Raw genomic sequence first — 72,089 nt, 5'->3', positions numbered from 1 at the left:
TATACGCCCCGAAAGCAAGCTTCTCGGCTTCCAACTCCTTACCCAGCACGGCAACCTTCTCCGTCTCGATCTTCAAGGCCAACTCTAGACGTTGAACCTTCAGGGCCAGTTCATCTACATTTCATCCATGGCGGTCCAGTTTGGCCTGAAATTTGTCGTTGGCCGTCTGAGCGTCGGTTAGCGCGGCTAAGGTTTCTTGCAGGGACTTCTCCTGCTCAGCCAGTTGCCAACGCAGCCCGTCGGCCTCACCTTTCGGCTCCATAACAATGCTTTGTGCCAAGGCCACTACGCAAACTTGGAACTCGCAGAAGAAGCTCCATTTCTGAGCTGAACTCATGCGGCCCAGGATCCCTTGACCTGATTCGGAGGTCAAGTCTTGGCTCAGGAAATCCTGAGCGTTGACGTTACTCGCCAAGAAGCTCGGCCCAACCAAACCTTGGGGAACAGTCGGGTTGCCCGAACGTTGTTGCTTGGCCTGACGGCTCGCCTCCTCGGCCCTGATTTCTTAGGGCCTTCTTTTTTCGCCGTGAGGCCTAGTCGTACCTTTACCTCCCTTCTTCACTTTACGAGCCGATCCTGTCCCACCACCTTGGGGAACAACTTGATTTCCACCCATGCGCCCTTCGGCCGGGGTCCTCGTCGCCGTGGCAGCAGCCACCCGGCTTCTGATCAAATGGCGGATGTCCAAATCGTCATCCCCGAAGCTCGCCATGATCCCTGCACATCATTAGTCAAAATCAATGATAACGTAAGAATTTAAACAAGTAAGAAAGCTACTATACCAATTAACTCTTCGGCTACGTCGGCCGATTCGAACAATCGCACCAAAGGTCGACATGGTAAAGGCCGAGGCAATTTCTCCAAAAAATTTAAACTGGCTTTCTCCTCTGGGGACATTCGAGACTTGGACACCGTGTCGTACTTCCGTGGCTTCCGAGTCCAATACAGCGGAAACAATGATCTCCCTTCGGCATCGAAGAAGTACTTATTCCCCGTTGATGGCCGAATCATCACCTTGATAAATCCTACTTTAAAATTCTTGTAGGAGGTTGTGAACGGTTGTAACAAGCAATCGTCGTGCCGAACCAAGGACAACCATTTAGCCTTTTTTGTCGGCCTAGACGAGTAATAATATAGAAATAAATGCGGGGTAGGCTTGATGTTGAGTGCCAAGCAAAGCTGTCGGAAACCTTGCATGGCCGCCCACGTATTTGGATGAAGTTGGCTCGACGCCACGTTCAAGAGCCGCAGTATACCCACGAAGTAATCATCGAAGGGAAGCGTCACCTTCAAATCCCGGAACATGTAATCGTACACATAAAAGTACTGGTACTTGCACGTTCCTTGATCCAAGTATACGAAATCAGGGTTCGGTCCTCCGTCGCCTCGGCACAGTTGGAAGAAAATGGGGGAGGGTTCCTCTTCCTCGGGAAAGGTCAGGAACTTCACAGCCGAAACGAAACGAACAATAGAATTCTTATCGGTATACCATGAATACACGCTGCCAACCTCCTCGTGCACCCATGAATACCCAGGGGTCCCTATGGGGGCAAAATGCTTGGAAGCCCTGCCACCCCTGTTTGGATGACCATCAGAGACTATTGCAGACGAAGAGTCACTCCCACTCTGCGACGGTTCAGACCTGGAAACGGACTCTACATTATCTGCCCCATTGGAAGCCGAGGCCGATACGTCGTGTCGGTCCAGTGCTTCTCGCGACCCGGTGCCGGCAGAATCACCTGTGTCCCCAGAGGAGCCGATCTAAACAACATCTACATCCGCCATGTAACGTACCTAGAAGTGGAGCTTGATTGGTCTCGATGAAAGAACGTGTTAATCAATTACTAGAGTTGGCAATAGATTAAAACAAAACCTCTTGCTTGAAACAAGGCTGAAGAATCAAGATTTTCATGGGAATAATCGATTACCACAATCAGTAATCGATTACCACAAAGTGAAATACAAATCTAGGATTTGAAAAGATTGGGATAATCAATTACCAAGTCCCGTAATCAACTACCCTGACTTTTTGTGTTCTAAATTCAATTTTCAGATGAACTAGTAATCAGTTACCATATCAGGTAACAGATTACTTACATTATAACTCTTTATAACTGAATTACGTCTTGCACTTTTAATATCTATCTTTTATGAAATTAAAAGAGAACCTTTTTTTTTTTTTTTTCCGAAAAACAACATTTTAGAGAAAACGAATACTTTCAAAAACAAGAATAAAAGGTTGATCAAAGAAATATTTTTTGAAATACTAAGAAGTGCAAAGATTGAACATGTGTTATTGAAAGAAGAAATTCAAGAAGTTAATACAAGTGTAAAAGATCGATGTCTATGCAAATCAGGTGATATCTTTTTTATCTTTTAATCTGTAATTTCATTTTGTACGGTGTATCTCTTGAGATAGGGTGTCTCAATAAGAGATCTTGAAATCTTGAGTGGAATTTCAAGTAATTTTCGCGGGATATAGAAATTTATATGTTTTTCAGTCTTCTAGTGTCAAGATTGATGTGTATTAGCAATCTTGTAATATTGTGTGTGCATAGTATTTGTAAACAATATTATAGTGAATGATCTTTGATTTAATGGGGTGCTAAATCAAAGAAAACTGGATGCAGGCCAAGTGGATGGTTGAACCAGTATAAATTTATGCGTTCTTTATCTTTTTACCCTATATCTCTTTAATAATCTTGTTATGAATCTAATTAAAGAATTCAAAGATTTATGAAATATGTTATTTCAATTACCACTCATACTCTGAATATTATTCTTGTAATTGAAATTGATTAAGAAATTAGTAATATAAAATCAACATTGATTACAAGTGACTGATTAGTTGCGTTAACATTGAAATTCTGATATATTGGAATTGTTCCTTGTAATCTACTACAATTTGTTAAATCAAATTGATTAAAAGTTGAGTGTTGAATATCTTGGTAGGCTATAATCAAGAAATTTCAAAAATAGAGTCATCTTAGGATAGAATCTATTCAACTCCCCTTTTAGATTCTAGTAAATAGGGACCAACGTAAAAATGATAAGTAGTCTCTTTAATTAGATAAGAAGTGACAATTTGGTGAAACACATTTAATGCATCAACAGACACTTCTCACCTCAAGGAACTTGTAACAAAGACAACCTAAGCAAGATTATGAGGAACCCTCAAGTTTTTGCAATGATCATCTTTATCTAAACTACTATATAATTTCACGATCAGAAAGAAAGAGAACCTTTTTTTTTGGAAAAATAGTTTGTAATAATCATATTTAAATTCTTTCTATAAAACTTTTTGTACTTAAACTATTGTATCACATCTTTATAAGAAAACGAAATAACTTTATAAATATTAGTAACTCCAAGTTATTAAGCTTGAGTCCAGAGAGACTTATCTATAAAAGAATATTTGTTGTTTGAGCTTGGAAAGACTTGACTATAAAAGAATACTTGGTATTGAAGCCTAGAGAGGTTTTATGTGAAAAGAATACTTGGGTAGATTGCTTGTATAGGTAATTCAAATAACACTTAGGTTTGAACTAAAAGTGACTTATTAAAAGAATATTTGTATCTTGTTAAAAGAACACTTCTATCTTGTTTAAGATAGTAGAACTCAATCTAGTTGGATTAGGAATTAAACGTAGTCTCAATGGTTGAGATGAACTAATATAAAAATATTGTGTTCTTTGTATGCCTTCTCTTCAACACTATTTATTGTTAGCATTACTACTTCACTACGTGCAAAAATGTGAGTTTTTTATTGGCACTATCAACCTCCTCTTATAGTATTTATCTTTTCTCCACAAAGTATGAGTTTAGAGAAACTTTTTATTTCTTTTGATTTATTAAGGAATAAAGCATAAAAATATGATTTTGTTATCAAACATTATAAATAATATATATTAAATGCCCTTGTCTTACAAACAAAGTAATTCATTTGAGAGATTACATGTCGGCATAACCAATTGTTTGTTCTAATTCATCTTATAATATGATTTGAAGAACTTTTCTTTGAAAAACTTCTAAGTTTATTAACATTAAAACTCATACCCTGGAGAACTTAAGATCATCTTTTGATTTAACATTAATTTGTTTACAAAATCACATTATACCACTCATTTTTGTTTTCTAACCAATAAACTCTTAATGCTATAGTCATTTTGTTATTTTATATATATTACTCTCTTATATTTTGTATTACTAAGACATCATTCTTATTATCAATGAAATCTTAATTTTCTTCTTTTTTACTATATTTATTCTCTTCTCAATTTTAACACGCTTATCTTAAATGATGAATGACAATATTACATAAATTCTTAATATATAAAGATTTTCTTTAGTTTGAAACTCTCAACGACTATTTTCTTAAATATTTTTGTAAAATACCCATAGATAAGTACAACAAGGATGACCAAACAAAAAAAAGTACTAGGTGAATTACTTTCAAAAGCTCTACCTGTTTAAACATCCTACCTTATAAACATACTAAGTGCCTAAGTTGTATATCCATCTTTATAAGAAGATAAATAGTCAATGAGCATTATCCTTTAAGATAATTTGTAGTGAAATCTATTGGAATGTCACATTTATCGATGCTCAATTTTCAATGGGTTAGGCTTTTTAAGTCTAAGAGCACCTCCAGCGGAGGGTGCTTGTGCTGTGTCTTAAAAATAAGCAACGGAGCTTATTAAAAACTCCCATTGGAGTGATCTTACATGACACTTGAGTTGCTTAAAATTTTTTCTGTGTTGCTTGTACAAGGGACATTGCTTAGCATTGAGGAGAGAAATCTGATTGGCTAAAATAAATCTATGTGGATCAGATTTAAGAAACTAAAAAAAATTGAAAAAAACGTGTTCACCTCATCTTCGTCTCCTCCGTGCGACACCCTCCGCACGACGGACCACCGCAACCACACCGCGATCGCCAGAACCACCGCAACCACCGCGTGCCACCGCGAGCTCCAGAACCACCGCGCGCGCGGCTCCATATACCCAGACCCGCCCCCCGCGTGAACCCCCTCCCCGTGCACAGCTCTCGACCGAACCCCCTCCCCTTGCGCGCAGCTCCGACCAGACCCCTCCCCCTGCGCGCAGCTCCGACCAGACACCCTCCCCCTGCGCGCGCGGCTGCCGACCGGAACCCCCTCCCCCTGCGCGCGTGATGAGTCATTATTTTCCCCTATTTTCTTACCTTTCTGTACTTATTTTAATCTCTGATTTGCGCTTAATTGTTGATTATCTGCACTATTTTCTATTTGGGCTTTAATTGGACTAGTAATTCTTATTTTAACTAATTTGAATTTTCTGAATCTAATTATTCCAAATTTTTATTTTCAGGGAAGTTTAATAATTATCTGGGCTTGGAATTAATTTATGGACTTCAAGTGGAGCTGCCACGTCATCTGCCACATCATCTGCCATGTCACCACTGCACCATTTTTCCACCTCAGCATTTAATTTCAATCTGTATTTTATTTTATTATATTATTGGGTCATACTTGTATGATGGAGGCCCAATTTCGTTTTAGGTCAACTGCACCTAGGGTAGGGCTGATTGGGCAGCACTAACATGAGAGGCTGATGTGACTACGTGAACAGTAGCCTCCCTTGGATTTTTAGGTTTTTACGTTTTCTCTCTTTGAGTCTTTCCTTTACATTTTGGCTTCCCTGCTGGTTTTTTGTTCTGGACCATTTTTATTCACGTTTTTCTTGCTCTGAACGTTTTTCTTTTCTTCTTCTCCTCTTATATTCATTTTGTATCTGAACTGAACCATTGCATTGAAGAAATACAGATTGTCCATTTTCGTTTTGTTCTCCTTCCTTGCATTTTCGTTTCCATTTTCGTTTCTGTTTCCATTTTTGTTTCTGTTTGTATTTTCGTTTCTGTTTCCGTTTTAATGGAAGGCTAAAACCCCAGGGGTTGGCTACTTGAGCAGATTGCAATCTCTGATTGAGGTTTTATTTATATTTGTATATGTGTTCTGCTTGGTTCTTCTTCATTGAACCTCTGAAACGTTTTTGACACCTGTTCATGCTTAATGAATCAGGTTGCTCACAAGTTGCTTAATCTTGTGGGGAGGTTTAATGTTATATACGTTTTCTTAATTCGTGTAGGGAAATCTTGAGTTAATCTTCGCTTAGTTGGTTAACTCGGATGGAACAAGGATTAAGTTATGAACAGAGAAATCTTTGAGAACCAGGGATAAAAGAGTTACAATCCGAACAAGGAGCCAATCTATCTTACTTGCTGTGTTATTTCATTTTATTTAGTTATAAACTGAAAACCAGGGATAAAAGAGTTACAATCCGAACAAGGAGCCAATCTATCTTACTTGCTGTGTTATTTCATTTTATTTAGTTATAAACTGAAAATCTAAACCAAACCCCCCACTTCGTGTGTTTAAGCCTTTAACAGTAAAAGACGGTCCTTGGGAGACGACCTAGGAGTCACTTCCTAGTACTACATTTAATTGTATTTATTTGACCGGATACGGCTTCGATCAAATTTGGCGCCGTTGCCGGGGACCATCGGTTCTTGTTAAAGGTTGTGTGTTATTTGTTTTTGTTGTGTGTTTAGTGTGTTAGAGTCTTTGTTATGTTATGTGTGTTTTTGGTGTAGTGTGTTTTAGTGTAGTGTGTTTTAGTGTATCAGTATATCAGTGTTAGTGTATCAGTGTTTGTTTCAATTTTGTATGAACAGTAAACCAATGGAACAGTAACTCAAATTTGGTTTTTGATGCATGTGTTTGCTGTCATGTGTTTGTCATAGCTGATCTTTATTGCATTTGATAGGCCATTGTGACCAATTATATTGAATCCATTTGGTGTGCTGAATCATTGTTGTGTGTGTTGAGTTTCAATTCTGGTGCATTTCGTGGTGCATGTGGTGCAAAATCTGGTGTATTTTGGCTCAAAATCTGGTGCGTTTTCTGGTGCATTTTGCTCTGTTTTTGGTGCATTTTCTGGTCCATTTTTGGTGTGTGTTCTGTTTCGGTTTGGGCCTGCTCTGTTTTGTCTGTCTACTAGTCCTCTGTTTAGGTGCCAAAAACGTGGGAAAATGGTGTGGAAGAGCAAAATATGGTGCAAAAATGTGGCGCATGAATAGTGCTGAATAGTGCCAGAATTTTCCAATTAATTGTGATTTTTGGTTTTGATAGCTAAACTTTTTATTTTTGCCTATTTTTTTTGTGGTAACTTCTTTCAACCTATATTTTGTGTAAAAAATAGCTAGGGCACCCAGTTTGGTCAAAATTTGGAGATACCAAAATTTTTTAAAATTGTTTTCAGCAAAACTTCAAAGGGCCATAACTTTGGCTCTGGTTATCGGAATTAGGCAAACTTTTTTTTCATTTTGTGTAGAAAAAAACGATCTATCCAACCCACACTGCTACGTCGTGTGGCCCCAACCAGATCTTCAAAAAAACGTCATTTACTATTTTTTTTTTTATTTTTGAAGTTTTATTTCACTATTTTTCCAAACTTTTCTATTTTTTTTAAAATACTTATGTTTTGAATTTTGTTCTCAACTTTTTTGTGGTAGTGTCTTATGTTTTTAGGATGATGTTGGTGCATTAGTTTTAATGGTTTCCAAATTTGCATGAAAATTCTAATGAATTTTGTGGTTGTTTTTACTGTTCACGGTTACTATTCATGCATGTGTTTCATGTAGTGCATGACTAGGAGCAACCCTGATTTTTTGCATCCATTTGATCCTGAGATTGATAGGACATTCCATAGATTAATTAGAGAGCATATCATTCCATCTTTAGATAGTTTTAGTCATAGTGATAGTGTTAGTGATAGTCTTAGTGTAAGTGTTGCATCTGAACTTGATTCAAGTCAACCACAAAACATGGGTGAACATAATGGACCTCATGAGAGGACTCTTAGGGAGATGGTTGCACCTGATTTCACATATGAGAGTCTATGCATTCAATATCCTGAGGAAGATGTTCCTTTTGTGCTTAAAACTGGACTGATCCATTTGTTGCCTAAGTTTCATGGTCGTGCAGGTGAGGATCCACACAAGCATCTCAAGGAGTTCCACATAGTCTGTTCCACCATGAGGCCACATAATGTCCCTGAAGATCACATCTACCTCAAGGCATTCCCTTTTTCATTGGAGGATCTTGCCAAGGACTGGTTGTATTATCTGGCTCCTGGTTCAATAACAGGCTGGGATGATTTGAAGAGAGTGTTCCTCGAAAAATTCTTCCCTGCATCTAGGACCACTGCAATCCGGAAGGACATATCTGGAATTAGGCAACTCACGGGAGAGAGCTTATACGAGTACTGGGAGAGATTCAAGAGGCTGTGTGCTAGCTGCTCTCACCATCAAATTTCTGAGCAGTTATTATTGCAATATTTCTATGAGGGATTGAACATGATGGATAGAAGCATGATTGATGCAGCTAGTGGAGGAGCTTTAGGAGATATGACACCTGCTTCTGCTAGAGGGCTGATTGAAAAAATGGCGTCCAACTCACAACAATTCAATATGAGGAGTGATGCCATAGTTGTGAGGGGTGTGCATGATGTGGTAGCCCAGATTCCACTGAACATAAGATGCTGGAGAGTAAAATTGATGCTCTCACCACCTTGGTTTCACAACTGGCTGCAAATCAAAAATCAGCTCCACCACCAGCAAAAGTATGTGGCATCTGCACTTCAATTAATCATCCAACGGATGCTTGTCCCTCCTTGCAAGACTCTTCTACAAGTCCTGATGCCCCACAAGCCTATGCTGCAAATATCTACAATAACAGACCAGCGCAACAACAACAACAACAGAGTTATGACCTCTCCAGCAATAGGTACAATCCAGGTTGGAGAAATCATCCTAATCTCAGATGGTCTAACCAGTAGCAACAACAACAGCCATCCCCTCCCTTCCAAAATAATGTTGGTTCTAGCAGATATGTACCTCCTTCTATCCAACAGCAACAGCAGAGACAACACGAAGCTCCTGCACCACCAGCTCCTCAACCTTCTACTTCTGAACCTTCATTGGAGGAGTTAGTGAGGCAGATGACTCTTCAAAACATGCAGTTCCAACAAGAGACCAGAGCTTCCATTCAAAGTTTGACAAATCAAATGGGTCAGATGGAAACTCAGCTAAATCAGGCACAGTCCCAAAATTCAGACAAGCTACCTTCACAAACTGTGCAAAATTCGAAGAATGTGAGTGCCATCACCTTGAGGTCTGGCAAACAAATTGACGTCCCAGCACCCCCAGCTATACCTACACCTTCACCTGAGCCTACACTTGAGAAAGAAGGCCCTTCAGGTAGTAGCACAAATTTTCATGCAGGTGGACCTTCTTCCAGTGCACACAGTGATGATCTACATCAGCCTCCTATCCCTCTTCCATTTCCACCAAAATCAATTTCAAGCAAAAAGATGGAAGAGGTGGATAAGGAGATCTTGGAGACTTTTAGGAAGGTGGAGGTGAACATACCTCTGCTGGATGCCATCAAGCAAATTCCCAGATATGCTAAGTTCCTGAAAGACTTGTGCACCCACAAGAGGAAGCTGAAGGGCAATGAGCGAATCAGCATGGGCAAAAATGTCTCAGCACTCATAGGTAAATTTGTTCCACATATTCCTGAAAAGTGTAAGGACCCAGGTACATTTTGTGTACCTTGCATTATTGGTAACAATAAATTTGAAAATGCCATGCTTGATTTAGGAGCTTCAATTAATGTCATGCCTCTGTCTATTTTTAATTCTTTGTCTCTTGGCACTTTGCAACCTAAGGGTGTGGTCATTCAGTTGGCCAATAGGAGTGTTTCCCACCCCACAGGTTTTATAGAGGATGTCTTGGTTCGGGTTGGTGAACTAATTTTTCCTGCCGATTTTTATGTGCTTGATATGGAGGACGGATTCTCCCATGGTTCTGTCCCAATCATTCTAGGCAGACCATTTTTGAAAACAGCCCGGACCAAGATTGATGTTTATGCTGGCACCTTGTCTACGAAATTTGGTGATATTGCTGTTCATTTTAATATCTTGGATGCCATGAAATTTCCTTCTGAAGCTCATTTTGTTTTTCGTGCTGAATTGATTGATGATCCAGTTGATGAGCACATTCATGGTTTAGATTCTTCTCATGCTAAGAAGCATTCATTTTCATCTTATTTGTATAGCTATCTTCCATGCATTGAGTCTGAGTCTGAATCTGAATGTGAAACTGATTATGAGGCATCTGAATTTGAATTTGACACTTTGGGTGCTGTACCTCTTGCTCTTGATTTTATACAGTCAGAATGCTCTAACCATGTTTTAGGAAGTACAAAAGAATTTGACTTGCAGGTTGAGGTACAGGCTGCGGAACCCCTTCTCTCTTCTTTGGTTCCTTCTGATGTTCAGCCAGCACCCACACCAGAGTTGAAGCCTCTTCCAGAGAACCTCAAGTATGCTTACTTGGAGGATGATGAGAAGCTGCCAGTGATCATTTCCACCTCCCTTGATGCTGTTCAAGAGGAGAAATTGTTGCACGTTCTGAAAAAGCATAAGAAAGCCATTGGTTGGACCCTGGCGGACATTCCTGGTATCAGTCCATCCACTTGCATGCATAGGATACTCTTAGAGGATGGAGCTAAACCAGTCAGACAGCCCCAGAGACGACTCAACCCTGTCATTTTGGATGTAGTGAAGAAGCAGGTGACCAAGCTTCTTCAAGCTGGGATCATCTATCCCATTTCAGATAGTCAGTGGGTGAGTCCGGTCCAGGTGGTCCCCAAGAAGACAGGCCTCACTGTTGTGAAAAATGAGAGGGATGAGCTCATCCCCACTAGAGTGCAAAACAGTTGGAGGGTCTGTATTGACTACCGGAGGCTCAACCAAGCAATAAGGAAGGATCATTTTCCTCTGCCCTTCATTGATCAGACGCTTGAGCATCTGGCAGGTAAATCTCATTATTGCTTTCTTGATGGGTTCTCTAGTTATTTTCATATTCATATTGCTCCTGAGTATCAGGAAAAGACCACATTCACCTGCCCTTTTGGTACTTTTGCCTATAGGAGGATGCCTTTTGGCCTATGCAATGCCCCTGGCACATTCCAACGGTGCATGCTTAGTATCTTTTCTGACTTTCTTGAAAATTGCATAGAGGTGTTTATGGATGATTTTACTGTTTATGGATCCTCTTTTGATGCATGTTTGGATAGTTTGGATAGAGTTCTGAATAGATGCATTGAGACTAACCTTGTTCTTAATTTTGAGAAATGTCATTTCATGGTTGAACAGGGTATAGTTTTAGGGCATATTATTTCTAGTAAGGGCATAGAAGTAGATCCTGCAAAAGTCTATGTTATTTCACAGTTGCCTTACCCCTCTTGCGTGCGAGAGGTTCGATCTTTTCTTGGCCATGCAGGTTTCTACAGGCGCTTCATTAAGGACTTCAGCAAGAAAGCCCTTCCACTATCCAGCTTGCTTCAGAAGGATATTGAATTTGATTTTGATGACAGGTGCAAGGAGGCGTTTGATTGCCTCGAGACAGCCTTGACCACCACTCCTATCATTCAGGCACCAGACTGGACAGTTCCCTTTGAGCTGATGTGTGATGCTTCAAATTATGCACTAGGGGCTGTCTTAGCACAAAGGGTTGACAGATCACCTAGGGTCATATACTACGCTTCCAGGACACTGGATGTTGCTCAAGCAAATTACACGACCACGGAAAAGGAACTTTTAGCTATTGTTTTTGCACTTGATAAATTTCGATCAAATTTGGCGCCCTCCCCCTGTGCGCAACTCCGACCAGACCCCTCCCCCTGCGCGCGCAGCTCCGACCAGACCCCTCCCCCTGCGCGCGCAGCTCCGACCAGACCCCCTCCCCTTGTGCGCGCGGCTGCCGACCGGAACCCCCTCCCCCTACGCACGCGGCTCAGCAAATAGAGAGAAAGAGAGACGGAATTTGAGAGTTTGAGAGAAAGAGAGACTGAGGAGAAAAAGAATGAGACGTGTGAGAGATGTGCGAAAAGAAAAATGAAAAAGAGTCGTTGCAATTTTTTTATTATTGTAATTTTATTATTGTAATTTTTAATATTATTTTATTATTGTAATTTTTTAATTATAATTTTTATTATTGTAATTTTTGGTATTTTTTTTATTATTGTAATTTTTTAATTATGTAATTTGTTTTGTTAATTATTTATATTTATATATTATTTATAATAATTAATTTTATAAAAATTTACCATAAAATGTAGTGTGAGGTGTCAAAAAGTGTAGTATGAGTTGTAAAAAAGTAGGGGTGCTTAAAGCACCTCCAACGGAGGGTGCTTGTGCTGTTTCTTAAAATTAAGCAACGGAGCTTAGAAGCATTTGCCATTGGAGTGATCCTACGTGGCAAGAAAGTTGAAAATTTTTAGAACCGTTCCTTCCTGAAGCTACGGTGCTTAGGATTGTGAAATGCCAAATGGAGGGTTCTCAATGGTTCATCTGTCCAAGCTGGCCGCTTCAACATCTCCATGCCCAAAGCCACGAACCGTCGCACAGAAGACCTCCTCGTGAGCTAGCAACACCGCGGAGAATCACTCGCACCAGCACTAGCCACTGCGGAGCTCCTCTCATCGTTGTCCCCGTGGCCACCTCGCCGGACCAGCACCGTCGCACTAGCACTGTCGTCCCTGTGGCCACCGTCGTCGCACCAATGTTGTCGTCCCCGCACCAGTTCTGTCGCACCAGGACTAGCCCTCCTCTCGTCGTTGTCCCCGCACCAGTGTCGTCGTCCCTGTGGCCACCGTCGCCGCACCAGCGTCGTCACCCACCAGCCACGAGAGAGAATGAGAGACAAGAGAGAATCACAGAAAGAAGAGAGAGACGTTGAAAGAGAAAGAGGGAACGAGATTTATGTTTATTTTTTATTTTTATATTTTATTTTCTAATTTTATTTTTTACATTTTATTTTCTATTTTTATTTTTTATATTTTATAATAAAAAAATACATTTCGTAAATTATTCATAATAATTAATTTTTAAAAAATTTATAATAAAGTGTAGTGTGAGGTGTTAAAAAGTGTAGTATGAGTTGTAAAAAAGTAGGGGTGCTTATAAGAAATTTCCATTGGAGCAAAAATTATAAAAAATATAGTATGAGTTGCTTAAGAATGACGTGGCATAGTAGGACCCATTTAAAGTGGTTGAGAGTTGCTTATAAGCAACTCCCATTGTAGATGCTCTTATAAGCAATTTCTATTGGAGTAAAAATTGTAAAAATATAATATGAGTTGCTTATGAGTGATGTGACACAGTAAGACCCATTTAAAGTGATTGGGAGTTGCTTATAAACAACTCCCATTGTAGATGCTTTAATTCCGACAGAAACCAACTCATGTCCAACCTACCATTCCTACTCGATAAAATAAAATTTGGATATTGTAGTTTGTAGAACATACAAGCTACGTTGCAATCTTGTAATCAATGATGTAGAACCTAGGACTAAAACTTACAAAACCCATAACATATCGAATTATTTAATCAAATTTATGGGACCAACTTGTGAACTTGACTGACAAAGTTTGTTGGGTTTGAATTAGTAATAACCTAATTTATCAAATTTAAATTAAATCAATTTCTCTTTATTAAACATAAATCTCTATTTTAAATAAGAATATTTTTTTTTTGAAATTTTTTTCAATAATTAAAAAGATTTTGCAAGGGTTTTCTAATTTCTTTTTTATTCAAATTTTTTATTTTTTATAATTATTATGAATTAAATATTAATATTTTAAAATAATTTATTAATAAATAAAAATAAATTTCATTACAATATAAATTATTTATTATAAATTTAAAATATAATTTATATGTTAAAAATATTTATGCATATTAATTCTAAGTATAATTTATATATTCAAATATATATATATATATATATAATCTATATTAATATATAAAGGGGATACCCTTTTTTAGTAATTACCTTGATCTCCACAATTTTTGGACCATTATACCCTTCTGAAGTTAGAAAAAATATTTTTTTTTATCAAATTTAAGAACTTAAAACTAATAGATTAATGATAACACTAATTAAATTAATATTCTTTTATTATTTAATTTTTATTTTTATTTTATTTTATATAAATTATTTTATCTTTTATTTATTTTTTAATAACTACTTTTTTTATGAGTAATTTCTTTTTTTTTTTAATACAATGCAAGCACGGAGTGCCTTTTTTCTGCTAGTTATGTATAATAAGCATCCACATACATTGCACAAGCTAAGATACTAATTAAAGCATAATTTTGGATTAAATTTTTGAGTCTATAATAATATCATTGTAACGACCTGCCATGGTCGACACATTACGGAACAACACAACTAAACAACAAGAAATGTATACTAAATAATATAACATGAATATAATATATATATATATATATATATATATATATATCATTTCAACCCGGCATTGTATGTAGATATCTACCCGGTCTGAAGTGATCAACAGTTCCAGTCAAGATACCGACACTGTAGTGAATAGTTCAAGTCAAGTAACTTGTACTGTTGAAACAGTAAATTTTTAGTCTTTAAAAGGAGGCCTCGTCCATGTTGTGAGGTACCTTTTCATTTTAGCACTTCTTAGAGAGAGAGTTCAGATAGAGAAGCTTTGAGATATTTCTTTGTAAGCTTTTCTGTTTATAAAATCTTTCTTTCTTCATTTTGGGTTTTCTCTTTTGCTAGTTGCCTCTGAAGCTTATCATTTTGACAAATTTCTAAGACTGTTTTTTGTACAAAAGAAATTAATTGGCCATAACTCAGATGGTCATAGGGAATAATGTTATCAGGTGTTAAAGACCTAATCTTATCCCTAACCTTGTCTCCTAAAGATCTTGGAAGACCAGCTAACAATTTCTCTTTCCAGAATGGTTGTTGACTATCTTCTCTGGTAAAAACCCTAGTGAGGAATGTATCCTTATACCACTTGAAATCTCCTAAGGTTTTACACTTGAGATTGGACAATAGTTCAGCAGATCTATCTTTCCATAAAGATGGATCTCCTATAAAATGTTGGGCTATGGTAAAAATTAAGGTATTGACAGCATCTGGAATGGTCTCACCATTATTGAAGATTGGTTCACCATTGTCATCTATTTTAACAGTTGAAAATATCCCTAATTTTTGTGCTTCAGTGAGATAATGATCCCACCAACCTTTAAGTTGCCCTGTAAATCCTGATACTATAATGTTTGCTATAACTTCCTCAGAACTCTCATGGGCTGTTTGATAGGCAGTACAAACCATGGTCATATGTTGTAACATATGCATGATATTGTATTCAGATTTACCATCAATATTCCATTCATAAACATTGTTGGCATTAAAACTACTATTATTGAGGTCCTTATCTTCTATGGCCAAATCTAAGGCTATGGAGGGATAAGGTTTTGTTAGACCTTTCCATTGGTTTCTGGAGGTGGTCATAATAGGATTAATCTGAATGGATTTAGGGTTACTAGAATTAGAATCATGATCTGATCCTTGGTTTAAAACACTTATAGTTCTTGTTGGCATCCTTATTTTAGGTCTAGAAGAGGCTTCTTCAGTACCTTGGGGAGACTCAGGAATGGTTGTTGCTTTAAGTAAATTATTAATTTTACTTAATAATTCACTAGCATCAGAATCCATATTGGCTTTTGCCTTAGCTTTGTGCAAATTTTGTTTAGCCTTTTGACTAAGCTTAAAAGGCTGAAATAGAGGTTTTTCTAAATGTTTTGAACTTGGGGCTTGGTTAGCCAGTGATTGGCTTGATTCAGATTTATGGGCAGCTAATTTGTCACCTAAAACCTGAAGATACTTGTTTGTGTAGTTAACTTGCTCCATAAGACTCTTAATGTCTTTAGGAGTCAAATTTTCATCCACATCCTTGGTTTTGAATGGTGCAGCAAGCACAGGGTTATTTTTGTCATCCCTAATTTGAGGGAGTTGATATTGGGTTTTGGGAGGAAGTTCAGATTGGACCTTCTCTCCGTCTTTGAGATGCCAAACAACATTTGTGGAATACTGTCCTATAAGGTCATCTCTAAAAGGATAATCTATATTTTTCTTAATGGTATAAGCATGAAACCAATCAAGAAATGGTATATTAAGTTTGACATGGTTCAAGAAATTATAATAAATCTCCTGAATCTGTATTCTTTTTGGACCTTGGTAATTTTTCAAAAACCAAGATCTTTGGGGTTTAGGGTTTAGGGTTTAGGGTTTAGGGTTTATACCAAAGCAGGGTTCTTTAGAAAAGCAAACTCATGTTCTACATGAAATTTCAACGATCCAACCGTTGATTTAAAGTTCTTAATGCATAGATCAAATCTACAAGTTTTTAGAAAATTTGAAAATCATTTAATACTTCATTTCATTAATTCAAATTGACGGATAATCATAAAATCATTTTATACATTGATTTGAATTAATGAAACAAAGTATCAAATGATTTTTAAATTTTCTAAAAATTTGCAGATTTGATCTATGCATTATAATAACTTTAAATTGAATGATTGGATCGTTAAAATTTAATGTAATTGAATAGAGTAAGTCTAGGTAGACTTACTCCTAGAGTAAAAGGATCCCTCCTCTCTCTCTCTATACACACACACACACACACACACACATCACTGTGCACCAGAGATGGCCTAACATGCCACAATATATACAATGATCTACAAAATAAACTCTACCACTAGGGGTAGTCAACAAAATATAACTCTCCAGCTCCTGCCGCCAAGTGACCTCCACCAACTAACACCGATTTATCCCTGCCCTACTCCCATACATCGTATGATCATTGCAATCCAAACCACATGGAAACATGCAAGGGTAAGCTAGTGAAAATAAATAGCACATATATAGGAAAACAACTTACAACATTGGCAACTTAACATCAATATCATTATTAACTAGATCAACATGCAACACACAACACATAAACAACACACATCTCAACACCACTTTCACAACACATCAACACATACAACTCATACCATCACAATATCAACTTATCAACACATATGTGTTGTCACGCATTTCAACTCGAAAATCTCCTACAACATAGGATGAGCAATCTAAGTGGTTAGGTCCTACTGAACCAACAACACAGAACCTTTTTGGGCTCGCTAGGTAAACAACAAATTTGGATAAAAATTCACAATACGATAACGGTTTCTCAGACTTTGCCACTTAAACAAGGAAGTATAGTACTATGTCAGATAGGATAGCTGGGTTTAGGCCTACCACAACATTAGCTAACTCAACTAAGCCACTTATGGGATTAGCTTACTGAATATCCTCCAAATACTACAACCCTCTGATACTCGGTTAGAAACTAAGTTTTCGACTTCGTACTTTACTCGAATTGGCCACTTGTAATCGATATAGCTCGACCTGACCCCTATACCATGATTGCTTTATACACGTGTGCCTCAACCTTGCTCACATACGGGACCAACTAAGTCCTAGAGGAGAACAACACACCATCCGCTCCAAGGGACAACTTCCCAAGGAGGATTTTTCAACAAATTAGGCTCTTAGAGCACTACAACTATCTCAATCCGCACAATGGGATGAACAACTTCAAAAACATCTCACGTAGTCTTAGTGATCAACAACTCATCATCACAACACAACAACATTTATCATCTCATCATCTCATTCAACTCACAACTCAAACATCATAGTCATCTCAACAACTTAGATACCATTTCTAGACACCTACACAACTAGGGTTCAACATACAACTCTCAACTCACAACTATGTTTTTTTCATCATACTTCAACAATCATCATTATTCAACATTTTATCATTTATATTAACACAACATTTTCATCTCATATTACAACTCATACTACATATTTAAAACTTATCTATCATGTCAACTTACACACATAAACAACATAAATAAACCTAAGCACCTAAAACAACTTTCAACTTAAGCAAAATGAATTTATACTACTCCTATCATTCTAATCCTTAGCTCATATAAAAGATAATCAGATTTCCTATAACTCTCGTGAAGACATCAAGTCCTAATTCTATCATCTACCTTATTAAAAAATGTAAAAATCGCAACAACTAGCCTAAATCCTGATAGCTTGACCTTTGCTTACTAAAAAGGTCATAAACAGAGTTCTAGACCTCCTTTTTAGATGATTCTGGTGCCACTGGAAAGCTAACATCCAAGACTATAACTTTCATGAAGACCCTAAGACCAAATTCGGTTATCTACCCTTGTTTATGCAGCGCTCAATTCAGCGCTCAATTTAGCGCTCTAGCTCCAACTCTCTGTCAGCTTCGTTTTCTCCTGGGGCTGCAGCGCCCAACTTGGAGCTACAGCTCCAAGTCTTTGCCAAATCAATTTCTCCCAGGGCTGCAACGCCCAACTTGGGGAGCTGTAGCTCCAAGTCTCGGCCTCTGTTTTCTCTCACAACTGCAGCACCAATTCAGTGCTTCAACGCGAAGTGTAGAGCTTTCTACCCTTCCATGGCTTCCCACATCGTTTTTCACCCAAAATCCATCAAAAACCTACAATCCAAGGAGACCCAACACATGCAATTGCAAGAAAACAGTCTTACCATTAACATGCAACTCAGAAAATATCACATAACCCACATGCAACAAGAATCCGATCCAAACCATCATATTTTCTCCATTCCACTCAACACCTCACTTTCAACTCAAATGCTACACAAATTAATCCCCATTTAGCTAACCCATCAAACAACACCACTTTCATGCTACAAGCAACAATCAATGATAAATTTCTAGCTTTCCTTACCTCGGGAAGGAAGAACACCAAATCTGAGTTGTTCAAGGAAAAAGGAGAAGAAGAGAAATGAAAATGGAAATCGTACTTCGAAGCTTTAAAGATTCCTTGTCTACCTAATGCTCAGCACCTTTGAGATTCCAAAGAAATGAAAGAGTTTAGGGGGAGGAAGGAGTAGAATGAAGAAAAAAAGAGGGAGTCACGAGTCTTATAATCATTTTGTTAAATAATTTAACATTTTATATATTTCTTAATATTAATTATTTTAGATATTTAACCAAAACATATTAATATGATAGATTTTTTATATCATCAATTAATCATGAATTATTATATGATTGTAAACTATTAATTCTTTTAATGGCTAATTTAAAAGATATTTAAAATATTATCTAATTTATATATAGAGAGGGACAAAGAGGAAGATGATTCACTTACTCTCTCCCTCACTCACTCAATCTATCTATTTAGTTGTTTTGATTTGGAAAACATATAGGATTTCATATAGGTGCTCAACTAAAGACGAGACATTCAAAAGTGTAATCCACTCATATTTACTCTAGAGTTATGATTTTTATAGTTACTTATTTATGAGTTTATAAGCCTTGAAAGTTTCAGAATTTGATAAAGTAGTTTAAATATCATATCTTGACTCATTATCTTCGCCATTAAAGATAAGATTTGGTCCAGATTGTCTGAGGTCAAATTAATTATGATCTCCCTTGATGTCAAATTGTTTAGATGCTTTTATTTTGACTTATGCAATAGATTGGACAATCTATAAATCTTAACGTATCTCATCTCTGCAAAGTCTATATTAGATTTATATATCATCAATGAGTCTATCTTGGGTTTCCTCTAAGATGGTATCAATGAGTCCTTATCGGATTTTATCTGAATAATATGCTTGCCCATCAACCCCAAGCCTAAAAGATGTAAAGAGTAGTTTCAAGCACTCTTCACATGGGCAATATTATCAATTCATATCAAATTTTATCCAAGATGGTATATTATAACGGATTTATATTTCATCAAGTTTATCTCAAATTTCATCTAAGATGGTATGCTATATAAATGAAATTCCTTGGCAAGTCCTTCTAGATTAGGTATTTTTTAGCTTATCCTTATCCACTAAGGTCAAACCCTATTAGTTGTATCCTTAACTAAAAGTCAAAATGATACTATATTTATCTATTTATCTATATATATATATATATATATGATATTTTATTTCATTTATTTAAATTAATAGATGACCGTAAAAATATTTTATATATTGATTTGAATTTTAAAAAAATATTATATTATCTTTATTCTTTTAAATTATGAAAAATTCTTCTATTTACTAAAAATATTTAATTAACGATTAAATCGTTAAAATTTAATAAAAAACATAGATAATTATTTTATTTATATATATATATATATATATATATATATATATATATATATATATATATATATATATATATATATATATATATGGAAGTTAACTGTTATATGAAAGTCTGAGAATATCGTTTTATAATTTATTAAAATAGAGTTTGAGTAGGTATACCCAACTTTGGTGGACTTGAAACATGTCTAAAAATTAACCTCTATTTCGATTCTAAAAACTGTGGGTATTATTTATTTTAATATAATTTGTTATAAAAATTTCACTTCAATATTTTATAAAAGCAGAAATTTTAATGAAATTATAAAGTTAAAGGCTAAAATAAATACTAGTAATATTTATAGTATTAAGATGAAAGTTTGGTGTCATCTTTGGTTTTGTGATTGTCTGTCATTATATCTGAGAAAAGATTCTCTACAGTTTTTATTTTTTATTTTTTATTATACTTTTAGGAACATAATGTTAGTATCATTTTTCATATTATTTATTTTTTTAAAAATTTAGAAAATGGAAAGTATCCTGTTGTTTGGTGAAAAATAAGAGGGAAGAAGTGGAACGTGTGTTTGGTATTAGGGTCCAGATGACAGATGGCACATGTTGAGGACGCTCACGTGCTCTCCACAATTCAAGACCACGCACGAGCAAAATCTTCTCTTTTCTTATTTTATATTTTTTATTCGCCTCTTTTAGAAAGTAACAAACCACTAATTATTTTAAATTTATTCACAATTCATAATACTATAATAATTAATTTAAAAGTAAATCAATTATATAGGCAAACTCTCACTTACTAAATTACAACTGAGAGCATATTAAAAAAGATATAATTACATGTATTTAGGATTAATTCAAGTAGCTATTAAACCTAATTATAGATTAGGCATAAACAGTCCCATATTATTATTACTACGTGATATTCGCATGAAACAATTTCAAGACTCTATTATAACCATATTAGAAAGTAATCTGCATGATGGTCCTGCCTTCTTTAATTGTTATCCAAACTTTTCTATGAATATTAAAATACAAAAACTAGTAATGCTTTAAAGTTATATGTTAAAATCCCTGATGAAATCTTAGATGAAGATTTTGGTCCTATTCAACTCATTTTTAGAATTTATTACAAAGTTACTAAAATAGATTATAACTATAAAGCCCTTATATCTTCACCTAAAAATGAAATTGTTTTAGTTGAAGCAAACCTTAGAAAATCCCCAATACAAATACCAAGGCGTCTTAGTCACGCTGAAGTTATTTTTAAAATTCCAGAAGATTGGTTATTAGAAAATATTATAGAAGAACCAAAAATATACAATACTCAAATTAGAGAAATAATTCAAGATGGAACAGATATTAGATTAAGAATGAATAGATCAAATTCTTTGAGAAATCAGTTACCTCAAATGATTTATAAAGGATCTAATTCTAGACATTCAATAGATGGATCCACTATTAATATAGATTTAAAAAAATTAGATATTAATTCAAAAATAGCTAGACCTGTTTATGAAAATAATTCTAATATAGAAATAGAAGATGATTTTGATCCTACTCGATCACAAATACTCAATACACTTACTAGGCAAGAAACTTTTCACATTGATAAAAAATGGATTAATGAATCCTAATTCTAGTCAAGAAGATGAATGTTGTCTAGGTCCAGAACTCTGTACCTGTACAGATTGCAAAACTATTAATATGTTAACTTCTGAACAAAACCATACTCTTATTGATCTTATATCACAATTAGAAGATGGTCCTATAAGAACAGAATTTATAGCAAAATTAGAAGAATTATTAAAAAAAGATGAAAAAGAACAAGAAGAAAATAAATAAATAAATTTAAAGGAAATATATGCTAGATTTAGGCAACCTTCACCTATAATTGTTAAAGATCTACAAGAAGAAGTAAAAACATTGAAGAATGAAATTACTAATTTAAAACAAAATAATATCTCAATAGAATATAGATTATTAGAATTAGAAGGAATAGAAAAACTTAGAACCCAACAATTAATTAATACTAATCAAACCTCTACATCTAGTACTCCACCAATAGATAATAATTACTTAAACCTTATTACTACTCATAAATGGCAGTGTACTATTAAACTACTTGATAAAAATGATGAATTTAATCCTATTGCTTTAATTGACTCTGGAGCTGATATTAACTGTTTACAAGAAGGAATTATTCCCTCAAAATATTATGAAAAAACCTCAGAAAAAGTATTAAGTGCTAACAACTCTCATATGAAAATTAATTACAAGCTTTCATCAGCAAAAATTTATAAAAATAAAATATGTTATGAAACCTCATTTGTTCTAGTAAAAAATATGAATATTCCTTGCATATTAGGAACACCCTTTTTGTCACTATTATACCCCTTTACAGTAACTGAAAAAGGATTAGAAACAAATATTTTAGATAATAATTTGTGTTTTGAATTTATATATCCTCCAAGATCAAGAGAATTAAATCTTCTAAAAGAAAATTCTACTAGTATTATTACTAATAAAAAGAAACATATTAATTTTCTTTCTAAAGAAATTCAATACAAAAGAATTGAAGAACAATTACAAAATAAAAATCTGCAAAAAACTATAAAGGTTATTAATGATAAAATTGAAAAAGAAATATGTGAATTAAATCCAACTGCTTTTTGGCATCGTAAAAAATATGAAGTTTCATTACCTTATATAGATAACTTTGATGAAAAAACTATCAATACTAAAGCAAGGCCAATTCAAATGAATACTCAATATTTAGAATATTGTACAAAAGAAATTCAACAATATTTAGATAAAGGATTAATAAGAAATTCTAAATCTCCCTGGAGTTGTTCAGCCTTTTATGTTATGAATGCAGCTGAACAAGAAAGAGGAGGAGTACCTAGATTAGTCATAAATTATAAACCATTAAATAAAGTATTAAAATGGATTAGATATCCTTTGCCTAATAAACAAGATCTTATTAAAAGATTAAACCATGCATCCATATTTTCTAAATTTGATATGAAATCAGGATATTATCAAATTGGGGTGAAAGAGGAAGACAAATATAAAACCACTTTTAATGTTCCCTTTGGTCATTATGAATGGAATGTTATGCCATTCGGATTAAAAAAAATGCTCCTTCTGAGTATCAAAACATTATGAATGATATTGTTTATCCTCATATGAAATTTGCATTAGTATATCTTGACAATGTATTTGTTAGTCAAGTAGCCTCGTATAACTTAAGAGGGGGGTGAATTAAGTTATCTAATTTTTCTTCTCTTTTTAAGTTTTTCTAACTTCTTTCTTATAAATTCAATATCATAAACAAATTGAATGTAATGATGCAAAAACTTCACAATCAAAATTAAAAGTATAGGGAAAGAGAATTGCAAACTTGATTTTATACTGGTTCGGCCAACCTTGCCTACATCCAGTCCTCAAGTCTCCCACTTGAGATTTTACACTATGCTTGTAACCTTTACAAGACTCAAATTCTCCAACACTTAGGAATTCCCTTTCCTTGTGTTGAGAATCACAGACTACCAAGGAGAACAACACTTTCTCCTTTACAGATCAATAGATGAAATGAATGAAGTAGAACAACTCTCTTTGAAGAGTGGATTTTACACTTTGTTGATCTAGTAGAACTCTTTAGATAATATTTGCAAATGATTTTGGCCAAGTGATTGTAAAGATAATTTTTCACAATTGAGTTCGTAACCTTTTTCTGAAAAATTATTGGTATTTATAGATGATTGTTTCATAGGTCATGACTTTTCATGAAGAGTTGTGTCTTTCTAAAATTTTCCAGAAAATAGGCTCTGGTAATCGATTACAAGACTTGGTAATCGATTACAACAGTTTAATTTCAAAATGTTTGGAACGTTGTAAAATTTAAATTCAAATTTTGAAATTTTTAACTTCTGGTAATCGATTACAGGGAATGGGTAATCGATTACCAGAGCACGTTTTATAATTGAATTTTGAACATATGAGTTTTCATCCTCTGGTAATCGATTACCAAACTGTTAAAACTTAAGATATAGAAAAACTTCTATTTTCAAAAACTTATTTAAAAAATTATATTTGGGATTTCTTTGAAATTATTTATTTTAAATGGCCAAGAACTTTATGCAATATTTCTAAAGATTTCTTTTTACATATTAAGCTAGGTTGACAAGACTTATCTAAAATATTAAGATTTTTGTTTCTTGATCACCTTGCTTTAACTTGACCTCTTGTTTTCTTTAACTTCTTTGGCATCATCAAAATCCTTTACATACATTCTTCCACATTCTCCCCCTTTTTGATGATGACAACATACTGTAGATGGAAAGAAACATAAAACAATGTATATCGATCACTCCCCCTTAGTCTCCCCCTTAATAAATCATTGTTTGATGTTAATTTTATATTATAAAAATTTGACTTTAAATAGACAGTTGTAATGATCAGATTAAATTGTTCAATTCAAAATATCCAATATTTGATCAGGACCCTTCTTTCCATTTCTCTCCCCCCCTTTGGCAACATCAAAAGGAATGAGACAATATATAAAAAATTGAATAAGATAAACAAACACCATTCAGAACAGAATTGAAATATATCCCAATAGTAAAATAGTGAGAGTCAAAGGTGCAGAATCATCATAGATTAGCAAAATATGTCCTAATCAAAAAGTTCAGAAATTCAGTAAAAATAGTCCAAGACATAAGATAAACTAAAAGAACAACTATCAGAAACAGAGTCAACTAGCTACTCGGAAGGGCGACGAAGAGATTTTACTTCCTCCTCAAGACGAGTCATGCGAGTGTCAAGAGAATCAAAACGTTCACCAACATAAAAACGGAGATCCCTAATTTCATTGAGAACATTTGAGAGAAGTGCTGATGAAAGATCTTGAGGAGGTGGTGACGGAGTTCTATCATCAGTGTCCACTGCCTGAAAATCCCACTTCCTGACCCAGGTGTTTTCCAGTGTTTTCTTGTACCCAAAGGAAGCAATTGCATTTGCCCTAATCTCAAAGACCCTCTAAACTGGAACCCATGTTTCATCTTCCAAAGGAACTTTAAAATGTTCCAAAATAGTAGTTACAAAGTTGACTTGTTTATCATTTTTGTGTTCAATTAGACATTTTTTTTAATCAAAGGATACTGAAAAACCTTTATCACAAAGTTGGCTAACACTTAATAGGCTATGTTTAAGACCATCTACAAGTAAAACATTTTCTATGGAGGTTGAGAAATTTGTACCAATTTTTCCAATGCCAAGTATTTTTCCTCTGTCGTTGTCTCCATAGGTTACATGTCCACTTCTCTTAGGAGTGAAGTCAATAAATTTTGAAGCATCTCCTGTCATGTGCTTGGAGCATCCACTATCAATGTACCAAGTTTGGATGCTGGAATCCTTCAAGACAAAGAAAGGGTTGATTTAGGTATCCAAGTTTTCTTTGGGTCCTTAATGTTAGTATTAACAAAAGAACATTTTGGAATCCACACCAAATTTTTGAGATTGTTAAAATTCTTTCTAATATAGCAATTTGAAGAATTATGACCTTGCTTCCCACAATAAAAACATGTTATTAAAGGAAAACTAGTAACTTGTGTGGGAACAAAGAAATTTTTGTTCTTCTTTTGTTGTTTTTGAGGATTATATCCTAATCCTGTCTTATCAAACATACATTTTTGCTTTCCTAATATTATATCTAAATTATTTCTACCATTTGTAAATTTTGCAAGAGTGTTTCTTAAATTACTAATTTCTTCCTTAAATTTATTGCAAGTTAAACATGGATGATTTGCTTTATTAGTATCTAACTTAGTTTTAATTTCATGTTTTTCATTTTTAGAATTAATCATCTTAATTTCAGTTTTGAGATTATCTAATTCATTATTTAATTTTGAAATCTCGTTTTCTAATTTTGAAATTGTTTTCTTATAAGATGATACTAATTTAGCAAGTTTAAATGATTCTTTATGTAAATCATTGAATGCATCTTGAAGTTCATCAAATGAGATTGAGATTTCATTGTTAGAAGATGTTACCTCTTCTTCGCTTTCGTAGTCATTGGCCATAAGTCCTAAATTTACAACTTCATTTTCAGAGTCACTTGTAGAGTCTGTGTCATTTTCTTCCCAAGTGATATAGGCTTTCTTCCCCTTCTTTTCTTTGAAACTTTTCTTATTAGATTTTTCCATCCTTCTTTTATAGATTGGACATTCTAATATTAAATGTCCTGGTTGATTACATTCATAGCATTTTGGGGTTGAAGAAGAGTCTTCTCCTTTTCTCTTATTGTTGAAGTTGAATCTTTTTCGGTTTCCTTTGTTTCTAAGGAATTTGTTGAATCTCTTTATAAAGAGACTGAAATCCTCATCATCCTCTAAACCATCTTCCTCAATATTTTCTTCTTTCTCATCTTCTTGTTGAATATATGATGATGTTTTGAGTGCTATCCCTTTCTTTCTTTTATCACTTTCCTCATTTTGATTCAGTCTCATTAATTCCATTTCATGTTCTTGGAGTTTTCCGAACAATGAGGCAAGAGGCATGGTTGTCAGATCTTTTGATTCAGCAATTGCAGTCACTTTCGGTTGTCATTCCCTACTCAAACATCTCAAAACTTTGTTAACAAGATCTTCATTAGGAAACACTTTTCCTAGAGATGCAAGATGATTAATTATATGTGTAAATCTCTTTTGCATGTCTTGTATGCTTTCATTTTGATTCATTCTAAATAATTCATATTCATGAGTGAGAGTGTTTATCCTAGATCTTTTCACATCATTAGTGCCTTCATGTGTTACTTCAAGTGTAATACCCATTTTTTTAATTATTAATTATCAATGGCATTTTCGTAAATTTTATAAAGGTATAGGGGTATTCTTGTAATTTTAGTACTGATGGCATTTTTGCAATTTTAAAAAAATTTAAGGGGTGTTTTGGAAACTTGGAACGGGCCGTTCCAAAAGCAAAACGGGCCGTTCCAAGCTTAAAAATTATACTATATTTTTTTAGTGAGAACGGGCCCAGAACGGGCCGTTCCAAAAGGAGAACAGACCGTTCTGACTTTGGAACGGGCCATTCTGGAGGGAGAACGGGCCGTTCTGGAAGGAGAACGGGCCGTTCTGGATGAGTCTCGGAACGGGCCGTTCTGATTTTAGAACGGGCCGTTCTGCTTTTTGGGAACGGGCCGTTCCGATTTTGGAACGGGCCGTTCCAGTTTAAAAATTTGCGTACATTTGAAAGATTCGGAACGGGCCGTTCCAAATTCAATACGGGCCGTTCCGGGTGACTCTGGTTGCCTATAAATAGGGGCCAGGGGGGGTGAAAAAAATATACTGAGAGAAGAGAATCCTAGAGAGAGAAAGAGGAGAGAGAGAGAAAGAAAGAGAGAGAGAGAAAGAAAAGAAAAGAGGAGAGAGAAAGAGGAATCCAGTAGAGGAGGTTCTGCCAGGGGAGAGAAAAGAGGAGGGAGAAGAGGAGATTCTGCCCGAGTTTCGGTTCTTGTTTAAGCAAGAAAGAGGAGAAGGTTCTGCCCGAGTTTCAGTTCAGGTTTATCCAAGTAAGGGTAGTGCTTATAAAATTAATCTAGTATATATGAGCATGATAGGAATAGTATAATTTTAATATGTTATTTTATGTGGAGATTTTCATTTCATATAGTATAATTTGGATCAATTGATGGTTGTTTTGGATATTTATATTATTATTATATTGACAAATTGGCATGGTTATGGTTATGTTTAATTATGGAATATGCTATGTATGTGGTTTGGAAAAGTAAATAGGACTTAAAGGAGTAAGGTTATGGTATGGATTAGATCTCTTGGTGAGATCAGGATATAATCTTTGGAAAAATATGAAATTTGGGAATCCCATGGTGAGGATTCCAATGTGGAACTTTTCCAAAGATTATATGATAAACCACTTCAGATGTTAGGTGGATTCTGAAGTACTCCTTTAAGTATTCTATTTGCTACCGGTATGGGGGCAAGGCCGAGTCATACCGATGGATGAAGTGGCCATGATCACCAGGGTTACGTGACGACGTAATCCAACTGTATATTTTCCATGAGAGGTTAGGCGTGGGACATGGGTTGCTGACATGTTTCACCGTATCAACACTTGGTTTGGATGGTGTTGAGGCCAACATTTGGTTTGGATGTGTTGGTTACATCATGGATTATACAGTGGTGTGACTTTGTTTTGGATATGGAATATGTATACATATGGTATGGATTGTATACATTGGTTATGGATTATTTTATTATCATAAAATATGTATACATTGGCATGGACGTGTATACATTATATTTTGGGTTGGTCTATATTTAGCTTGAAAATGACTTGTTGGTCTGGATAAATACTGTGGATAAATATTTGTTTAATGATATTTTATTATGATGTGCTATGATTGGTTTTATATGTGCTAACCCTTATATTTCCATGATGTGGACTGTGATGATCTCACTATGTGGGGGAACAGATCAGGTATGAGGCTTTGGGATAACAAGGAGTCTTTTGGATAGCTGCTTTGAGAAGTGGCTAGGTTTAGAGCTTGACCAGCACCTAGGGTGTCTTATTTTGATGTTTTCATGACATTGTAATTATATTATCTTTTTGGATTACTGTATAACTTTACTAAGGATGATGACTCTGCTATAGAAGATTATATTATATATTTTGGAAACAATTTATATGTTATTGTATAATTACACTCTAGCGTAGCTGGCTTTTGCTCTATTTTCTTTATTTTATATTATTTTATTTTGGTTGGTTATTGATGTGACGGCCTAGGGTGGGTCGTTACAATTTTGGTATCAGAGCTGGTCGAGTCTCTTTAGGGTTTGTGGGAAATGGTCTTATTATGTTTCTGTTGAGTGGAAATAGATTTTTTTGAAAGGAATTTCTTATGTGTTTTAGTGTAAACTCATGAGTTCCTTGATCTTTTATCTTTATTAGGATGGTTGGTAGGGGAAACCATTCTAATCCTTCTTCAGGCGTGGATGAGCGGCAGATTGCTCAGGCTATGGAGTTAATTGCTGCTGCTATTGGACAACAAAATACTTTGTTGGCTCAGATGGAGACCAACCGGGCTGCAGCTGAAGCAGCTAGGACTGAAGTACCTGATGAGTATAGAGGCTTGTCAGAGTTCAGAAAAGGGAATCCTCCTCAATTGACAGGTGTTGATGGACCTGAAATTGCTGATCAATGGATTGAGGAGATGGAGAAAATTTTCATGGTGATGCAATGCCCCGAGGAGAGGAAGCTAGTTTATGCTGTTTATATGTTGGTGGGTGAGGCTAGTTTCTGGTGGAAAGGTGCTCAAGCTATGATGGAAGCTAGAGGGGAGGTGATAAATTGGGAAAATTTCAAAAAGGTATTCCTAGAGAAATATTTTCCAGATAGCGCCAGATATGCTAAGGAAGCTGAATTTTTTAGATTGCAACAAGGAAATATGTCAGTACAAGAGTATGTGGTCAAGTTTGAACACTTGGCTAGGTATTATTCTCAAGCTATCACTGAAGCCTGGAGATGCAGGAAGTTTAGTGAGGGTCTAAGATTTGAGCTGAAAAAGACTATTGTCCCTATGGAAATTATGGAGTTCCCAGTTCTAGTTGAAAAGGCAAAAACAGTTGAGAGATTTGAAGGAGGAAATAGAGTGGCAAAGGGTCTAGAGGGATCATCTGGATTTGGGAGGGGGAAACATCCTCAAAAGAGACCATCTCAGTTTCAAATTGGAAATGCTAATAAGAAACCGATGGGGACTACTACCACAAGAGATGTTCAGAGTATTAGATGTTATATCTGTGGAGGCCCACATATGATGAAGGACTGTCCTACAAAGAACTATACGTGTTTTAAATGTGGCAAGGTGGGTCACATGGCTAAAGATTGCAATGTCAAAAATATTCCAGCTAGAGAGAACCAGAAAGTGGATCGGCCTACTGCAGCAGGTCGTGTCTTTGCTTTAACAGGTGCTGAAGCTGAAACGACATCTGAGCTGGTAAAAGGAAAGGGCAAAGCTGATGGTAATGATATTTCTATTTTATTTGATTCTGGTGCTTCACATTCTTTTATTTCTTATGAATGCGTGGCAAGGTTAAATTTAGTTGTGAGTTCCTTGTGTGTGGATCTAGTTGTTTCTACCCCAGCTTCAGGGTCTATTTTGACTTCTGAGGATTGTTTGAGATGTCCAGTGGAGGTGGAAGGGCGTTGTTATAAAGTGAATTTGTTTTGTTTACCTCTATCCGATTTGGATGTGATTTTAGGGATGGATTGGCTTTCTGCCAATAGGATTTTGATAGATTGTTCAGAGAAGAAATTAATCTTTCCTACTGATGAACAGGAGAGATTTATTTCTAATAGACAGGTGGATGGGTTGTTGAAGGATGGAGCTCTTGGGTTTATGATCTTATCTTTTATTAGTGTAGAGAATGAAAAGTTGTTGAATAGTATTGATGTTGTTAGAGAATTTCCAGAGGTTTTTCCGGATGATGTTCCGGGATTACCACCAAAGCGAGAGTTAGAGTTTAGTATTGATCTTATACCAGGGGCGGGACCAGTGTCCATTTCTCCTTATAGAATGGCACCAGCGGAGTTATCTGAATTGAAGAAGCAGGTTGAAGAACTTTTGGAGAAGCAGATGATCAGACCTAGTGTATCTCCGTGGGGAGCACCAGTGTTATTGGTAAAGAAGAAGGATGGTGGTGTGAGGTTATGTGTGGATTACAGGCAGTTAAATAAATTGACAATCAAGAATAAATATCCATTGCCAAGAATAGATGATTTGATGGATCAGTTAAGGGGAGCTACTATTTTCTCCAAGATTGATTTGAGATCTGGGTATCACCAGATTCGGGTAAAGGAAGAGGACATACCAAAGACTGCTTTCAGGACTCGGTATGGCCATTATGAGTATGTTGTCATGCCTTTTGGAGTGACGAATGCTCCAGCTATTTTCATGGATTATATGAATAAGATTTTCAGACCCTTTCTGGATAAGTTTGTGGTGGTGTTCATTGATGATATTCTGGTTTATTCTAGATCTATGGAGGAACATAGAGAACATCTGAGGATAGTTTTGCAAGTATTGAAGGAGAAACAGTTATTTGCAAAATTGTCAAAATGTGAGTTTTGGTTATCTGAAGTTAAGTTCTTGGGTCATGTGATTTCTGCACAAGGAATTGCAGTTGATCCTACTAAGGTGGAAGCGATTTTAAGGTGGGAGCATCCAAAATCAGTTACTGAAATTAGAGGTTTTGTGGGATTGGCTGGCTATTATAGAAGATTCATAGAAGGATTTTCTAAAATAGTTATGCCTTTGACACAGCTGACTAGGAAGGATCATCCTTTTATATGGACGGAGGAGTGTGAAAGGATTTTTCAAGAGTTAAAGGAAAAGTTGACTTCGTCTCCAGTGTTGATTATGCCAGATCCTAATAAATCTTTTGAGGTTTATTGTGATGCATCTCATCAAGGTTTAGGATGTGTTCTTATGCAAGATAGACAGGTTGTGGCTTATGCATCTAGGCAATTAAAGACTCATGAACGAAATTATCCTACGCATGATCTAGAGTTGGCTGCGGTGGTTTTTGCTTTGAAGATTTGGAGACATTATCTCTATGGAGCAAAGTTTGATGTCTTTAGTGATCATAAGAGTTTGAAATATTTGTTTGATCAGAAAGAGTTAAATATGAGGCAAAGGAGGTGGATTGAGTTTTTGAAAGATTATGACTTTCAGTTAATGTACCATCCAAGTAAAGCAAATGTGGTGGCAGATGCTTTGAGTAGAAAATCTCTTCATATGTCTTACATGATGGTTAAAGAGATGGAGTTAGTAGAGAAATTCAGGGATATGAATCTTAATGTTGTGATTGCCTCAGATTTTATTAGTTGTGGTATGACTACCATTACTAGTGATTTCTTGGAGATGGTGAAACAAAAACAAGTTCAGGATACGAGATTGAATAAGGTTAGAGAGTTGTTGGGTTCTGAGAAAGCTGAAGGATTTGAACAAGATATGGATGGAATCTTGAGGTACAAGGGTAGAATTTGTATTCCACAAGATAAAGAGTTGAAGAAGTTGATACTTGAGGAAGGTCATAAAAGTAAGTTGAGTGTACATCCGGGTATGACAAAAATGTATCAAGATTTGAAGAAAATGTTCTGGTGGAATGGTATGAAGAGGGAGATAGCTGAGTATGTTGCATCTTGCATTGTGTGTCAAAAAGCTAAAGTAGAACATCAAAAACCAGGAGGTTTGTTACAAATGATGGAAGTGCCAGAATGGAAATGGGGTAGTATAACCATGGATTTTGTTGTTGGATTACCAAGGTCTGCTAAGAATTGTGATTCTATTTGGGTGATCGTGGATAGATTAACTAAGTGTGCTCATTTCCTTCCAATGAATATAAAGTGGTCCTTGGAAAAGTTAACTCAATTGTATATTAAGGAGATTGTTAGATTACATGGAGTGCCCTCCAGTATCATCTCTGATAGGGATCCTCGTTTTACATCCCGATTTTGGCAAAGTTTGCATCAAGCGTTAGGGACTAAGTTGAGGCTCAGTTCTGCTTATCACCCACAAACTGATGGGCAGTCTGAGAGGACTATCCAATCTTTGGAGGACTTGTTGAGGGCTTGTATTTTGGATCATCTAGGGAATTGGGAAGAGATGTTGCCTTTGGTCGAGTTCACTTATAATAACAGTTTTCATGCAAGTATAGGAATGGCACCATTTGAGGCTCTGTATGGGAGGAAATGTCGAACACCTTTGTGTTGGTTTAAAGAGGGAGAATCAGTGATGGTGGGGCCAGAGATCATCTTACAGACTACTGAAAAGGTGAAACAAATTTAGGAAAGAATGAGAGCTGCTCAGAGTCGGCAAAAGTCTTATGCAGACAAAAGGAGGAAACCTTTGGAGTTTTCAGAAGGAGAACATGTGTTTTTGAAAGTAACTCCTACCACAGGTGTGGGAAGAGCTATCAAAGCTAAGAAGTTGAATCCTAAGTTTATTGGGCCGTATCAAATTCTCAAGAGGATTGGACCAGTGGCATATCAGATTGCATTACCTCCATTCCTTTCTAATCTGCATGATGTGTTCCATGTTTCACAACTGAGGAAATATATTCACGATCCAAGTCATGTATTGGAATCAGAGGCAGTACAAGTTAAGGAGAATTTAACTTTTGAGAAACAGCCAGTTTCAGTGGCAGATAAGAAAGTTAAACAGTTGCGAGGTAAATATATCAATTTGGTGAAAGTTATTTGGGATGAGATTACTAATGAAGCTACTTGGGAGTTGGAGGAAAGGATGAAGGATCAATACCCATATCTCTTTTAGAGTAAGTGAATTTTCGAGGACGAAAATTTTTGTTGTTGGAGAGAATTGTAATACCCATTTTTTTTATTATTAATTATCAATGGCATTTTCGTAAATTTTATAAAGGTATAGGGGTATTCTTGTAATTTTAGTACTGATGGCATTTTCGCAATTTTAAAAAAATTTAAGGGGTGTTTTGGAAACTTGGAACGGGCCGTTCCAAAAGCAAAACGGGCCGTTCCAAAAGCAAAACGGGCCGTTCCAAAAGCAAAACGGGCCGTTCCAAAAGGAGAACAGGCCGTTCTGACTTTGGAACGGGCCATTCTGGAGGGAGAACGGGCCGTTCCGGAAGGAGAACGGGCCGTTCTGGATGAGTCTCGGAACGGGCCATTCTGATTTTAGAACGGGCCGTTCTGCTTTTTGGGAACGGGCCGTTCCGATTTTGGAACGGGCCGTTCCAGTTTAAAAATTTGCGTACATTTGAAAGATTCGGAACGGGCCGTTCCGAATTCAATACGGGCCGTTCCGGGTGACTCTGGTTGCCTATAAATAGGGGCCAGGGGGGTGAAAAAAATATACTGAGAGAAGAGAATCCTAGAGAGAGAAAGAGGAGAGAGAGAGAAAGAAAGAGAGAGAGAGAAAGAAAAGAAAAGAGGAGAGAGAAAGAGGAATCCAGTAGAGGAGGTTCTGCCAGGGGAGAGAAAAGAGGAGGGAGAAGAGGAGATTCTGCCCGAGTTTCGGTTCTTGTTTAAGCAAGAAAGAGGAGAAGGTTCTGCCCGAGTTTCAGTTCAGGTTTATCCAAGTAAGGGTAGTGCTTATAAAATTAATCTAGTATATATGAGCATGATAGGAATAGTATAATTTTAATATGTTATTTTATGTGGAGATTTTCATTTCATATAGTATAATTTGGATCAATTGATGGTTGTTTTGGATATTTATATTATTATTATATTGACAAATTGGCATGGTTATGGTTATGTTTAATTATGGAATATGCTATGTATGTGGTTTGGAAAAGTAAATAGGACTTAAAGGAGTAAGGTTATGGTATGGATTAGATCTCTTGGTGAGATCAGGATATAATCTTTGGAAAAATATGAAATTTGGGAATCCCATGGTGAGGATTCCAATGTGGAACTTTTCCAAAGATTATATGATAAACCACTTCAGATGTTAGGTGGATTCTGAAGTACTTCTTTAAGTATTCTATTTGCTACCGGTATGGGGGCAAGGCCGAGTCATACCGATGGATGAAGTGGCCATGATCACCAGGGTTACGTGACGACGTAATCCAACTGTATATTTTCCATGAGAGGTTAGGCGTGGGACATGGGTTGCTGACATGTTTCACCGTATCAACACTTGGTTTGGATGGTGTTGAGGCCAACATTTGGTTTGGATGTGTTGGTTACATCATGGATTATACAGTGGTGTGACTTTGTTTTGGATATGGAATATGTATACATATGGTATGGATTGTATACATTGGTTATGGATTATTTTATTATCATAAAATATGTATACATTGGCATGGACGTGTATACATTATATTTTGGGTTGTCTATATTTAGCTTGAAAATGACTTGTTGGTCTGGATAAATACTGTGGATAAATATTTGTTTAATGATATTTTATTATGATGTGCTATGATTGGTTTTATATGTGCTAACCCTTATATTTCCATGATGTGGACTGTGATGATCTCACTATGTGGGGGAGCAGATCAGGTATGAGGCTTTGGGATAACAAGGAGTCTTTTGGATAGCTGCTTTGAGAAGTGGCTAGGTTTAGAGCTTGACCAGCACCTAGGGTGTCTTATTTTGATGTTTTCATGACATTGTAATTATATTATCTTTTTGGATTACTGTATAACTTTACTAAGGATGATGACTCTGCTATAGAAGATTATATTATATATTTTGGAAACAATTTATATGTTATTGTATAATTACACTCTAGCGTAGCTGGCTTTTGCTCTATTTTCTTTATTTTATATTATTTTATTTTGGTTGGTTATTGATGTGACGGCCTAGGGTGGGTCGTTACATCAAGTGTATCCCACATTTCTTTAGCACTCTTACAATTTGAAATTCTAAAATATTCATCAATTCCTAAAGCAGAAATGATTATATTTTTGGCTTTTAAGTTATATTGAACCTTTCTTCTATCATCTTCACTCCATTGATCTTTGGACAAATTTTTTATTTCATGACCAACTACAATAGTGGGAATGAAAGGACCAATTTCAATAGCATCCCATATGTTTAAGTCTATGGCTTCTATAAAAATTTGCATCCTAGATTTCCAATAATGATACCCTACCCCATTGAATATAGGAGGTCTATTAATAGAGTTTCCTTCAGGAAATAACAAATTTGATGAGGCCATTTCAAATCTTGAAGCTTTTAAGCCTTATACAAGAAACCTGCTCTTGATACCACTTGTTAGTCAAGTAGCCTCGTATAACTTAAGAGGGGGGGGGGGTGAATTAAGTTATCTAATTTTTCTTCTCTTTTTAAGTTTTCTAACTTCTTTCTTATAAATTCAATATCATAAACAAATTGAATGTAATGATGCAAAAACTTCACAATCAAAATTAAAAGTATAGGGAAAGAGAATTGCAAACTTGATTTTATACTGGTTCGACCAACCTTGCCTACATCCAGTCCTCAAGTCTCCCACTTGAGATTTTTCACTATGCTTGTAACCTTTACAAGACTCAAATTCTCCAACACTTAGGAATTCCCTTTCCTTGTGTTGAGAATCACAGACCACCAAGGAGAACAACACTTTCTCCTTTACTGATCAATAGATGAAATGAATGAAGTAGAACAACTCTCTTTGAAGAGTGGATTTTACACTTTGTTGATCTAGTAGAACTCTTTAGATAATATTTGCAAATGATTTTGGCCAAGTGATTGTAAAGATAATTTTTCAAAATTGAGTTCGTAACCTTTTTCTGAAAAATTATTGGTATTTATAGATGATTGTTTCATAGGTCATGACTTTTCATGAAGAGTTGTGTCTTTCTAAAATTTTCCAGAAAATAGACTCTGGTAATCGATTACAAGACTTGGTAATCGATTATAACGGTTTAATTTCAAAATGTTTGGAACGTTGTAAAATTTAAATTTAAATTTTGAAATTTTTAACTTCTGGTAATCGATTACAGGGAATGGGTAATCGATTACCAGAGAACGTTTTATAATTGAATTTTGAACATATGAGTTTTCATCCTCTGGTAATCGATTACCAGGCTGTTAAAACTTAAGATATAGAAAAACTTCTATTTTCAAAAACTTATTTAAAAAATTATATTTGGGTTTTCTTTGAAATTATTTATTTTAAATGGCCAAGAACTTTATGCAATATTTCTAAAGATTTCTTTTTACATATTAAGCTAGGTTGACAAGACTTATCTAAAATATTGAGATTTTTGTTTCTTGATCACCTTGCTTTAACTTGACCTCTTGTTTTCTTTAACTTCTTTGGCATCATCAAAATCCTTTACATACGTTCTTCCCTAGTATAAATATTTTCAAATTCCATAAATCAACATATAGATCACTTGCATACATTTATTAATCTAGTTAAAGAAAATGGATTAGTAGTCTCTGCCAAGAAAATTAAAATATTTCAAACAAAAATTAGATTTTTAGGATATGAAATTTATCAAGGAACTATTACTCCAATTCAAAGGTCAATAGAGTTTGCCGATAAATTTCCAAATGAATTAAAAGATAAAACTCAACTTCAAAGATTTTTAGGATGTGTTAATTATGTAGCAGATTTTATACCAAATATTAGAATTATTTGTACCCCATTATACACCCGCCTTAGAAAAAATCCAAATCCTTGGAATAATGATATGACAGAAATAGTCAAAAAAGTAAAACAAATAGTCAAAAGACTACCCTATTTAGAAATTTCTGACCCAGAAGCTTATCTTATTGTTGAGACCGATGCGTTAGACTTAGGATATGGGGGAATACTTAAACAAAATTTTTTATCATCATCAAAAGAACAAATTGTCAGATATCATTCAGGAATCTGGCATCCAGCCCAACAAAAGTATTCTACCGTTAAAAAAGAAATTTTATCAATAGTTTTATGTCTTCAAAAATTTCAAGATGATTTATTTTCAAAAATATTTTTAATTAGAACTGATTGCAAAGCAGCCCCATCTGTTTTACAAAAAGATGTTAAAAATTTAGTTTCAAAACATATTTTTGCAAGATGGCAAGCATTATTATCTTGTTTCGATTTTGAGATTGAACATATCAAAGGAGAGACAAACTCATTACCAGATTATTTAATGAGAGAATTTTTACAGGAAAAATGAGAAAAAGTGCAAAAGATCAATATGGAACGCCTTTCAAGGCCTCTTCCAGCAAGACAGTTAAACAGGTTTCACCTGATTCATCAAGATTATTATCGGCTTCGCCGAATGATACAAGAAAGTTACCAAGCTCTCTCAATAGTAGAACACCTTCCATACAAAACCTCAATACAAAAATACCCCTCAAAAAACCAACATATTTAGACTCTCTCAATTCTCCATTATTATATTCAAACAAATTTAACCCAATAGCCGCATTAGAAGCTGGACTAGAACCTAGTTCTATGCCAGCCCCTTCAAAACAATTATCATTTACTCCATCCTTATCAAAAATTACTCCTCCTGTTAAAACACCATCCAGCTCAAGATCATATGAAGAACAATATATCACTAAAGACCAAACCTTTGATATTATGACAGTTGAACCAGAATGGAAGGACATAAGTTTAACCAACCTTATCTATACCATTTTCCCTGAAGGACATCATTATCCTCCATTTTATCAACCAAGACTTTTCTATGAGTTCATCCTCGTAGATACAGATTCAATAGAGTTAACCCATTCTCGAGATGACCAAAACAATATCCAGTTCTCAAAAATAAAGATATTAAGAATTATGTCACCATCAGACTGGGAACAACCAATTCATCAACCAAAATCTTTTTCAAGACAATTTCAGCCTCAAACCTTTACCTATTATGATTACATTACTGCTTGGACCCATATTCTTTACTTACAACCAAAAACCCATTCCTGGTTTATTTGGTTTCAAAGAGGAATTTCTTTAAAATTTCCAAAATGGTTCTTGCAATGGTTCTATTACTGGGGACCAATAAGAGAATTATTTCCTAATGAAGTATCAGAAAATTATGACTATTTCAAAGAAAAGACCTCATTCTTGCCAAACTTCAAGCTCATATCATTTGTAGCCTCTCAAAATATTACTTGGATAGTTTCATGGGACTATCTTCTCAGAAGCCCGTATGATGAGTTACCAATAAAAATTCTAACAAGATGTATTAGGGTCAAATGGTGGAAAAAATTTGATCTTAATTTATTAAGCAAAAAAAGATTAGATGACTGGGTAAAGTCCAATGTCCCATTAATTAAAGAAAATGAGAAAAAGAAAAGAATTGCTGAAGATTCTCAATTTTTAGTCGATAAAAGCAGAATTATGGCAGAACTAGCATCTGCTGGTTCTCAAGAAGAGTTTGAAGAAAGACTTCGCCTTATTCATGCTCTGCAAGATGGTTCAGTTGAAGAAGAAACAGGATCCTCAGATTCTGTTTCAACTAATCCTTATGTTCGAAATGAAGATATGTTTGATTAGTCAAAAGAAGAATTGATTACCTGCTGACGCATTTAGACAACTGTCTCTTTTACCGACGCTTCAAGACAAAACTTCAAAAATATGGTCTGCCATTTCAAGAAAAGTTATCTGCTAGCTCTACAAGACGACAAAAGACTTTTTAAGATTCCTTATCTTCTGAAGTCTTACTTTATGTAAATTATTGTACTATTTTTTATTTTCCAATCCTACCCTTCAATAATGAGGAGTTTACATGCCCTCAGTTGTAATTTAGTAAGTGAGAGTTTGCCTATATAAGGAGAAGATCTCCTCTCTTGTAAAGCATTGAGTGTTTGAAGTTACTAAGTTTATAAAATAACGCTTGCTATAAAAAAATTCTCTTTAAGTTATTATCTTCTTCAAATCTCATCTCTTTGTAAGTGTTCTCTTATAAAACTCTGATAATTTTACATTTATAATTATGATTATCGCTTTCGCAACAATAACATATTTTTTAAATTTGATATGAAATCAGGATATTATCAAATTGGGGTGAAAGAGGAAGACAAATATAATACCGCTTTTAATGTTCCCTTTAGTCATTATAAATGGAATGTTATGTCATTCGGATTAAAAAATGCTCCTTCTAAATATCAAAATATTATGAATGTTCCCTTTTATATTTTTTATTCGCCTATTTTAGAAAGTAACAAACCACTAATTATTTTAAATTTATTCACAATTCATAATACTATAATAATTACTTTAAAAGTAAATGAATTTACGCATTGAATTAAAATTTATTATAATAAATGCTAGTCTTTACCTCTAACAACGATTAAAAATAAAACTATTAATTAAATGAATATTATAATAATTTAATATATATAACAAATGTTTGAATCAATATTTTTAAAAGAAAATAATGTATTTAGTTATAATGTAAAATATTCTACATAATTTTAATAGAGTGAGATTAAATTATATTAGTGTAACTTTTATAATTATTATATTATTTAATTATTTTATATTTAAAATAAATTTTATCAATTTAACTACTGAATTATAATATTATGTTATTTTAATTGTGTATGTCAAATTTTTTAAAATTAAATAATAATAAAAATTAATTAAATTATTTATATTTTAAAAAATATATTATGTTAATTTTGATTTATATAAATGTGATATTAAATAATTTTAAATTAATATAAAATTATATGTATATATATATATATATATCATATAATATAGGTTGATGAAATTGATATTTAATTTTTAAAAAAAGTATCATCAAATTAAAAATAGTTATATAAAGTAACATGGGTATAATTTGATTCTCTCGTATTTTAATCATAAATATCATGTATTACATAAGTTTTTTATGCAATTATTTTAATAGAGAGACGATGGAATTTTTTAATTAATTAATTATGCAAAATGTTTTATACCATTTTCATTTTAAAAGTATCGTTCTATATTAAAGTAAATTAATATGTAATATGAGAAAGGATTTACTTATTTTAATAATAAGTTTTGGAGATATTTTTATTTATTTTTAATTTAAATAAATGATAATAATTAAATAATATTAATTCAAATTATAAATTTTATTAAAATATTATTAATTATTTCTTAATTTATATATTTTGATAAATATAACTAATGGTTCAAAAACTGAAATATAATTAACATAGTAGTATATAGTTTTTAAGATTATATAAATATATTAAAATTTAAAATAATTTACCTGCGTTTTCACAAATTTCCCAACTCTAACTGAATTAGTGTCGGTTTAAATATTTTGTACCAACATTTTTAGACTTCTAAATCTATCTTGTCTTTGATAGGGTAAGAATCAAAGAAGACTTATTAAAAGAAGTCAAACTCCTCTCTCAATTACCATATTATCATTTTTATTTTAAATCACTTACTTCTTCCGTCAGAAATAATCGTGTTCATACGAGATAAAGTTGTTATAAAAGCTAGAGCAAAAATATAAAATCTAAATTCGAAACTACCGAATAAGTTATAACAATATTAATGATTTTCAGTTACGATTTTCGATTACAACAATGCTTAAAGTAGCGTATTATCATGATCACATTAGAGTCTAAATATTTTGTTACAGTATTATAGTTAAATTTGTGTTAAGAAAATGTTTGAAAATGAAAAATTGTACAAAAAAGAAAAAATGAAAAATCATAGAAAAATAAAATAAAAGTTTCCCCGGTTCCTTGTGTTGAGTTTAAAAAGTTGGAATTGACATTGTCGCGTCAAGTTTCAACCTTTTTACTGTTTCCTTTGTCCCTTTGGCATCTGAGAATCATTCTTGAGCATCTCTCTTGTATTCTTTTTGTTCTCTCTCTCTCTCTTTCTCTCTCTTTATCTCTCTTTATTTTCCTTTCTTGAGGTTTTCTATTGTATGGTTCTTCGTAGATACACACCCTACTAGTTTCTTTTATACCTTCCTTCTGAATCTGTCACTATGACTTCCTCACTCATGAAGATCCAAGGCGAACAGGTCCTCGCCAACGATTTTCAGGACCTTTCAATCAAAGATCTGGTATTTTCCCCTTCTTTCTAGTTAATGGGTATGCGTATTTCTTTCTTCTTTGTAATGGGTATGACTTATTCTGATTCAATATCTCCGTGTTTGATTTCTGGCTTTTTTGGATTTTTTTGGATTTTTTGGGGGTACCCGATTAGGTTTTCATGGTAAAGATTCAAGATTTATGTTCTGGGTCTGATTTGTTTTTGATCTGTCGCTGATTTTGTTGATGTTGTTTTAATGGGGTTGGGAATGTTAGAATTTGCGTTCCTTTTGTTGGTTCCATGGTTTCTGATGATGTTGTTGATGTTCAGAGTGAGAAGGGGAGTGAGGCAGAGATTCACGAGGTGGGGTTTGGAAGCCATGGGGGAATCTGTGCTATTTGCTTGGATAAGATAGTGCTGCAGGAAACTGCTCTTGTAAAAGGTTGCGAGCATGCTTACTGGTTTGTCTGAACGATCTCTTGCTGTTGTTTTCAGAATTAAGTTTGTGGAAAATGTGTTTTCTTGATTATGGTGTGTTCGTTTTCCAATTGCTTTTGGGTTGGTTGGAATTTTCAGTACTAATTGGTCTTCTCAGGGACATGGGTTATGGCGGTGTCTTTCTCCCATGAATTAAATTAAAAATAAATAACCTCTAAATGTTAGCATGTTATATGTATTTATCCTGACGATGTGGACTAATTTATTTAATTGGACATGGATTATGTCTGAGCTACAAAGATCATTAATGTTTGGAGTATTTCTGTATCTTTTGTGCTTGAGATTATTAGTGTCATTAACTCACTTCATGAAGCAAGAGCACTTTGAGCTTGAAGCCTGGAGATTATACAAGCTTAATTTTAACATGTGCTGAACTTCTACTTTTATTTACAAGAGTGCGGGTGATAGATTGAATTTGAACTCATGGCCACTTAGTAGTATAGAGTCTGATACTTTACCGAGACTGACAATGTTTCTAAAAGTTCAAGTTGTTTGGTGAAAGCATGTCAATGGTTTTATTAAATGATTAACAACTAGGTTAGCTTTGATTTGATAGTTGTTACCATTTTGGATTTACAACTACCAGTTGTTCAATACCGAAAGTATAATATATCTAGGTTTTATCCTAGCAATTATCCCATATTGAAAGCACACTTTCAAATGTCATCATGTTTGCAAGTGTTAACTGATTTGTCACTTTAGGTAGTAAATTTTGTTGCAGTTGAAATGCTTTGAAAATTGGAATTGATTCATGCTTTTTCTTTTTTCTTCTTTTTGTGTGTTTTTTTTTTTGTTTGGGGGGGGGGGGGGGGTTGCTGGTGTTGGGGCCGAGTGTTGCTTTAGTGCATTTCAGCGGAGTCTATGTTCATGGATAAGAGGAATGCTTCATAATTTACATTCAACTATCATATTTGTCCATTTAAGAAATCTCAGATAGTTGATCAGTGATGTTACGTAGTATGTTTAAATGTTTAATTGATTGAAATCATGGAGTTGAGTGATCAGTAATGCTTTTTATCATGGTTAAATTGAAAGTGAAAATATGGAATATATCAAATCACATTATGGAGACATCAAGAGTTATTTGCAATCATATGGGATCTTATATTTCTTTTAAATGAATAGACTAGAATTTATCACTGTATCAAATTAATCTTGTTTGTATTAGTTCTGCATCAAAGAGATTGAAAAAATATAGGTCCAAGATCTGGATTGATCAGCTTCTGAGTTGTAGTGGACATATTTTGGTTGATTTTTAATGTTCTTGACTCTACTGTGTTAGGGATGTTGCCTAACTGATATTTCAGTACAAAAAATGATAGCTTATGTTTTTAGTGGAAGCCTTTTTATCAAGTAACTGTGTATTACATTTGAACACATTAATATTATGTCAATGATCTCTGTTCTAAATTCCATGATTAGACTCCTTAGTCCTTATCCATCACATTGATATTATAGGTATTTAATTGCCTCTTTCTATACCCTAAAGGCATTTGATAAATTTTTATTTTATTTAATGAAATAAGTGATGTGCTGTTGTATATCTATTGAGTTTGCTTGAACTCTATTTTATTTTAATTTTCCTGTGGGTTTGAGAGATTGTATTATTAATATTGTTGTTGTTGTTGTTGGTATTTTACTATTTTGTGATGTGTTTTGCACCTATTTTGCTTATTGTTTTACTTGATTTTGTGTAGTGTAACCTGCATCCTTCGTTGGGCTACATACCGTGAGAAAGTTACTTGCCCTCAGTGTAAGCATCCATTTGAGTTCCTCAATGTCCATCGCTCACTTGATGGCAGGTAATAATTGCACTTTTTACGTTGATTTTCATTTCTGATTTAGTTTTTGCTACTTAAAATGTAATGGAAGGAAATCATTCCTGTTTTACACGGGAATGGATCCTCACATGTTACATTTCACATGATCCTGCCATGTGAAAAATTTGTCTGTCTCATAAATATTAAAAAGTTATGAGAAGATCCTACTTTTACTGCTTAAGAGAGAGATAGACAATAGATTTCAATATGACAAGTTTGTGAAAATTCAACATCAGATGGTTAATTCACAATTTTTGTATGCGGTCAGTTGCATCAATCAATTAATGACCATTAGATTCTAATATTCTATCAATAACTAAATTTTCTGTTTTGCTAGTCAGCTGTGCTGGATAGGTTGGAAGGGTTTAGGGCACTTCCTCCTTTGTTTAGCATGTGTCATTGTAATCAACAATGCAAGATGTAAAATATGGATTGAAATTTGAGATTTTCTTTTTAAAATACTTGGGTTATTATTGTCTGGTTTCTGAATATGGAAGATGGGGGTTTTGCAATTAAATACTAGTTACAACCTAAATTGGTTTGGACTCCAAAAATACAATGATATTCTGGTTTATGAGATATTACCAATCCTTTTTTAAACACTAACAATTTAACATTTGTCAAACTTATCAGCTTCTTTGGTTATGTACCATTAAATTGTGCCATCTTAGTACAGAAACTTTAAATTGATGTCAAAATGATGTAGCATTGATTATTACTTAATTTTAAGAATGATCATTCTATATAGGTGAAATGTTGCATTGCATTGCAATTTCTGTTTGACAATCATTCTATGATGTCACTGAAATTATGATCTTACTGTTTAATCTTTTATGCTGTGGTAGCCTTCAAGATTACATGTTTGAGGAAAGTGTTTGCTTGCTACTTCGGGCGTCATGGTTCAAACCTTTATCTATTGAAGAACATGTGGATCATGAAGATGCATATGAAGAGCTAGAAGATTACTATCAATACGAGGACGAAGAAGACGATGATATGGATGAAGCTTACTATGGTGGTTCGTCAAGTTTTCGCATTGGCAACAGGAGATGGGGAGACAATGGTTATGTTAGGGCTGGTCGTCAAGAAGCTCGACCGGTTCATCATCGTCCAAATTTTCAGGATTCAGGAGCAAGTTCATCCCGCGAGCCGAGAAAGAAAGAGGCTGGGAAAAGTATCACAGGAAGAAGGGCAAAGAGGGCACAGAAAAGAGAAGCTGCTGACAAGGCAGCTGAAGCAAAGCATCAGCAACATTTGATAAGGTTGGGTAGGAAGTGATTCTATTTCATGTCAGCCATGGCGTTGAATTCCCTTCCCATAAGTAATATATTTTCTTTTTCTTTTACATTTTTTTCCTGTACAGTGTTTATGTTCTCTTTACTGTGAAGCATGTAATAATAGATCATGGGGAAGGTGTTTTAGAATAATGGCTTGGTGAGGTGGTTGGATTATGGAATTCCTCACTCACTATAGCATTGAACAATTTAGGTTTTAGTTGTTAATTTGTTATGCTCACAATGCAGGTCTAAGTTGTACATAATTTCTATGTGATAATTGATATCTTTGACACCTTAACAAAAAGACATGTGATATTGATACTTTTTCACTCATTCATAAGTATTCTACTCTTGGGAGCGGGCTATTAACCACCTTTAATTTGGTCATCATTTTTTTGCTCTTTCAAAAGTGTACTCTAGTCTTGTGGCGTTATGAAAGTGACTCAAATCAAGTGTGCCGGAGTCAATCAGATATACATAGTTTCTTACTTGATCAATGCCTTTTATATAAAGGTAAACATGGGGGGCATTTATATAGAAGTTTAAACTGTATATGAGATTAACCAAAGAAAGTTATTGGAATAATGAAACAAGCAAACGTAAGAAATGTGCTTTCACAGAGAGACCTTGATCTGCACACCATATCTACTAGAATAAAGGAAAATAATCTTTAATTTTTTCTATCCTTTTACATATTTTGATTTTTCTTCTCAATTTTAATCTGCAATTTGTTGGAGATCCCAACTTCTGGATTTTGAAGTTAATTGATCTTGTTTTGAAATTAGTTTGTATTCATCATCTCGTAATAAGGTGATGTGGATTAATTCTAATGACGAATACAGAAAATATTGTAATGAGATCATGTGATTTAACTATGCTCAATTACATATAACTTCTGTTCATTGATCTTTCATCTATATATGTCAATCAATTAGCGATGACCAATTACATACAAGTTCACTTATATACAATTACATTGACCATACATACCACTGATCCACGTGGGGTCTGCAATTCCAACAAATTGCAGATTAAAATTTTGAGAAGAAAATTCAAAATACATACAAGGATAGAAAAAACCAGATATTATGTTACTTTATTCTAGTAGATCTTGATAGAAACATGAAAGATCTATCACACACTGTTATTGTTAAAAAGAAAAATTAAATGCATTCATATATGTATATATATATATATAGGGGAATGCTAATGTACTCCCACTTATTTTTTAGTGGGAGTATGTTAGCAACTTACACCAATTTTTTAGGACAAAAAAATCACTCATTTATTTTGATTTGGTTAATTCGTACAAAGGATATTATAGTAATTTAATTTAATTTTAAATGAAAATAAAAATATTTTCTCTCTCTTATTAATTTCATTCTCCAATTTATTTATTTTTTCTATTAATAAATTTTTATTTGTTCAGAGAGAGAGGAGGAAGACATCATGAGAGATGAAAGAGAAATGAGTTAAAGAAAGAATTTAATAGGAGAGAGATAAATAAGTTAGAGAAAGAATTTAATAAGAAAGAGAAATGAGTTGGAGAAGAAATTTAATAAGAGAGAGAAATGATTTAGAGAATGAAATTAACCGGTTCTTTTCTTGCTCATAGTTAATTATGTTTTTTTTGCCAAGATCACGTACATTATTTAAACACGCAAATTTTCTCTATATCAAAATACTATTAGAATTCAGCCTTTTAGTATTCAATATTACATAATTAAAGTAACACTAACAACTATAATCAGTGAACGTATTTCCAATTATCTAACACATTCCTGTGTTCTCCAATTGATCAGATTCAACATGCTAGTAAACTAAGATTACTAAATGTGAGGCAGGGATTATCCCTCACTTAAGCCAAGTGGAATCTGAAGGCACATATTAAAGTTTGAGAAATATATGTCAAAATATCAATATTAGAAATTATGTACAACTTAGACCTGCATTGTGAGCATAACAAATTAACAACTAGACCTAAAATGTTCAATGCTATAGTGAGTGAGGAATTCCATAACCCAACCACCTCACCAAGCCATTATTCTAAAACACCTTCCCCATGATCTATTATTACAAGCTTCACAGTAAAGAGCACAAACATTGTACAGGAAAAAAAATGAAGAAAAATAAAATATATTACTTATGGGAAGGGATTTCAAGGCCGTGGCCTGACATGAAATATAATCACTTCCGAACCAACCTTATCAAATGTTGCTGATGCTTTGCTTTCAGTTGTCTTGTCATCAGATTCCCTTTTCTGTGGCTTCTTTGCTCTTCTTCCAGTTATACTTTTCCCAGCTTTCTTTATTGGCTGCCGGATGAACTTGCTCCTGAATCCTGGAAATTCGGACGATGATGGACCAGCCAAGCTCTTGATGACCAACCTGACATAACTGTTATCTCCACATCTTCGGTTTCCAATGCAAAAACTAGACGAATCACCATAGTAAGCTCCAGTCATATCATTGTCTCCATCCTCCTATATATTGATAGTAATCTTCTAGCTCTTCATATGCATCTTCATTGTCCACATGTTCTTCAACAAATAAAGGTTTGAACCATGAGGCCCGAAGTAGCAGGCAGACACTTTCCTCAAACATGTAATGTTGAATGCTGCCACAGCATAAAAGATTAAACAGTAAGAACATGATTTCAGTCACAACTTGGAATTATTGGCAAACAAAAATTGTAATGCAACATTTCACTTATGAATGTTCTTTCTTAAAATTAAGTAGTTTCCGATGCTACATCATTTTGGCATCGATTTAAAGTTTCAGTACTAAGAGATGGTAGTATTTAATGGTACATAACCAAGGAGCTGAAAGTTTGTCAAATGTTAAATAGTTAGTTTTTAAAAAAGGATTGGTAATATCTCATAAACCAGAATTGTATATTTGAAGTCCAAACCAATTTAGGTTCTAACTTACATTTAATTGTAAAACTCCCATCTTCCATATTCAGTAACCCAAGTACTTTAAAAAGAAAATCTCAAATTTCAATCCATATGTTACATCCTTTCATTGTTGATACAATGAAACATGCTAGCTCTGGTACACACATTTCCAACCTATTCAGTAATGCTTTCCAGTTGACCAGCAAAACTGAAATTGATTGATGCAGCTGATCGCATACAAAAAATGTGAATTAATATGTCGAATTTTCACGACCTTGTCATGTAAAAATCTAGTGTCTATCTCTCTCATAGTAAGAAGTAAATAAGTGGAGTCTTCTAAATTTTCTTTTAATATTTATGGGGAGAGATAGACACAAATTTTCACATGACAAGATCACGTGAAATTCAACATGCTAGGGTCCATTCCCATATGAAACTGGAATGAATTCTTTCCATCACATTTTAATAGGGAGGAAGGGAAAGGGGATGAAAAACTCATTGTGCACCATGGGATAATGTGTGTTTGGAGAGGGACAGGGGAGGTTTGGGAATAATAAAAATTGAGAGAATTTAATATAATAGCTTTAATTGGAAAATGGTGGTGGAGAATTAAAAATCAAAAGCATACTCTGTGGTATATTATGTGTTGTTATTCAGGCACCATTACATGATAATATGTTGTGCCATTTGTCACAATTCAGAAGACTTATTCATATTAGATACATCAATAAATCCACAAGGTACCTGGAACAGTATGGGTCCTTCAGAAGAATAGAAATGTTGTGGTGTTCTGTTGGCATATACAATCAGTGGAGGAATTGGTCTCATGGCACTAGCTATTTGTGTTTGTCTCATTGCACTAGCTATTTGTGTTTGTTGAAATGGCACTAACTATTTGTGTTTGTTGAAATTTCTTAGTTAATTGATAAGACATTTCACAAAGAGTCATAAATGAAAGGTTATTTCGTCTTCATTCTAAAGTTTAATAAGAAAGTTTTGTATTTGTTTTTAAGAGAAAAAAAGAGTTATTCCACTAAAGGATAAAAGGCAAGAAATAGTCATTTAAGAGAGGTGAATAATCTCATAAAAAGGAGGTGCAATTTTACTTTTATAGTGGAAATTTTTACACCAGATCTCATTTTTCATTATTCATATTAAAAAAAAAATTCACTTAAAATTTTGGTGTTATTATTTTCTTTTTATTTTTTTTTTACTTCCACAGTATTTATTTTACATTCACATGTGTGGAAATCAGATGTGTTAATTCTCAACATAACTACACCCTTTCGTATTGATTTAATGACCCAACGTGGTTGAATCCGCCGAGGTTTTATGTCTGTGTGTTGAAGGCAATAACAACTGTAATTGTTCATGACAATCTACCATCTGTGGGAATGTCATGCTTATTAATAATATCATACTTTTTCTTTTCGATATTTTTTTTTTGAATATTATACTTATACTATTTTTCGATATATCTCCCTTAATTTTATCAACGAACAATACACATATAGTACTCTTAGATTAATGAAATAAGGAAGGTACAAGAGATGTAGAAGTAATTTATAAAATAACTAAGATTTGGGTATAATTATTGCTAATTAAATTTAAACATGGTAACTAACTTATTAGATTAGATATCAAGTTAATAGATAGATTAAAATTAAATCCGTGAAAATAAAAATTAGAGGCCGAAATCCATGAAATTAAGAAAGTAAGAAGATTAAAAGTACAACTCTAAAATTTATTTCATCTTCATGATATACTTTTTTAAGGCTTCATACTATAATGTGTATTGTTCCGTTAATTGGATTAGAACTTAATCATTTTTAAAAAGCAAACCTTAACACAAAATCATACATATGAAATCTTATCGTATAATTATTTCCTACATGCAACCACATGAGGTGGCTGCATCCGTTGGTGCTGTAAACAGTTTTTTTAAATCGTCCAAATAACTTTGGCAAAAGGATTTCAAATGAAAATACTTTTCTTATAAACAATCTTATAGTAAATATTGTCAAAACTTATATCCTAGTAATATACTTTTATTCATCTCTACCTTTCCTCTTTAACTGAGGTGTATTTATACACACTTAATACAAACTGATTCAAAGATAAGACCTAAAGAATCTCTAACAATTTCCTAAGAATCATTCTGTTTAAAACAGAAACTCAAATTTAAACTTCTACAACAATATTTCAAATTCAAACTTCCTAATCTAACACTCCCCCTCAAGTTGGTGCATGGATATCATACATGCCTAACTTGCCAATTGTATCTTCTAAAGCTTTTCCTGAAACTCCCTTGGTCAAAATATCTGCAAGTTGGTTTTCAGATCTGACAAAGGGTGTGATGATAATCTGTTGATCCAGTTTCTCTTTTATGAAGTGTCTATCTACTTCAACGTGCTTTGTTCTATCGTGTTGAACCGGATTATGAGCAATTTCAATAGACGCCTTGTTATCACAGTAAAGACTCATAGGAAGATCATATCTGATACCTAAATCATTCAAAATACTTTTAATCTATAAAAGCTCACAAACACAATGAGCCATACCTCTGAATTCAGCCTCGACACTTGACCTTGCAACGACCTTCTGTTTTTTACTTCTCCAAGTGACTAAGTTACCCTCAACTAGTGTAAAATAGCCTGAAGTAGATTGCCTAGTAGTCTTATCTCCAGCCCAATCAGAATCCGTATATCCTTCAATGCCCTTCTTGCTGGTTTTTGAAAACAGAATGCCTTTTCCAGGTGTTCCTTTTAGGTACCTCAAAATCCGATATACAGCCTTCATATGATCTTCACTAGGAGAGTGCATAAACCGGCTTACCACTCCAACTGCATAGGCAATGTCTGGTCTAGTGTGTGACAAGTAAATTAGTCTCCCTACTAGCCTTTGATATCTTCCAATGTCTGCCTCCACCTGGTTAGGATATATGCCCAATGTGTGATTCATTTCGATGGGATTCTCAACTGGTTTGCAAGCCAACATTCCAGTTTCTGTTAAAAGATCTAGAATATATTTTCTTTGAGATAAAAATATACCTTTCTGAGATCTTGCAATTTCTATCCCAAGGAAATATCTCAAGTTACCTAGATCCTTCATTTCAAACTCAGTTGTCAGATGTTGTTCAAGGGCTTTCATCTCATCTATATCATCTCCGGTTAACACCATATCATCCACATACACTATTAGAATAGTCACTTTTTGTGCTCTATGTTTAAAAAACAAAGTATGATCAGAGTTGCTCTGTTTGTACCCAAATCTCTTCATTGCTAGAGAAAAACGTCCAAACCATGCCCTAGGTGATTGCTTGAGTCCATACAAAGCTTTTTTAAGTCGGCAAACTAGATTCTCATTGGATTTACTTAGCTGCACTCCTGGTGGTATATCCATGTAAGCCTCCTCCTCCAAATTTCCATTTAAGAAGGCATTCTTCACATCAAATTGTTTTAAGGGCCAATCCCTATTAGCTGCTATGGAAAGTAATATCCTTATAGTATTGAGTTTGGCTACCGGGGCAAATGTCTCTTGGTAATCAACTCCATATTTCTGTGTATATCCCTTGGCAACTAGTCTTGCTTTATATCGGTCAATGCTCCCATCTGCTTTTAATTTCACTGTGAACACCCATTTACAACCAATTGCCTTCTTCCTACTTGGCAGAGGTGTTAGTTCCCAAGTTGAGTTACTTTGGAGTGCTTCCATCTCTACATTCATAGCTTGCTTCCAATTTGGATCATCCAATGCTTCCTGCACACTATTTGGAATAGAAACACTAGATAATTGATTAACAGATAATGCATATGATTCGGATAAGTGTTGGGTAGATACATAGTTGCTAAGGGGATATTTAGCCTTTGCTTTAGGATCAGGTTCATAAAGCTGTTTAGGAATACCTTTGTTTGGTCGAGACGACCTTCTGGTGTGTGTGTCAGATGGCATAGTAGAAGAAGGAACAAGATTTGCCTCTGTACTAGGTTCTGTTTCTGGTTCAATATCAGGGACAGCCATAGGAGATTCTTCAGTTATGTGTGTTAGACGAGGTGTTTCAGCTTGAGGACAATTTACCTCAACAGGGACTGATTCTGATTGTTGGTTGTGTGAATTTTCGGCAGGGAGTGAGGTACTTGGTGTTGCTGTATGAGTGGAGAACCAAACTTCTTCTTCTCCATTATTTGTAATGTTTGGCAGGGAACTCTCCCCCTGAGAAGGAGAAGTGGGAACTCCCCCTGAATAGTAAGGCTCATTTTCCCTAAAAGTGACCTCCAAAGTGATATGCATTTTATGAGAGATAGGGTCAAAACAACGATAACCTTTCTGGACATCTGAGTACCCAACAAAAATACACTTTTTTGCACAAGGATCCAATTTAGACCGCTGAACTTTAGGGATATGGACATATGTGGTACACCCGAAGACTCTAGGAGCAAGATTAGAGGAGTGGGGTATAGGAAAGTGAGAATTAAGAACTTGGTAAGGTGTTTGAAAATTAAGGGCACTAGAGGGGGTTCGATTTATGAGATATGCAGCGGAGATTACAGCTTCCCCCCAATAGGAAGAAGGAACATGCATGCCAAATAAAGAGGCCCTAACCACTTCTAAGAGTTTTCGATTCATTCTCTCAGCCAATCCGTTTTGCTGAGGAGTATAAGAGCAAGAAGTATGATGTTTAATCCCATGAGAAGATAAAAAAGTATTGAACCCACCATTCATATATTCCATGCCATTATCGGACTGAAGAATCTGAATGTTGCTATTGAATTGTGTTTGAACCATGTTGAAGAATTTTTTAAACACAGAAAAAACTTCCCCCTTATTTTTCAAGAGACTCAACCAACACATACGTGTACATTCATCAATAAATGTGACATAATAAAAGGATTTAGAGAAAGAGGAAACTTTTGCAGGGCCCCAAACATCTGAATGAACAACTTGAAATGGAATTTTGCTTTTATTCAAACTAGGATAATAAGGAATTCTGTGGCTTTTAGCCAATTCACAAACTGAACAATGAAAATCAGCAACGTTTACAGCAGAAAAAAAATTGGGAAATAACTTTTTGAGATATCCGAAGGAAAGATGACCAAGTCGCCTATGCCACAGCCACACAGTATCTTTAGCAGTATCCACAGTAGAGGTTGCAGAAGCCCGAGAAGATAAGTCACTGCCACAAGAAGAAACATCCAAGAAATAAAGCTTGCCCTGTCTAACACCATAACCAAGGATCTCCTTTGTTTGGTTGTCCTGAAACAGACATTTTGAAGGTGAAAAAATCACAGAGCAATCCAGGTTAGAAGTAAGTTGGCTAACAGAGAGAAGATTAAAGTCCAAAGAAGGAACAACTAAAACAGATTGAAGATGTAACCAAGGGAAAAGAGATATTGAACCTTGACCAATAATGGCAGAGGTTCCACCATTAGCCGTAGAAATCACAGTTTTAGGAGAAGAAGAGAATTTAGATAGAAGGGTATGATCACGAATCATATGATCCGAAGCGCCTGTATCAATTATCCAAGAATCAATTCGAGATAGTGTAGAGAAAGCATGGGACTTACCAAGAATTCCTTCGTAGACAGCATTGGCTGTAGGAGGAGTAGATGTCACCGGATCAGAGGAGGTGGAGAGAGCTTTATCCAGAACCTTCCGGCGAGGTCGTTTATTGAAATCCCACCAGTCGGGATAACCAATGATTTCAAAGCATCGATTATTAGTGTGGCCAGAGTCACCACAGTGAGAACACAGAGGTTTTGTAGAATTAGCATCTTTGCGAGGCTTCAGGGGAACAGAGGAGCGGGGAGATTTCACCACCATGGCAGAGGATTCATGGGGAGAAGTGGGACGGTTCATGATGAGGCGCTGTTGTTGTTCACGCCTGACATAAGCATACGAACCTTCAAGGTCCAACTTAGGGTCTTTGCGAAGAATTTCGCCACGAACTTGGTCGAAGTCAGTGTCTAATCCGCTGAGAAAGATATAGACCCTGAGACGAGCCAAAGCCGAGTGCGACTGAACGACCCCATCAACAGTAGTGGCGTGGGAAGACATGCGGTGATCAATTTCTTGAAAGATCGAGAGAAGTTCGTTGTAATATGTGGAGAGGGGTCGACCATTCTGTTTGGTGTTGAACGACCTCTGATTCAGATCAAAGAGACAAGTTTCATCAGAACTATCATAGAACGTGCGACGAGCAGCAGTCCAGATTTCGTGGGCAGATTCAAGGCGAAGGAAACGCTGCATTAATGGTGGACTCATGGAGTCAATAAGCCAACTTTTCACACGCTTATTTTCGGTGACCCAGTTATCATACGCAGGATCAGTATCCAAGGGTTTCGTCGTCTTACCGGTGAGATACCCAGATTTGTTTCTTGTACCGATACGCATGTCCATTAACGCAGACCAGAGGTGATAATTAGAGTCATCAAGGATGACACTAACAGGGAAGGAAGAACTATCATGTTGGATGACAATGTTGGGAGGAGGAGCGGAGGTAGTGGATGGTGATGATGTAGAATCCGTAGGTGAAGTTGGGTTTTCCATGGAAGAGAATTAGGAATTAGGGATTTAGAAAAGTCTGGAATAAGGGTTATTTGGTGAGGATCCGATGGAAAGATGAAGAGAGGAAAAAATAACCAGTTGGGTAAAAACAATATGAAGCAATGTGGGACTATGTTTCAGGATCGTAACTCACCTGATACCATGTCAAAACTTATATCCTAGTAATATACTTTTATTCATCTCTACCTTTCCTCTTTAACTGAGGTGTATTTATACACACTTAATACAAACTGATTCAAAGATAAGACCTAAAGAATCTCTAACAATTTCCTAAGAATCATTCTGTTTAAAACAGAAACTCAAATTTAAACTTCTACAACAATATTTCAAATTCAAACTTCCTAATCTAACAAATATAAACTTCTTTCTACTTGGTACTCAAAAGATAATTTATATAAAATTGTGAAAAGATAAAGGAATTGAAGGAGAAAGAGATATTTCATTACGAGACTTGATCAGGACTGACCCAAATATAAGGTTAATCAAGTTCTAACTTTAGATTTCAAAATATTTTTTTTTTACTTATATAGAACTTAATAAATTAACTGTATCAATACTAACTTTGGTTTGTAAAGATTGTGATTTAATCCTAGTATCGTAATTTTTTTTTTATTGAAAGTTACTTTTTTTTTAATGAGTAATTGTTAATTTTTTTTACTACTCTCTCATCTTCAAAAAGGTCCAACTTTAGAACTCGTTTTAGATCTCAAAATATGTTGGATTGACCCTGGACTTGATTCTATTAAAATCCATTCAGTCATCTGATTTAATATTTGATATTATTTAACCAAAAATTGTTAATTTAAGTAGTTTAATATTTGTATTTTTTAATTTAAAACACTTTTATTTTAAACATAAAGTCATGATTATAAGATCTTATTCATAAGAAAGAATTAAACCTCCTTATAAAAAAGAATATCATCACTAATTTCCATCCTTGTAAAGGAACTATCCTATGGCTACTACCACCTATGACATTCACCAAGGTGTACATCATGGTTGATATCTTTTCTTAGTTGGTCTTTGGCTTTTCTCCTTCCTCCACTCCTTTAGAGATCTGTCGGCGATAATGACCATCCATCAACTGCTCGGGGCACGACCAAACAAAAGTAAAAAGGAAGGTTAAAAGAAAAACCTTAACAATTAAAATAGGAAACCTACAACATTCCCCACACAAGAACACACACCACCTAACACAAATACAAATCAGTGTGTTTCCCCATTAGAGCTCTCAAGGAGTCAAGGTGAAATTCAGTGGAATTATAGTCTACATTGACATGCATTCCCATCACCATACCCCATCACAATAATACAATGCTCATGGAGAAGCTTAGGAGCTATTGCCCAAGGAGTGTCACTTACCTTCCAAATCTTGCCAAAATATTTCGAGGGGTAAATACTAAAATACATACTTTAAATTATTTTTAATATATATATATATATATATATATATAATACATTTTTGGTTTTTATATAATATCAAACAAGTAATTTTGGTTTTCTATTTTTAAATTCACAATTTTAGTCTTCCAATTTTATAAGATTTATAATTTTAATCCCTTAATTGAATGTTTATCTGTTGATCCATGACGTTTGTTGAGATTTAATATTATATATAAATGATAAATAATTAATATTTAATAATATTGAAGTTAAACCCTAAATGATATGAATTTGAGATAAAAATGAGAATTAAACATAAAATTTAATCAAAATATTATTAAATATTAATTATTTGTCATTTATTTAAAATTAAATCAAAACTAACATTACAATTTTACTAATTGACAGAAAAACATTTAATAAGAGATTAAAATTGTAAATTTTATAAACTTAAACAACTAAAATTACTAATTTAAAAATAAAGAAACCAAGTTTGAATATTACCGAGGAAAAAGAAAAAAAAAAATCATATATCTTTGGAAAGGGGAAAAAATTGGAACCCCGCCATTGTACCTTGCACCATCTTCCCCACTCTAGAAAATGTACCCTAAGCATATGCACCCATTCATATAGAACTTGCAAGCATCTTGGGAAATGCCATCCACTTGGCATCAACTTCCCCTGCCTGTGATCTATAGTCTGTCTATACATCAAACCCCACACATAGTCTAATCTTTCCAACGCACCAACAACACCAAGAATAATTATACATTCATATACATAAGAATGCTATCATAATTAATTCATCAATCTTTTATGTTGTTAATACCTTCAAGCTAAATATAAGTCATAACCTAATATTTATATTCTCCTCGGAATATTATGTGTCTATCCAATATTAAAAAATATAAGAAAATAGGAGAAATCTTTCACTGTTTAATATGTTGAATAATGAATATTGACTAGTTTCTTTTTAATTTTATTTTTTTACTTCAAGAATGTCCCTTGATAATTTTTTTTTTGTTGCACATAGGGTTTTCACACATGCATGTATCAATATTGATATGTATTGTTTATTTTAGATTTAAATTCTCATGAATTATTGGAATACAATTAAAGCTTCATATTATTTGAACAAAAAGATGAATATGGATTTATATACATACAAATGTCTTTATTATTATCAATCCTTTTAAGTGATGATTAAAAATAAATCCATAAAACACTAAACGTAAAGTAGACTACATCATATCAATATAAAGGTATGTGAATTTTCAGTAACAAGTGATGTCTCATAACTATTGAACACTTTTCCATACATCTCACAAGAAATCAAATTAATCTTGAAAATATGTTCAAGTAACACCTATTTATCAAATGTAGACGTAGATATCGGACATTTAATTTAAAAGAAAATGGACTATTAAATATATTTAAATTTTAATTGATTTGGAATAAATATTTTATTTCTTCCTAGAAACTTAAAACTCGAATACAATTAATTAATATTCATTTTTTCTCCAAAATATCTGGTCTTCACGCAACAGGTCTTGCAGATTATTCAATATTCAACAAGGTGATAAAATTCAACCTGGCTCAAGCTAGTCCAATATGTTGAATTCTTTACCAAGAACAAGAAGGAATGAATAGCAAACGATGGTCAAATCCAAATCAATATCCAATGACCTCAGAGGCATGAATATTTTTTAATAATGTTAGTGTAGTGTTGTAATTACGTTGAATATGTATTATTGTTAATTGTATGAACATTTTAATTACATTTTATATATATATATATATAAAATCTATTTATAATATAAAAAGTGAGTTACGAGTTATTATATTGATATGTTATATATTATAAAATTAATTTTACACGTTATCACATCATGATATTCACTTATGTGTCAACTATTTCTTATCTTTTCGTATTCTCATGTAAATTTCAAAATTAATGGATATCTCATTCTTATTTCATAATCACTTCTATAATTTAATTTATTTATTTTTACTCTTGTGCATAATTTTCTTTCTTTGTCTATTTGTTTGTTCATTTCCTTTTTGGCAAGAAGTTAAAACATTGTCATGAATGCAAAATTACTTTTAGTTTTTGATGAAAATTGTAGCATAAGATGAAAACAGTGAATTAGAGTTAAAAATTAGAAGAAAAAAAACAATAACACTTACTGTCCTTTTAGTTTTCCTCTCTTGCAACATAAGACGAGTATTGTAGTTTAGAGTTAAAAATGGAGAAAAATGAAAAATTATAAAAAAGGAATAACACTTGTTGTCCCTTTAGTCTCTCTTTTATTAGTTGATATTTTGAGATTCTTAGACCAAGATCATATTTTGCTTCTATGACAATTTCTTTGACTTCCTCAATAAATTATAGTTCAAAACATTCATAAAAATAATGAATGAATATCATCTTTTTGACAATTTAATTTTTTAAAATAATAAAAACAATGAAAATTAATATTAAGATTATGATATTCATTCTCCCATTTCATGAATGCTTTTAATTACAATTCTCGTCTACATAATCTGAATCTTTCTTGTACTCAAGTGATATTGGTTGTCCTTCTCTTGTGAATAATCCAAATTGGAGTTATTACCTTCATAATTCTCATAACAAATTAAAGGTAGTTTTTTATTTTTATTTTTTTTATTATTTTTTTAATTTTAAAATATTAAATTATCAAAAATAATATTTTTTCTCCTTTCTCTTTAATTCTCTGAATTTTTTATCTGTTGCCACAACCATCATAAAAAATGATAACATAAAATAATTTAAAAGTTAAAAAGGGAGAAATGAATCATTATTTAGGACCCATATCATTTTCTTCTAGTTTCTTTATACAAGATTTCAAATTTATATAAAAAAAAACTCTACTCAAGAAGAAACTCCTACCAAAGATAGTAGTTAGATAGGTTGTTCCAAAGATTAGATTGCATCCATATAATACCATAATGTATCCTTATTCCAAATTGTATGTGTAATTCCTATGAAATGGCTAGTATTTCAAACTCGATGAATTCCCTAATTACTCTGAACTCGATCAACATCTGTGATGATTGTGGCCTTCTAGAGTTACTCCAACCCCAATGGTTCTTTGTGTTGTGGCTCTCTTCTGCAAATTCCCCCATAACACTCTTCAATATCTATTTCTGATTTAATTTAAGCACACTATTTAATAAAGAGAAACAAGAAAAAGAGTAACCAACGCCACTGGATTTTATAGAAGCACTGAGTACAGATTTTTATGTTTTCATCATGCAAAATAGACTAATTGGGTCTATGTGGGTCCTTCATACCAATACTCTTGGTGAGTGGAGCAAGTGAGTCACTGGAATTGGAAGCTGCATTCTCAAGAAAAAGAAAACTAACCCTTCTGTCCCCCACTCGTAAAGAAAATAATATACTTTCTCCATCTGAAATATTGTGCACTTTTAACATTTTTTTTTTCTCAAAACAAATAATCTTTTAAATTTTCAAAATCAAATTAATATGTTTTTGTCAATTATACTCATATTTAATAGAAATTTTCTCTATAACTGTTTATTTGATTTTTACAAGAATAAAATAATAGAGTTGAGATAATAAGATATTAAATAAAATATTTTTAATCTAAATTTATATTTATTAAATATTTCTTAATCTGTCAACATCAAAGACCTAAGAACTTAAAACGAAAGAAATAATAGCAAGTATGTTCATATCGGTTAAAGAATATATTATATATATAATACACATATATATATATATATATATATATATTTATATATAATTCAAATTTAATTAGTCTTTTGATTTTAATAATTTAATGAATTTATTTTTTATTTTTTATATTAAAAATATTTTATTTTAATCTTTATATACAATTTTTGTTTTCTTTTTAATTTTTATAATTTAATAATTCTTTTTAGTTCATGTAACAATAAGAGATATGAACTAATAGGAAAAAAAATATAGAGTAAATTACACTTGCATTTCCTGAATTCTTTTTGAGATTGTATTTGGTACCCTTTTATTTTATTTTGGATATATAGTGAGATTTTTTAAAAGTTAAAAAAATGTTACATTGTCCCCCTATCCAAAATAGAGTCAAGTATATTAATATATTTGTGTCATACGACTTATACATAGTTTTTAATGAATTTTTTCTTCTAAAAATGTCCCTTTTAATGAAAAAGGCGAGAGACATTTTTGAAAGAAAAAATTTATTAAAAGTCACGTGTAGGTCACATGATACAAATATGTTAACAGACTTGATGTTGTTTGTGATTAGGGGATAATACAACATCTTTTCAACTTTTAAGGGACTTCACTATAGGTCCAAAAATAGAAGGATATCGAGTGCAATTTTGAAAAATATAGGGGTGCGAGTATAATTTATTCAATAATATACATAAAAACTGGAACGAAATGTTAAAACTATGAGAATTAAAAAAGAATTATAACAAGTAAAAATTCAATATGATTCTTAAAAGATGATAGAGGTGACCGATAGGTCATTAAAAGATTTTTTTGTGGCATTTGGATCTCTAATAACTAAGTTATGCAAGTTAGTCCTTTCGTTATATTCAATTATTAACTTTGTTAGACTTATGATCGGTCAATAGTTAATTTTTGGGTTGATATTTATTCTCTCTTCCATTTGACATGCAATAGTTACAAACTAACTAAATATGTTTAGACACTTGACAATGTAAGATTTAATTTTTAATTTAATTTAAAAAATAGTTAAAAACATTTGAATGACTTTTTTCCCATTCACTCCAATTTCTACTAAGCTCTTTCTCACTTCTATCGAAGGAGTTTTGTGATTCATTAAACATAATAGAAACATCCATGTTTAATTGTCGCATCCTTATTTATTTGAGATATTTTAGAACTGCCACTCACTTTACTAAACCCCAAATTTAATAATTTAGGATTTGCAATCTTAAACTTGTAGGCAAAACAAATAAAAAAAATTAAGGATGACTGAGACATAAAAATCCAATTACAAGAAATTTTGCGAAACCTAATAACAATCTTTCATTTTAACTAAAATACCTATGATCAAAATATTTAAATATGACAAAGCGTCTCTTATTGATTGAAAAGTATCAAAATCTTATATTATGATCTATATTAAGTAATTAGGAGAGATAACAACCAACTAAGAGAGGAATTAAGTGTCAATTTGATACTTAACTGTTAACTACTTAAGAAACCAACAAAGTTAATAATTGAATATAATGAAAAGAATAATTTGTGTAACAATATTAAAATTTAGGACTCAAATACCACAAAATTTTTTTTAGAACCTATTAGTCACTTCTACCATATTTCAATGACCAAATTAGATATTTTAAAAAAATCATAAATTTTATTATTTATTATCAAACTTTTCTTAACAACTTTATCATAAATTTTATTATTTATTATCAAACTTTTCTTAACAACTTAGTCTTATATCCTTATTTTTAATTTCCCTATGCAATTAACTCCCCTTAATGTTGTTTTAAGTGACTTTATTTACCACGTTCAAACCACTTTAATTGATTTTTCTTATTTTTTTTTCTTCTATTGATTGATTATATACCAATATCTCCCGGTCTACAATTATTTCATACTAGTAAAATAAAGAGGTGAATCAATCAAAGAAAAAAGTGGCATCCAACCAACCCATTACGTCATCATCAACTTCTTATTCATTTTCATGCTTTCATCCTTCATTTTTTCACCTACTACCACAACAAGCTCCTCCATGCCCTTCCATTTTCATCAAAACAACACACTTCATTGCATCTTAATTGTCTCTCTCTCACACCCTTTTCTTTCCATTGTTATGTCTGAATCCTCGGATTCATCACACAAACTTCTTCAGCTTCAGCCTACAAGACCATCATCGTCCAGTGTATATCTAGAACCAGGTTTTAACAAGTCTCTTTTTTTTTTACTCATTCAACTAGGTTGGATTTAGAAAACTCTGTTCAAGTTCTGTTAACCCTTTACATGTTCTCTCTGTTTCCAACTTTCCACTGATTTGAAGCTTGTTATTCAAATGAAATCAGTGTTTCGAATTTTGTTCCCTCATATATACAAAAGAGCAGTGGGAAATTGGATAAGTACCCTCGTTGCATGATCATTGATGAACTAAATATCCATCTCAATTCTGCTTGTGTTATAGTTTTATGAGTCTTTTTCTAGCAAGTTATAGAACAAAGTTACATGTGGTGAGTAACATCAGGTTAGAATGAATTCATTCAATCAGAGTCACCAAACTACCAGCTTCAGGTACAATCCAAAATCGAATACAATGAATCATGCAGATGATGATGATACTGAGTTCTCAGGGATTCTTGATATCTATGTTCATCATGCTAGGAACATTCATAACATATGCATCTATGATAATCAGGATGTGTATGCTAAGTTCTCTCTTACTTACAACCCTGATGAGACTCTCTCCACCAAAATCATAAATGGAGGTGGAAAAAACCCAATATTCAATGAAAACTTGAGGATGAATATAACCCACATGGATGCTGTTCTCAAATGTGAGATTTGGATGTTTAGCAGGTCAAGAAATCACTTGGAAGACCAGCTTTTGGGATTTGCTTTAGTCCAAATTTCACAAGTTGTTGGCAAAGGAAAGGTGACAGAAGATTATAGCCTTTCCTCCACTGACCTTTTCCATTGTCCTGCTGGAACTGTCCAATTAACACTCTCTTTGGACACATCATTTTCAATCAGTTCCACAGTGAATCATATATCACAATCAGCTACTACTTCATCCATATCATCAGAAGTTGTTTTGCTTGATCAAAAAATCTCTCAAGACATGTCAAACCCAGTTGAGTATTCTAGAATTGAGTTTCCTGATGTCAATGTGATGAAGGAGAATCAAAAAATGGTTTCTGAGTACTTCAATTTGGAACCTTATGGTTCTTCTGTTTCAAGGCCTAATTCAGTAGCATTGCTACCATTTCTTCACCTTGGTGCTTCTCCTCAAGGTGATGATTATGAAATGACTGCGATTACCCCAGATGAGAATCAAGAGTCCACTTCTCTAAATGAGAGCATTCAGAATTGTGTGTTCTCAAGCTCTACTACTACAAGCTTAAGTGATGATAGAAACTCATCAGATTCAGTTAATGAAAAGAGTAATTTGAGGGTTGACTCATCAACTTCTTTCAATGTTTCAATCACAGTTGAAGGTGGTCAGAACTCTAGTGCTAGTCCAGATACCCCAACTTCAGAGAAAGAAAGGGGAGCCAGAGATGATAAAGAATCAAAATTCTCATCAAGAAAGGAAAAGGATATCAATAGTGACAGGAACACAGAAGCTGCAAGATTTGGCCAAGTTTTTTCTGCTCCACTAGGGAACATCAATATGGAGGCTGAGCAATCAGCTATGCAGCAGCAAATAGTTGACATGTACATGAGAAGCATGCAACAATTCACTGAGTCTCTGGCTAAGATGAAGCTCCCAATGGACCTTGACAAACCTGAGAGTGTAAGTCATGGTGATGTGATTCAAAATCATAACAGCAACAAGTTAGAAATTGATAAGAAAAAGGATGGATCACGTGTGTTTTATGGAAGCCGAGCATTCTTCTAGTAATATCTTGATGCAGCAACCACTGGCAATAGTCCTTTTACAGGAAGACATGAGAGTTTAGTTAGAAAAAAACCTAAGTACTTTAACATAGGTTTGTTCTCTAATTAGAATTGAAGTTTCACTTCGATAATATGCATAAATATATATTATTGAAGTTTGCACAAAATATAAATGTATACTATGGAAGTAGAGCTTCAGTTCTGATTGGAAGACAAAACCAACAATATTTATGGTATTGTATCTAAGTTTTATTCTTTAGTTTATTGTAACACAGTTTCTTTGATGACATTTATGACAGGTTTAGTTTATCCTGTGTTGTTTAACCTCCCCTTTTATTTATGGAACAATCTTCTATTTTCGTGCACCACTGTAACCAAAAAGTGATATATATTCCTATGTATATCTTTCTCTCTAATAGTCATGGGAATGATTTGTCAATTTCCTATGCTATTGAAATCATGTAGCATTTTGAGATGTGTTTTTGAACTATGTAGCAAAAATTAGCAAATTCATTCTGTGCGTTGTTATGACAGCAATAGAAATTTGTTGTGGTGAAGTAAATTGGAAGTAACTGTCTATTGTCACAACTAACAATGGTTTAGAGCTGAAACTAAATTCATCATTTTGCTTCAAGCATAATTAACGGAGGTTGTGTGGATTGAAAGGCTTTGATAAGGTTGTCAATATAAGCTCCAAGTAACTTTGTTGAGGCCAGAGAAAGCATGCTAGTTGTTTTAATTAAAACCAAATTGGCATGCATGCTAGCTCATCAAATAATTTCTATTCAACACGTCTCAATCTCCTTTTTGTTCGAGGCTGGTATCACCATCCTCAAGTCATATATGTAGCTACAAAAATCTTACCTGCTTTTTTGAAAGTTTTGTTGGATGCATTTGACAACATTGTTGGGAAGGGTTTGATGCTTTATTTTGCAATGATTGGTATACCTTGTTAGAGAAAACCTTGTTGTAACCCTTAGCCAGTGTGATAATGGCACCTGTTATTAATTCTTTTTCAGAAAATTATATAATTGAACAAATTTGTGTGTTTTGAACTATTACTTTATCTACAGTCTCCAATTTGGGTCCCATGTCATGATCATAGATTGAGAAATTAGAGCCGAAATTTGTATATTACATTGTAGTTCTGGTGGGTGGTGGGGCTAGTTCACACGAATTTTGTCAACAAAATGTGCAACAGATTCCTAATGGAGTGAAAGAAACGTATATAACGAAAGGAGGACTGGGAAAAGGAAAACCCAATATGAGGAATCCGAAGAGCCACGTCCATATTGATTTAATTAGAAAAAAAATGTTATTTATTTATTTTGACAAAATAAAGTTCAGGAGCAAATTAAGGTTGTTTTATATACATTTTAATATGTATCAAACTTCTATCGTATTAATAGAATTAACTGATTATGCATTGGGATTGTATTGAATTCTAGACTCATTGTTGAATTATTTGAGAAATTCTCTTAAGGTTTTTAGTGTTCTCAATAATGAATTTGTATGTTAGGGTTTTCCTCCTTTGATATGAGGAACTAATTGGTTTAGGACTCTGATAGTCATGCTGGATTAAGTTGATCATGATTTAATTTTGAATTCGTTGTTTTATTATCTATTGAATTTTTTTTTCATTCATAACAACTGTTGACCAAATAAGAATTTATTTACGAAAGAATATTTTCACACTAACAAAATTTATTATTAACGATAATTATTTAATGACAATAATTTAATTGTCGCTATTTAATTATATAATAAAAATATTAATGATTAATATATAATAGCTACTAAAAATATATTTATATTACACTAAAGTTTATTATTAGCGACAATTATTTATTGAAAAAAATTAATGTCACATCGATTAGAGATAAGATAATTAAATAGTATATAAGTGAGTAATAACTATCACCTTATAAGTTGATTTTATAGGGTTAAGTTAGATTCCTAATTCACTATAATAAATTGGTATCAAATCACTCACTATTATCAAATTTCATAGTTCTATCAAACAATTAAATAACAACTTTCACCTTATAAATCTCACATATCTTAAGAGACAAGACAATTAAAAAAATAAATTAAAAAATATATAAATAGAAGACAACCCTCATCTTACAAATCCCACATCGACTAGAGATAAATAAAAGTATATAATTTATGAATTTAGAAAAGAAAATTATAGGAATAAATTATTTAAAATTTTACTACAAAAAGATAAAAGTCATTAAATAGATGGAAAGGAAACAATTGAAAAAATAACTTTTAATAGCTTTTAAAATGACTACTAGAATTACAACTAAAATAAATAAATTTTCCCGACTATTTAGTAGGTCTTTACCAGTATTTTATATAAATGTCGATAATAGTATTAACGATACTTGATACACCAGCTATTATTTAAATGTTGGTAAAAAAAATAATAGTCATTTATATGATCGCTAAAAAATAAATTAATCGTTACAAAAACTTAATTTTGGTGTAGTGTCGGTTCCTATCCAACAATTCAAAGTAAATTAAGAATCAAAAAATTGGTAATTAATCTTAAAACTAGAATCCAGAATGATATCGAAGAAAAAGCGATGGAAAGTATCGGTGAGTCATAGTCCTATATTTTTCTTATCAACTTAAACCAATTCTTTTAGTTATCTGCTTTACTTTAAATTTATATAATTAGAAATTCTGCAGACTTATATCGTTTAGACTAAGTTATAATTCATTTTAGAAAGTAGTGCAAATGGTCTTATGGGTTTGATATCTATGGTGTGTTTGTCCTTACACATTTTCTACATGAATCATTAACTACATGTTATTTGTGCAATCATGATTTTAAACAATTTGTAACCATGAGGTGTGGCACAATTAGCAACTCAGCCACCGGGTATGTGGATTTTACCTATAATAAGGATTTTAATTCTACTAGAAAAACATGTGTAATTAATAGGTCAAATATTATTTTTATACTGAGAAGAGGATTTTTGCACTTTTATTTGGTTATTTTAACACACTTTTTTTTTTATTTAAAAAATATTCTCTTGATTTAAAATGGGTCACACATTTTTTTTATAGAATGAGAAGTTTTAGAGAATGGATATTCGTTTTTAATTTTTATCTCGATCTCTGTTTTCCTTTCTTTCTTCGAGGACTATCATTATTTTATATAGCATTTTTTTTATCGTTCTAAATTGGCCTTAAGGTTTAATTTGCACACTGGGCCACTTTAGCCTCTAGCTCTGAATAAGCTCAACTCACAAGTGCTGATTGAAGACACTTTTTATTGGATATATACCCATGCAAGGTATTGTACCTTAATTAGAGCAATTACTTTGTCACCAAGGAGAAGAAATTTGTTAGAAAAGAAAACTGAAATGGTTGTGTAACGACTTGACTGGTCACTACACACAACACAACACACTAGAACACTACACAGAAAAGAATAAGTATTTACATATAGTGTCTAGAATATATATATATATATACAAGGTTCAAATCTGGCTAGAGTCAGAGTGTACAAATTTCATCCAGCAATGCTACACTAAGTAGCTAAATACAACAACAAAAACAAACGCCATCTGTCAGTTGCAGACTCTCCTCAGCACACCAACCTAACCCTGCTCTGCTCCCATACATAGTATGATCATTGCAGTCCAAACCATATGGAAACAACAAAGGCTAAGCTAGTGAAAGAAATCAACATACATATATAAAATATGAATGGTAAACAGCTACAACTATCAGTATATCAGCCAGCTTAACAACATTAGCCCATAATATATCACAGCATTTAGCAATAACAACACCGCATAGCAGCAATAACAGCACTGCATAGCAGCATTAACAGCACCACATAGCAGTAATAACAGCACCACATAGTGGCAATAATAGCATCGCATAATGGCAATAACAGCACTGCATAGTGGCAATAACAACATCCCATAGCGACAATAACAGCACCACATAGTGGCAATAACAGCACCACATAATGGCAATAACAGCACCGCATAGCGGCAATAAAAGCACCGCATAGCGGTAATAACAGCACCACATAGTGGCAATAATAGCACCGCATAGCGGCAATAACAGCACCACATAGTGGCAATAATAGCATCGCATAGTGGCAATAATAGCACCTCATAGCGGCAATAACATCATACAACTCAACATTAAACAGCACAGCCAAACAACTCACAGCCTAGCTAACACAGCTCAAAGCACAGCACAGCACAACTAAACAACTTACAGCACAACTATTTACATCAACTACATCTTAGCACCCTAATTCAGCAATTATCATCTAACATCACAACAATATTAACCATTTACAGCTCAGCTCAGCATATAACCACATCCATCAACAATCTTAGCAAAATTCAACACACAACATCCTATAAATACTCATCACATCCGCGCCCGGCGCACTCATGGTCGCGCCTGGCGTGGCACAACCAGAGAGCACCAGGGACCAGCGCGCCCGACGTAATTCCTATTGCGCCTGGCGTGATAGGAGGCAGAGACCTCAAAAGGTCTCACAAGCCCGACGTGCTCATCCCGCGCTTGGCGCAAGAAAGTAGAGACCTCCCTAGGGTCTCACGCCCGGCGCAATATAAATTGCGCCCGGCGCCACCTCTGGCAAAGACTCCCAATGAGTCTCTACACCCGGCGAGACAAAGTCACTCCCGGTGCCAAACCAGAACCACAAAACATATGTCACCCATTGATATCGCGCCCAGCGCTATCCCACCACGCCCGGCGTGGACCATCTAGAGGCTCACATTCTCAAGCTCGCCTAGCGCACACATTTTTGCGCCCGGCGGGCTTGCCCAAATGGAGCCTTCTGGTAGTCACGCACCCGACGCGAAGAACTGCGCCCGGCTGATAGCCAGCAGCAACTCACCGAGCTCGAAAATCTCTTCAAAAATCTGCAAAAATAGCTAAGAAATCCACATGTAAACCATCCAATAGTTCACATTTTCATCAAAGAGTTCAAAAACATCATCTTTTTTCAACATGCAACCATAAATAAGTAAAGTCCCAAATTTCACCTAACCCCGAAAACCCGAAAATTTATTTTCTTCAATCTCAGCCACAAATCATTGATCATCAAGCATCTAATAAGCTTCTAGCACTCATTTACAACCAAAAATCAGTAGAACCTAGCTTCCCTTACCTCGGTGCGAAGAATTCATGCTTCGGGACAGCAGAGGAGAAGAAAAAGAGCTCACGGAGAAGAGAAAAGGATTTCCGGCTTCCAGCTAGCTACATACGACACTACCCTTCACCTACAGCCACCAAGGAATGGATTTGATCCAGCAAAGAAACAAACACAAGGTTGAGAGAGAGAATCAGCAAAGTGAGTAGAGAGTTGAGAGGGAGAAAATGAGAGAAGAGTGAAGTGAGTTTATGGAAAAGAAAAAATAGGAACGGGGTCTCACAACCTCCCCAACAACAAGAGTTTTCGTCCCCGAAAATCGACTTACTTGGGAAAAGAAACAGATATCGCTCTCTGCACTACTGCTCCACCTCCCAAGTAGTCTCACCAGTAGCTACATCCCACAACACTTTCACCAGAGCAATATACTTGCCCTTCAGCTCCTTCAGCTTATGATCAACCACAACTACTGACAACTTTTCAAATGTCAGATTCTCCTTCACCTGCACATCATCCAGCTCCACCACATGACTAGGGTCATGAACATACTTTCTCAGCTGGGATACATGAAATACATCGTGTAGGTTTGAAAGAGACGGTGGCAAGGCCAACCGATAAGCAACCGGACCCACACGCTGTATGATTTGATAGGGACCAACAAACCTCGGTGTCAACTTCCTTGCCTTCAGCGCTCTACCCACACTAGAAGTCGGGGTCACCTTCAGAAACACATGTTCCCCTTCAGCAAACTCCAAAGGCTTACGCCTTTTATCAGCATATGATTTCTACCTACTCTGAGCAGTCTTCATCCTCTCCTGAATCAGCTTCACCTTCTCAGTAGTCTGTAGGATCAGCTCCGGTCCCATAACCACTGACTCACCATCTTGATACTAGCACAGAGGAGTTGTACATCTCCTGCCATACAAGGCTTCAAATGGCGCCATCCCAATACTAGCATGAAAGCTATTATTGTAAGTAAATTCCACTAGCGGTAGGACTTCCTCCCAGCTTCCCAAGTGGTCTAACACACAAGCCCTCAGCAAATCCTCCAAGGACTGGATTGTCCTCTCTGACTGACCATCTATCTGCGGATGATAAGCAGAACTCAGCTTCAGCTTCGTGCCTAAGGCTTGGTGTAGACTCTGCCAAAATCTAGAAGTGAACCTTGGATCTCTATTTGAAATAATACTGGAAGGCACCCCGTGCAACCGTACTATTTCCCTCACATACAACTGCGTCAGCTTCTCCAAGGACCACTTGACGTTGACAGGCAAGAAATGTGCACACTTGGTCAACCGATCAACTATCACCCAGATAGTATCACTATTCCTAGCCGACCTAAGCAACCCGACGATGAAGTCCATAGTTATACTATCCCACTTCCATTCCGGAATCTCCATCTGCTGCATCAACCCACTCGGCTTCTGATGCTCCACCTTCGCCTTCTGACAGGTCAGACAGGCCGCCACATATTCAGTTATCTCCCTCTTCATACCAGACCACCAGAAAGTCTTCTTGAGGTCTTGGTACATCTTAGTCATACCAGGATGTATGCTAAGTCTGATCTTGTGGCCTTCCTCCAACACAGCTCTCTTCAGCTCAACATCCTGAGGTAGGCAAATTTTGCCCTTGAACCTCAAGATTCCATCTCCGCCCAGCTCAAAACCAACAACTTTCTCAGTTCCCAACAAACCAAGAAGCTTCACCAGCTCAACATCTTGCAACTGCTTAAGTCCAACCTGCCTCAAGAACTCACTAGTTATGGTAATCATCCCACAACTAATGTGATCCTAAGCTAGCTCCACACAGAGATTCAAATCTCTAAACTTCTCCACCAGCTCCAACTCTTTCACCATCATACCAGACATGTGGATGGATTTCCTACTCAGCGAATCCGCCACAACATTGGCCTTCCCAGGATTATACATCAACTGGAAGTCATAATCCTTCAGAAATTCCATCCACCGCCTCTGCCTCATGTTCAGCTCCTTCTGATCAAACAGGTACTTCAGACTCTTGTGATCACTGAAGACGCTGAACCGAGCACCATATAAGTAATGCCTCCATATCTTCAAGGCAAAAACAACAGCTGCCAACTCCAAGTCATGAGTGGGATAATTCCTCTCATGGTTCTTCAGTTGCCTTGAAGCATATGCCACTGCTTTCCTGTTTTGCATCAGCACGCACCCAGACCCTGGTGAGAAGCATCACAGTACACATCAAAGGGTTCACCAGAATCGGGCAACACTAGCACAGGAGAAGTAGTCAACCTCCTCTTCATCTCATCAAAACTCCGCTCACAGGCATCAGTCCAAATGAACGGTTGCTCCTTCCTTGTCAGCTGGGTTAGGGGCGCTACTATCTTAGAGAATCCCTCAATGAACCTTCGATAGTAACCCGCTAGACCCACAAAACTCTGAATGTTAGTGACAGTTCTTGGACGCTCCCACTACAACACCGACTCCACCTTAGCTGGATCAACAGCAATCCCCTCAGCTGAGATCACATGTCCCAAGAACTTCACTTTATCCAACCAAAACTCACATTTTGAAAGCTTAGCGTATAGCTGCTTCGCCTTCAAAATCTCCAGCACCAAACGCAAGTGCTCACCATGCTCCTCCGGGGTCCTTGAATAAATAAGGATGTCATCAATGAACACCACCACAAATTTATCCAAGAAAGGCCGGAAGATCTTGTTCATGTAATCCATGAACACTGCCGGGGCGTTGGTCACACCAAACGACATCACAACATACTTGTAGTGACCATACCTAGTCCTGAAAGCAGTCTTCGGTATGTCATCCTCCTTCACCCTAATCTGGTGATAACCTGACCTCAAGTCAATCTTCGAGAAAATGGATGCTCCCCTCAGTTGATCCATTAAGTCATCTATCCGGGGAAGTGGATATATGTTCTTAATGGTCAACTTGTTCAACTGCCGGTAATCAACACACAGTCGACTACCTCCATCCTTCTTCTTCACCAACAACACAGGAGCACCCCACGGCGAAACACTCGGCCGCACCAACTACTTTTCCAATAGGTCCTCCAACTGACCTTTCAGCTCAACCAGTTCAGCAGGAGCCATCCTATAGGGAGCCACCGACACTGGCCCCGCACCTGGAACCAAGTCAATGCTGAACTCCATCTCCCTAACAGGAGGCAACCCAGGCACTTTATCAGGGAACACCTCAGCAAAATCCCTCACCACATCAATCT

General features: G+C 34.4%; 3 protein-coding genes and 1 long non-coding RNA gene across 5 annotated transcripts; 2 read left to right on the top strand and 2 right to left on the bottom strand.

Annotated features, from left to right (window-relative positions):
• Positions 1-41,385: 41,385 nt before the first annotated feature.
• On the top strand, positions 41,386-45,590 carry LOC109811658 (uncharacterized). 2 transcript variants are annotated; one of them, XM_083068299.1, is made up of 5 exons: positions 41,386-41,474; positions 41,567-41,693; positions 41,993-42,123; positions 43,858-43,962; positions 44,826-45,590. In XM_083068299.1, the coding sequence occupies exons 2-5, from the start codon at positions 41,616-41,618 to the stop codon at positions 45,256-45,258; spliced, it is 747 nt and encodes a 248-aa protein (XP_082924425.1). In that variant the 5' UTR covers positions 41,386-41,474; positions 41,567-41,615; the 3' UTR covers positions 45,259-45,590. The 2 variants fall into 2 exon arrangements, with proteins under 2 accessions (XP_082924425.1, XP_020231038.1); XM_020375449.3 differs by having other exon boundaries at positions 41,418-41,693.
• A 7,496-nt stretch (positions 45,591-53,086) lies between these two features.
• Positions 53,087-54,007, bottom strand: LOC145954304 (uncharacterized). Its single transcript, XR_014431494.1, has 2 exons — positions 53,718-54,007; positions 53,087-53,406 (listed from the first exon to the last, which is right to left on the bottom strand). It is a non-coding gene; the product is annotated as an uncharacterized LOC145954304 (long non-coding RNA).
• Positions 54,008-54,028: 21 nt separating this feature from the next.
• LOC145954974 (uncharacterized) lies at positions 54,029-54,699 on the bottom strand. Its single transcript, XM_083069669.1, has 2 exons — positions 54,100-54,699; positions 54,029-54,034 (listed from the first exon to the last, which is right to left on the bottom strand). The coding sequence occupies exons 1-2, from the start codon at positions 54,697-54,699 to the stop codon at positions 54,029-54,031; spliced, it is 606 nt and encodes a 201-aa protein (XP_082925795.1).
• A 7,113-nt stretch (positions 54,700-61,812) lies between these two features.
• Positions 61,813-64,077, top strand: LOC109811680 (uncharacterized). The gene has a single exon (XM_020375478.3). It carries the CDS (start codon positions 62,346-62,348, stop codon positions 63,711-63,713), a length of 1,368 nt encoding a protein of 455 aa, XP_020231067.1. The 5' UTR covers positions 61,813-62,345; the 3' UTR covers positions 63,714-64,077.
• The last annotated feature ends 8,012 nt before the right edge of the window (positions 64,078-72,089 follow it).

This window comes from Cajanus cajan, chromosome 2, assembly GCF_000230855.2.
Source record: "Cajanus cajan strain Asha chromosome 2, NIPB_CcT2T_4, whole genome shotgun sequence".
Lineage (NCBI taxonomy): Eukaryota > Viridiplantae > Streptophyta > Magnoliopsida > Fabales > Fabaceae > Cajanus > Cajanus cajan.
The sequence above is the reverse complement of the archived record's forward strand: the minus strand, read 5'-3'. Positions and strand labels throughout refer to the sequence as shown.

Bases quoted from the DNA above. Each gene is read 5' to 3' on its own strand.
- LOC109811680 (XM_020375478.3), top strand. From the start codon at position 62,346: ATGAATTCATTCAATCAGAGTCACCAAACTACCAGCTTCAGGTACAAT.
- LOC109811658 (XM_083068299.1), top strand. From the start codon at position 41,616: ATGACTTCCTCACTCATGAAGATCCAAGGCGAACAGGTCCTCGCCAAC. The intron at 42,124-43,857 runs GTTTGTCTGAAC...GATTTTGTGTAG, and splicing joins GGTTGCGAGCATGCTTACTG to TGTAACCTGCATCCTTCGTT. The intron at 43,963-44,825 runs GTAATAATTGCA...ATGCTGTGGTAG, and splicing joins CATCGCTCACTTGATGGCAG to CCTTCAAGATTACATGTTTG.
- LOC145954974 (XM_083069669.1), bottom strand. From the start codon at position 54,699: ATGGAAAACCCAACTTCACCTACGGATTCTACATCATCACCATCCACT.